Raw genomic sequence first — 72089 nt, 5'->3', positions numbered from 1 at the left:
ACTAAATATTCTTCTAAAACATTTTTTAATGATGCAGATTTTAATAATATATGGCTGTTGCTAAACTTATTTAATTAATTTTCTCTATTTTGGGTATTTAGGTTGTTTACACTTTTTATCATAAATAATACCATAATACGCATCTTTGATTTTTCATGTCTTTGAGTGTGTTTTTAGATAAATTTCTGGACACTGAATCCTGAACTATTTTAGGATTTTTATGTATGCTTAAATTCAGAAAAGTTATACTGCTTCACACACCTACCCAGTATGCATGAGCATATACATTTCCATGTATCTTCTTCAACACTGAGTAGTAACATTTAAAAATTACTGACTTGATGGGGGTGGGGAGAGAGGATCTCATTTTCTTCCAATTTATGTACCTGATTACTGGTCAGTTTGCCAATTTTCTTTGCCTTTATTGGCCATTTGTGTTTCTTCTGTGGAATGTCTGCTCCTAGGCTTTGCCCATGTTTCTTTCTCTGTGTTTGTCTTTTCTATTTTGAACAAGCTTTGGTGTTCGGTGACAGATCCTTTGGTGGAACACCACGTACTGGCCAAGAGACAGAACTACTGGGTCTGCAGCTTCCTTATCTGTGAGATAGGGTAATATTAGATGGATTCACAGTCTGTTTTAATAGGTCACAATAGTCAAGCAGCAGCCATGTCAGACAATTCAACCCATAGACTTTGCCTTGCCTCTCTCATAGGGAGTTTAAGAAACTCAAATGAGTTGAGTATGTAAACATTTTATGAGCAACAAAAATGAACCAAAGTAAGGAATTCAATAGTAGTACATCCATAGTAATCTAGACACAATTCATTTTACGTAGGATATCTCATTTATTTCTCACCACGACCCTGCTTAGTATATATTCTTTTCCCCATTCAGCAGATGAGGAAACTAAGTCCTATACCTCACAAGATCACCACCCCCTGGCTGGTGATCTCTCCACTATGAGATCCTGCTTCATTCCAAATCCTTTATAAAGGCCAGTGAACGAATTTCTAGGCATAATCTACTTCTGTGGCATGCTAAGCAATGGACATTAGCCAAAGCTATGAGGACACAGTCTGGATCAGCACCGTGACTGACCAAATCTCATTAACAACATAAAGAGCATTATTGAGTGTAATTATTTTCTTTGGAAGTGATTGTGTTTCAGAGACTTGCAATTTTGGGCACCTATGAATGTGTTTGGTTCATAGGGCTAACTGCTCTAATGATTTGGAATCATGGCCATCTTGGGTAATTCCTTGGGTCATTCTCATTTATAGTTGCCTAGGTTGACAAGGCAGATTCACATCCCTTATAATGCAATTAGGAGAATAATGCCTTTAGAATTCTGAAATTTCCAAAGAGGTATCATGTGCTTCATAGTCCCTTACCTCTCCATCTGGGCATGTGAGAATAAACAAAATCCCTGGAAGAATAATATTTCTAGAAATATGAGGAAAAACTTAATGTTTTTCATTTTATATCCAGATGTTTTCCAGCAGGAAGGAAAATCTCCATAGAATGTAAGGTTCCCAAACAAATAAAACTTCCAAAAGAATTTTCCTTTTAGCAGATCTCATTGTATTACTTGCAAACTAGCTGGTGAATAAAAGATGCTTTGAAGTTTGCATAGTCAATTAAAAATGTTTCTTAGGGACAAGGAGACACATTCATAATCTATCAACGGATATTTTTTTCTTGATCATCTCCGGTACTTAGTTAATCTATCTAGGTAGCACTTGAGCAACCAAAGCAGCAGATAGAATTTATGAACAAGACCCTGGATGAGGTGGTGTGGAGATGCCAAAATGAATAAGTCTTGGTCATTGACCAAAGTGGCCTTGCAAATTAGGAAGGGGTTTAAGTCCAAGGCAGAAACCTATAAATTTCATGAAGGAGCAACATAAGAAATCCTGTAGGAGTTAAAAGTGGGAAGAGATCACCTCTACCATGGAGAGGGCCGACTCTGAGGAAGAGGTGACCTGTGGGATGGAAAGTCTTCTGGCAGACTGAGAGTGGAGGTAGGGGATTCCATGCAAAGAGACAGCAGAAGCCAAACTGAGGGGGTTACAGTGGCATGGGGCTAAGGTGAGGGGGGTCAGGCTAGGCTGGTAGGTGGGAGGGAAAGTGGGTGCTGAGGCAGGGAATGCAGCTCTGGCAAGATGAGCCACCTGAGGGGGCTGCCATCCACCTTGCTTCTAGCCACATCCTAGTCCCTGGTACAGTGCCTGCCTTTCCCAGGAGGCGATTCAGAACATCAGTAAACTCAGTAAGTGAACAAGCGAAAAAACAAAGACCAGAGGACCCCTAAAGGAGGACAAAGCCTTTAGGTCTGTGGCAGCACATTCTTGATTCACTGTCTGGGCACTTTGGAGATTGGTATATTTATCTCCTAATACAGTAGAATCTCCCTTTTCACACTGGTAGTGGGTCACCTGAAATAAATCAGTTAAAAGGACTATTATAGAAAACTATGCATTTATTTCTTAAATATTTTTATTTTCTCTTAACATATATAAATGAACTTTCATTTACCAGCTCTTTTCTTCCTTTCTTTTTTCTTCCTCCCGTCCTTCCTTCTTTCCTTTCTTCTCCCTCTCCCTTTCCTCTCCTCTCCTTTCCTTTTTCCATAAAGCCAAGGCTTTTTCTTTGAGTAAAACTCCACTGATTGGATCTCCCCCAGTAGTTTTTCATACGCCACACCCATAACTCAATACCTATGATTTCCAGCTTGGTTTCTTTTAATGTAGGAAGCAAACTGAAAAACACCTGAATGCTGGGCCACTTTGAATTTTTAATATTTTGCCCAATTATTTACAGTTGTTTTGCCCACATCTCATTAGATGGCAATTTTTTTTTTTTTTTTTTTAGCAAATGATTTTTACCAATTCTTTCCAGATTATTCTAGTATTCACAGAAACACCCTTTTTTGGTCTCCAGAACTCATATTTCATTAGGTTATATAATATTGACCAAAATTATGTAATTGCAATCACAAGGAAATTTGGAAGAAAGAGTCTAAGCAACAACACAACCAATTCTTGAGAAGCACACACTTGAGATGGTAGGAATAGAAGCCTGCGGGTTCCTGAAGTGGCCTGTGCCATTGGGTCTCCACACACTGAGGGCCTCAGTCAGTGTGTCTTCCAGGGGGACATGAGAGCACCTGTGACCTGAACAGCTGGCTAGTCTTGAGTGGGAGAGCTTCGAGGGTTCCAGCAGCATCTCTTCCCACAGTGCACTGAAACTTCAGCCAAACCCCACATGTGTCCCGCACATTCGATGTGAAACAAAATTGCCTTAGAGTGCCGCTGAGGTGCCTAACCTTAGAAATGCCAAGGAGACTCTGCTCTAACACTTCTACTTATCAGAGGGTCCCATGGGGTGGCCTTCACAGCAAGTGTTTGAGTGAAGCTCCAGGGTGTGTAATTGTTTTAGCATAAATCAGTCCAAAAGTGGGGAGGAAAGCTCTTGGGGATCATGGAACAGTGCTTGGCATGTTGCTAATATGTATTAAATAGCTCCAAATAAAAATGGACATGGCTTTCTGCTACACTAGGCAGATTGCTTGGCTCTCTGGGAGTTGAGTACTTGGAGGAGAAAAATGAAGGCTTCCAAGACTCTGGCTGGTGTCCTAGCAAAATTCATTTTCCCTTGTCAAGGTGACTGGTTCCCTGCAGGAAGGAAGGGAAGGCAGGCCCACCTGAGCATGTCAGGCCAATGCCTTAAACTCTGATGATTCTCGTCCTGCACAAAGCAGGCATAGTGACCTTCTGTGGAAAGAACCTGGGCGGGGGTCAGGAGCCAGCCATCCTATTCTTCCTTGTGCTGAACCGGCCACATAACCTAAAGGAAATCCTTTGATCCCCAAGTGCCTCCATTTTCTTTTTCTGAAAAATGAGAAGAAACTGAAAGCATCTGTGAACGTCGTGCACTGTTCACAATAGCTCATGCACTACTCAGAGGCAAGGACCATGCACCCCTCTGCCTCCTCATCCTCTCTTCACCTGAAGGAACTGAGTAGGATTTGACTGTTGCTGGTCTCTCCAGGGGTCCACCCACACGAATTAATTAATGCCTCTGCCCTTGAAAGTGATTCTGCCCCTCAGGATTATCCTTGGAGCATGAAGATCATTGCCTACAAGAGTATGGGGGAGTCAGGGAGTTGAAATACTGTGGTTATTTTGATTTTTTTTTTATCTTCTGACTGCTCTGAGGATTTTTAAGATCCTTTGCACCTATACCACCCCCCTTCTCTGAATACCCAGCCTCTCCACCACTGAGCACATGTTTAGAACCTCCTATCATGGAGCAGCATGGCCTTTTCCCACATCCCAGTCCCCTCTGGAACTGCAAAGTCAGGCAGCAGAGCAGGCAAAGCAGCTCAGCTAGTGAGTCCAGGAGCCCTGGGCTTTGGGATCCAATCTCTGGAAACTCTGCCCTCCCCCATTACGGAGAGAGGAGTCAAACAAGCTAATGGGTGAGTCAGCTGGTCAGAGGTTCCTTTACCAGGTATGAAAGACCACCACCATGAAAACAAGTGACACCAAAGTAAAACAACAATGAATAAAATGGATGGTGGTTACATCTGACAAGGAAAAAGTGAACTGGTAGTTCTTCCTGTTCAGTACTGGCCCAGGCCCAGAAAAAGGTTTTAGAATGTGTTTCTGGAAGTTGTATAAAAAAGACTTTCTTTAGAGCCGCTTTGAGACCTGGGGTTAGGATGAGGAGGACAAGGAAATGAAGACCCAGAGAGGGAGCTCTGAGGACTGGCAGGGCTGGGAGGGACCCAGGCAGCCGGGACCAGGTGACACTGCCATCTGGCTCCAGTTTCGTGGGCTTTGGAAAGAAAGTCTGTGTTCTGAAGGCAAGGCGAGAAGGTTCTTAGTGCCAGGGAACAGAGTAAATGAGAATTTGTCTCTAGGCCACGGATTCTGGAATTTCCCATAATTAACATTCCAGCTGAACATTCAAAAGGCCCAGGCTTTTGGTAGGCCTGTAAATCAAAGCAGGATAAACTATTTAGAGTCCAGTTATGAGGGTAATGGTCTAGGGAACCATTGCATTTGTTATCTGTGAATTGTGACTCAGTTTTTGTATCTTCAAAGTGGCAATAGGTTCAGAAATTTTAAAAATGTTAATGCTGGCAAGGATCTTAGAATTAATCTAGTCTCATTCCTTTATTTTAGAAAAAAGGATCCTGAAGCCAGACAGGTAAAGCTTGTTACTCTAATAATATTACTATTAATAGAATTAGTGCTGTGTCAAATGACCTAAGTATAGAAATTCACTTAATCCTCCAAAATTCTTTCTATTATGCCTACTTCACAGATAAGCAAACTGAGACTTAAGATGGTCGAGCACCTTGCCTAAGGTCACGCAGTAAGTAATAGGCACAACTGGAACTTGAGATCAAGTCTAGTATTTTGTATTCTGGATTCTAAGATCTTAGGGAATAGATCACAGCAGCTGATGCAGAAAGTTTTTCTTTTTCATAGCTCAAGTGTCTGTAGAGAACCATAAAGGTGAGATGTAAGGAAGAAAAGGATGCATTTTTATAATTAAATTAATTTACTTATTTTCAGAAAAACAGTATTCATTATTTTTTCACCACACCCAGTGCTCCATGCAATCCGTGCCCTCTATAATACCCACCACCTGTACCCCAACCTCCCACCCCCCCCACTTCAAACCCCTCAGATTGTTTTTCAGAGTCCATAGTCTCTCATGATTCACCTCCCCTTCCAATTTACCCCAACTCCCTTCTCCTCTCTAATACCCCTTGTCCTCCATGCTATTTGTTATGCTCCACAAGTAAGTGAAACCATATGATAGTTGACTCTCTCTGCTTGACTTATTTCACTCAGCATAATCTCTTCCAGTCCCATCCATGTTGCTACAAAAGTTGGATATTCGTTCTTTCTGATGGAGGCATAATACTCCATAGTGTATATGGACCATATAGAAAAGGATGCATTTAAAACAACTGCATGCTGCATCGTCTGACAATAGTAATAATGAGAAAAAAAGCCCTGTATTCATTTATATGCCTGGACTACCTCAAACATATACTCTTTACTTCAACATTGTGAGAGAAGTGGTCTTGTTATTCCCATTTTATAGATTGGTAACCTGCGGTGCTGAGATGAGTCGAGGTCACACAGGTAATAAACGGTCGAGTTAGGATAAGAACCCATGGTCCTAACCTTTCTGCTGTACAAACATCTGGGTGGCTATATTGAGTATGTTTCCACACAACTGCCATATAATGACAATTTACATTTTTTATGATGGCTTTGATCACTAAAGACTGATTAAAATGTACTCACTAAGATGCATCTTATTGTATGCCAGTATTTTTTAAGATAAGTATCTAGTCTCCAGATAACACTTTTAAATTAATATCTCAATTCCTGACCATTCGCCTATAAGGATCTATTTGCTTAGGGCAAAGGGATTGACCTGGCTGCAGCTCACCCTTGTTCTGTCCTTTCCTCTTCAGAATTGGGAACCCTGCCCTGCCTTTCATCTCAGGTTTGCTCCCTTTGATTGGTGGTATTGAAGTCATGTTGCAGATGGGACAAACATTAGGTTTTGTGAAATTGTGGCGTGCCTTGGTGTTGAAAGGTATAGAGTGAAATTACTTAAAGTAGAAACTCTTTTCCAAATGATTTGTCTAAGATTAAAATTATTCACGTGAGAAATAAATCAGTTTGGATTTTAGAAGTTACTGTAGGGTGGTTTTTTTTTTTTCTTTTCTTTTGCCTCTAATGGATAATTTGAGGGACTTGGCTTTATATTAAGAAGATAAAACATGAATTTGCAAAGTTAACATCTGATCTTATTGCCTGGTGGGATGCCTAGGAAAAGGATTCTCTGATGAGTCTTGGATCTGAGGTGCCTGAGGGCAGGAGCTACATATATGCTATTCTCTTTGTCTATTATTTAATGCAGAACCTTGCATAACTGGATACCATACATTTGCTTGTTAAATGACAGACAGGAGCTGATTTGAAAAGTGAAGTTCCCAACTACAGAGCTGACCCCTTTCTGGACTAACCATCCCTCCTTACTTGACCTTCTTCATCTCAGCTGCCTGCCTGCATCTATCTGCTCTGAGCTGGATGGTCATCCCTATAAGACATAAGATACGGGTTCATAAAGCTGATAAAGTGTGCATTTTATAGAACCTGTTACTTTTGGAATAAGGCCCACTGAGTCATGCCAGTCCTCTTAGCTTTAACTCTTACATGGTAATATCTGTATCTGAGCATGAAACTGGCCCCAAGTGTGTCTATCCATGGCCCCTAAGTCCATGAAGTCTTTTGCCTACCTACTTGTTTAATTTTTCTACTCTTTAAAAAAAGATTATTCTTCCACTCTGTATTAGCAATCTATGCCCCCTTCCTTTTCCTTCACTTTAGTTTTATGTTTTCTAAGGAGAGATCCAGTCTTAAAATGGTTATAACTATGGTTTATTGAGTGCCACTGTGTATCTGGATCTATGCTTGGAAATTCATTAATGATTTGTAATAATTGTCATCACTGTTCACTTCCTACATTCCAGGCACTGTGCTAAGTGCTTTACAGACATTGGTTCATTTAGTCCTTATCACGAGCTAATGAGGTGAGTATTCTTATTAAACCCATTTCACAGATGAAGAGACTGAGGATCAGCGAAGGTAATTAACTCTTCTGTGGTTGCCCAGCTAGGAAGAGGCAGAGCCTAGAATCAGGCAGTCCAACTCCTTACCTTATACTCATAATCTCTATAATATATAGTCTCCCCTTTGAATCTGTAGTCTTGCACATTCTTCTTCATAACCATCCTGTAAAGTCATGTTATTACTGTACATAACTAATAAGATCCATATTTTGATCTCATAGCTATCTGCTTCCCAAACCCATGCCCTTTCCATTCTTCAAACTGCCTTTGAGAAAGATAGATTCTCAGTTGCCCACCGTCACCTGTCCAATTATTTCTTTCTCTGGCACGGAGAAATCGGCCAAGTTATTTATGCCACGCACGATGCCTAAGCAAATCTAGTGGTTTAGTCCTTTGGTCTACCAAAGACTTTAACCTCAGTATCCTTTCGTCAGATTTTATATGGTAAACCAGTATGTTCAAGAGAACAAGACAAAGCTTCTGGGCTTGAATTAAGAGTAGGGGATCAGTGCCTTTTCTGTGTCTATCTCCCATTAGTCATGGTTTCTTCAGCAATTCCATCAAATTTTGAAGGACACCAGAAAGTACAGCTGGAATATCACTGACTTAATCCTAAATCAAGGACACATGGCAGTCATCCCTAAGTGGAAAGTTATCTTTCCCATTTCTCTACTTATTAAGCGTAATATTATTTCAAGACATCAATAATTTCAAAAAGAAATGTATTATCCTAATCTCAGTCAAAGGTACATATGTTCATATGGTGACCATTGAAAGAAATTTATTGGTAAGATCAAGTCAATAATCACTCCTCTAATGCCTACTAGTCTTGGGATTACAAAGTTCAATATCACATGGTAGCTTCTACTCTAAGCTGTCATATAATTATTATTTTCTCAGACTGAATGTAAGCCCAGGCATTAGGGCCACTGTAGGACTACAGTAACACAAAATGAGCTGTCTTGGATTTTTCCTCCCATAGGAACATCAATATCCAAGTCATGGATACATCACAGACTTTGGTCACTCTATGATTTCACTAAACAACCAGAATCAACCATAGCTCTCTTTCTTCCCACAGACAACCCAGAGAACATGGACCTTAACCACTGGTTTTCTTTAAATGAAACCAAAACCGATCATAGATAACTCATAATGAAATGTAAAGTATCATGAAGCCAAACTTAAGTTTTATGGCTGCATATATTATCTTTACCATTTTATTAGCAGATTAATCTTCTAAATTTTGACGTTCAGATGTAATAATAGGTAAACCTGACTCTTCAGGAGTGAGAGAAGTGGGAAAGATACCACATTCATTTTTCAGGTTATGGGTATATGGGTGTGTGGCAAAGAATGGTATGTGTCCACCAAGTATCACTCCTTTGTCTCTTAGGCACACACCTAGACTACATACATCTTTGCAATTAGGTGGCATCATGCCACTGAGTTCTGGCCTATAGATGTTGGCAGAAGTGATATGTACCACTACTAGGCTGGCCCATAACATTACCCTACACAATCCTCCATGCTCTCTTGTATTTTCTGGTTGAGTGGAGAAGACTCTGAGGATTTAGAGGAGAGTGGAGTCAGAGTGGAAAGAGTGTGGGTTTCTATGTAAAGCATACCCCCCTCCATCAGCCTGTACTGGACTGTGTGAGAATCAAAATTTCATTGTGCAAAGCCACTGAGATTTGAGGAATGCTTGTTACAGGAGTTAGCCTACTCTGACTAATACGGAGGTACAGTGAAGAGAGCATAAGAATTAGAATCGGATAATTCCTGGTTCTACACAAACTTTTCCACTTACCAGCTGTGTGACCTTGCACCAATTACTTAACCTCTCAGAGTTTCAATTTCATTTTTGAAATGGGAATATAACACTTACCTTATATGATTGTGGGAGAACTCTATGAAAACATATGTGTGTAGTGTCTGTTACATAGCAGGTGTAGCAAGATTACAGATTTACTAACAAAATTCAATTCTTCTAAGAAAATGTAATTTCTTTATTTCTGTATAACTGACTGAATTTTCTTCAAGATCATTCAGCCCTGAGGTAGCAAGAAAACAAATGTGAACTTTAAATGAGCCAATTAACAATATGTCAGTCTCCTTTTGGTTATAACCATCTCTTTCAGGTAAACGCTCAGGCTTTTGGAATCCTTCCCCTCAAGGTGGTAGATGGGAGAGTTTACTCTGTTGCCATGGCAAAGAGGAGTGGTCCCAGACATCTTCCTGCAGGCTCTTAGGGGCTCTCTGAGCCCACGGTGGCCTGGCTGGATCTTGTTCCTTCCCTGTATTGTCAGTACTTGCCCAGCTGGAATCTGCTGCTGGAAACTTGAGACCTCTTTTCTCTCAGTTTGTTGATGGCCTGGTGGGCCTCTCTTTTGACCCAGCTGGTGCTATGTAGCCTTCTGAGGTCTGGCTGTGACCCCCACATGCTTACTGGCTTGGACTGCCCTTGGCTGCAGGGTCATTTTGCTCCACCTTGATGACCCTTCTGGTAAGCTGACTATCCAGCAAGTCAGTTACTTTCCAGTTCCTTCTCTAGTGCATCCAGAAAATTCTGAATACTTTCCATATAAGAAGGAGATTTCAGGAGACCAGCTCAAACCTTTTCTCAGCCTAACTATGATTTTGCTGTGATGTGACTATTGCATGCTGGGCATGGGGGTAGGGGCAATACTCTGCAAGACAGTCTTTCCTTAGAGACTCAGACAAGGACAGGGGCCTCTTTGCTTTTGATATTTGGGACTGACAGATTCAAGATGACCCCCTGGGCTCCCCACTTCCTCCTCCCCTTGGTTGGGACCTGTGATTGCTTCTACCAAACAGAATATGGCAAAGGGATGCAGTATCAGTCCTGTGATTACATTATATTATAGAGGACTTGCTACATCTTGCTAGTAGGCTCACTCAGTGGACTTTCTCTGCTGACTTGATGAAGTCGCCATGTTGGCAAAGTCCAGGTGGCAAGAATTGTGGATGTACTCTAGAACCTGTGGGTGACCTCTAGGGTCTGTGGGGGCCAGCAGACATTAGTCAATAAGAAGCAAGAGCCACGAGTTTTACAACCACAAGACAATAAAAACTGCCGACAACCTGAGTGTGGAATTGAGTTCTTTCTTGCAGGCTGGCACATGAGAACACAGGCTGGTTGACATCTTGATTGTTGCATTGCAAGACGCTAAGCAGAGTTCTTGTGTGATGATACATGCATGTTATTCTAAGCTACTAAGTTTATAGAAACTCATTTTGTACCAATGATTAACTCTCAAGAACCGGCTGAGAGGAATTGTTCACAGTATTCACATGATTTCTCTCTTACCTCTGTTCCCTTATGCTTCACATAGTCCACTGAGGGCTAGAGGGACAGATTCTAACTTTCTTCTTCAGTTGAGGGGGAGGACCCCTCCCTCTGTCCACACCAACATGTACCCGTCATTACTTCCTTCTACCTGAAGTTCACTCTCTCTACTTCCTTTGTGCTCAACATATGGAGTGGCTGCTATGAAACAGAAGTTAGAAAAAGAGGTGAGGGGTATAAAGACCATATTATATTAAAAATATTATCCTCATGACATAAGTCATAATATATAGTTCCCTTCCCATTAGTTGGTATGACCCTTATTATTTTCCCAGATGAGGGCGTCATACAAATTTTCTTTAATTAATTTTCTCTTGAGTTTTGCCCTATCTTAAACTTCCGGCTTGAGGATGTTCATCAAAGCCAGGTGGCCGGCATACTCAGATGTAAATATGACTTACTACAAATGTTCACAGTCCGGTTTCCCCTGGGGATGCTTCTGTTGGAAAGATGATCAGGATAAGTAACTAAGAAAAGCGTTCATAGAATAGAATCACAGATTATTGGAGCTGGAGGGGGAAGCATAAAGTTCAAATACTCTCATTTTGTTAAAAAGGAAACTGAGGCTCAGGGAAGTAAAATAACTTGCAAAAATTGACCCTCTTAGTTATTCCACAGTTGGAACCAGAATCTGAGCATTCCAACAAGCAGTCCATACACTAGCTATCTTAAGATATCATGTACAGACTGCAGATAAGTGTGTAGCAGAAAATTCTCTGTAAAGCAAGTTTTGCCAGAGTGGATTATTTTTTAAATCCACCTTCTTGAGTCCTCTTCTTTTTGCAAGAATTAAATTTTATCCTTTTCTGCTGGTAAAAGAAAATCTTCCCAGGAAAAGTCAAAGAATAGCTGCTTTTCTCTGACCCACCAAATGGTAATAACAACTGTGGAAATACGTCCCGTCACATCCCAGGGAGTGAGATATGGGGCATTTACAAACTTGGGGTTCCAGTTGGGGTTGTCTGGATCTGGGTAGTCTGCTGACCTTGGCCGGAGATAGAATTTTTAAACTGTGCTTTTATGTATAGTCTCTTCGATCTCTTTTTTTCCTCTAAAGAAGGGGAGCTAGTCTTTATATCATTTTTTCTTTTTAGTCTTGAGTTTCTGACAAAGCCGTGGAAATATGAATACAGCCTTTGTGGAAATGAGTGAGAATCTTTTTAAAAAAACAATTCTTTTATCACTTTTATTCATTTTGCAGAGATTCTTTTCACTCCTAGAATTAGAAAATGGTCTGGGTCATGGAGAATGACCTTTTTAAAGCATGTTGTTATCTTATTCCTAATTCTCATAAGAGAGCTCCCTGCAGATGAGTAGCTCGAGACACTGTTAACGTCTCTTCATTTTATTCTTTCCCAGTCCTGACAACAGCCAGTTTATGATGTCAAGCATGGTGCCGTCTTTCCATTTTGTGGGAGACGGTGTAGTGTGGTAGATAAGAACTCTGATGATGGAGTAGGACAGACCTGAGTTCAGAGCTCTGTGGTTTTGGGTGAGTTTGTCTTTATTTCCTTATGTGTAAACTGGGGAAAGTGATAGTGCTGAGCTCATCAGGTGTTACGAATGCTTAGCCCAGTGCTTTGTGCATAGTGTCACAGCATACAAGACATTATTGGAATTACTGTGCATGGGATGCCTGGGTGGCTCAGCTGGTTAAGCATCTGCCCTTGGCTCAGGTCATGATCCCATGCTCCTGGGATATAGTCTCACATCAGGCTCCTTGCTCAGTGGGGAGCCTGCTTCTTCCTCTGCCTGCTCTGCCTGCAGCTCCCCCTGCTTGTGCTCTCTCTCCCTGAAAAATAAATAAATAAATCTTTAAAAAAAAAAAAAAGAATTACTGTGCATATTGGATTGTCCATATTCCTAGTTGTGCTGAAAATTCCACTGAAGCAGGCATTAATGTCAGTCTTATTCACTGTTAAAATCCCAATATCCAGCTTAGTGTCTACTACATAGTAGGTGCTCAGAATATATCTATGTGGATAAATAAATAGATAAATGATGGTCAAAAGCTGGTAATTATTATTAGTATTACCTTGGACTTGGGCTGCACACCAGCAGACCACACAGGCCCCCTGAGTCATCTCTACAACATCTTGTCCCACATACACATCCAAGCTTGCCCATGAAGAGATGTGGTATTGACTACTTCTAGGCCTCCTACCTTGGATATATTTAATTCAAGTTTAGTGATCTGGATAGGAATTCCTTCATAATCTGGCATTGAGGGAAGCCTATAGCCGCCAGGTGTTTAAAAAACAGTATCTAAAGAAAAGCTAGAAAGGGCAAGTGTTAAAATAATCCAGTTAGAAAAGCAAAGTTTCTTAAAACTTAGTTCCCAAAATTCAAAACCCAAAGAGAACCCCTCATGAGTTCAATAATTTCTAAGGAAACTGAGGCTTTTAATGTTCTTGTTCCATTACAGATAATTTCCTTCTCATAGGAGGCCTCTAACAGCAGTTGAGATGGAAATAAAAATAGTCTGAGGAGAGAGACTGGGAGAAATAAAAAAGGAACATAATATGGAAGTGAGAGAGATCCCTAGGAGATGGAGAGTTTTGTAAACAAGCTCTCTCTAGACAGTGATTGGATTCGTTTTACGTCTCTAGACAATGATTGGATTCGTTTTTACGTCTCTAGAGCCTAAGCATGGCATGTTTGCTGATCAGCACATATTCTTGGGGGGAAAGAGGACCTACAGGGTGAGGTGGTGGCAGCAGGGATGGGGCTGGAATGCAAAAAGTTAGAGCAGGGGGCACCAAAACAGAGCAGAAAGAGGAAGACAAGTGCTTGTAAGGAAAAGGGGGGGAGAAGGACAAGAAGCTGGAGTGAGAGGCTCTTCTATTTTCACTGGTACTCTTTTGATTTCTTTACTTCAGAAAAGCAACAAAGGAGAAATATCAAGAGCGGAGAGTTCTAGAAGGAATTGAAGGCAGAGGTGGGAGATGAGACTAACTTCCTTGTTCCTGTTTTCGCTCTGAAAATGTTAGACCTCTAGTCGGATTCTGGAGTCTTCGCTGCCTCTTCCTATTTGCATGCGTCGTTCTTTGTCTCTCCCACTAGACCATAAGTGACTTGAGGGCAGACAGTGTCTTAGGACTCTTTGTGTTCATCCCTGGACCTAGGTGGGTCCCTGGTTCATTTGATGTTTAATGAATTGAATTGGCAAGAACAGTGGATGGTTATCTGTGAGTGGATGTATTCATACATAGAAACTGCACTTCTCCATTGAAATGGAGCATCGTCTGCCCTCTGTCCTTTTGGAGCAGAAAACTGTAAATAAAAGGGGAAAATCTGTGCACTTCCACACATGATGTTATTGAAAAATCACTAGAATAATTTAATCGGAATAGTATACAACATAAGTCAACTCTATTCTTGGGGATTGTTAAAAGGAAAGCCAATCTCGGAGTGGGACAAAACGCGCTCAGAAGCATGCACGGGCTTTTCATTGTCATCTACAAGTTCTTATTTCAAATTAACTTACTCCATGGGTATTAGGTAACACAGTTTCTTCCAGCTATAATTTCCTGTCTATTACTGGCCATTCAGTGTCAGAAATAGGTAAAGTCATGACCAGGGATATGGCTGGAATATATTACATTTATCTATCTTCTTTGGTTTTGAAACTTTAATGAGAAAAAGAAATATATTGAGCTCAAGAACAGCGTCTTTTGTGTCACAGGGTCAAGAGTGGGGATATGTGACAAATCTAGCAAACAGGATGTACATAAACAAAAACATTAATGGTTACAGACTGAAAAGCTAGTGCCTGCAATGATTAAGTCTCAGTTTCCTCATCACTCAGCAGCATGTTGGGAATTCTGCGACTGATGGGGAACAGACATCCAGACTCTGGGCACTGCAAGGTCCCCTCCGACACACCCACCTCCAGCAGCAGGTGGTGCATCTGCTTCAAGAATTTCTCATCATACTCGTACCCTCCAATGGGCTCTTTGGGTGCCTTGATCAGACGCAAGCTCCTTCAGAAGCGCTGCCCATGTGTATGGGCACCACGTGTATGGGTATCATACAAGCCAAGAAGTTGGGATTGAACTCCATGGGGTTGGTGTGGACCTCAGTGGCCTTGAGACACAGAGGGGACCCACGGGGCCCCACCCCCTGCACATGTGCAAACTCCACAAGATGCTCTCAGCAGGCCAGAACCGAAAAATGCAGAAACTCTGCTTGGCTGGAATATTTTAAAAATATTCAGGAGATGAACTGGAATGGAAGGATATATAGAAAGAAAGAAAGTAAGGAGAAGAGGAAAACTGAAAGGAGGAGCATTACGATCATGCAAGGGAGAATGATAAAGCTGCATTATTCATATCTTTGATATGTATAGTTGATCAGGTCTATATTTCTGCATATTGAGATGGGAAGTTGTTTAAGAGTGATGCAAGAGTTGCAAGTTGGCCCTTGAGTGATGGAAAAATTGTGTCATATATTTCTACAAGAGATCAGGTTCTCAGCCTTTTCTGGGTCACAGAGTCCCTTTTAATAATCTGATGAAAGCTAATGGGTCTTTCCCCCAGAAAAACACAAAACCATCCAAAATTTTGCATGTGATTTTGAGAGTACATAGACTCCTACACAGAGCCCATCTATGGACTCTGTGGCAAGACATCTTCTAATAGATAAATTCTCAGTGTTCCTTACCTCTTATCCCAGATTTAAGCTTTCAGTTGCCATTTAACCCCAGAGCAGATGAGACACAAGTGCTCTCTGTTTGTGGGTAGGGGTTATCTGGTATCTCCTTTGTATTTTTGGTGCAAACAGTTGGCCTTCCTGAAATGGGAACTGCTATTAATAACTAATGTTTGGCTGAGGTAATTTGAAACAGTTTTCTCCAAAAATCTCTATGGGCAACATGAGTGGAGGAGACAAACCAAACACTAATGGTTTGCATGAGTCTGTCAAGGGATATGTGGGGATTAGTAGTAAAGGGATGGGAAGTAGAGGCCATGGATTGTGTGAGATGCCTCAGAGCCAGCATGTAGCAATGTCTTTATGTGATGTCACACATCTGTTTTCAAGCTGTGATATGCTTCAGACTAGAACAAATAGATCTAGCAAAAGGTCAGGAATGGCAAACAGAATTCATCTTCCTTGGCAGTTCCAGTAGATTTTGTGGTAGTCAGTTATACGGGTACTACACCCGCCCCCCTCCATCAATTGCTCCTCCTGGTATTCTCATCATTGTGTAACCACTTTTACTCAAATTGGGGCCACTTCACTGACTTGTTTTAACCAGTAAAATGTGGAAGAAATGTGGTTGTACCCGTTTTGGCTGAAGCCTTAAGAAGACATGGCAGAGTCTGCTTTTTGCTCTTGGGAGCCCTAAGCTGTCATGTAAGAAGTCTGTTTGCCCTGCTAGAGACCATGTGGAGAGGCCATGCGGAGAGGGGAGGGACTCTGAGACTCCATGAAGGAGAACAAAGGAACCCAGACAGCAACTGAGGCTCTAGCCATGTGAACCCAAGCAGGTCATTCCAGCTACCCACAGCCCTTTGAACCATCCTAGCTGAAGCATCAGACACATGCTTCACTTCAGACACAAGTGAGGAAGCCTCTTTGGATGTTCTTGCCCAAGCAGAAGATATGAGAAGCAGAGATAAGCCATTTCTGTTGTGCCCTGTCCAATGTTCCTGACCCACAGAATTCTGAGAAACAATAACAATGGTTGTTTGAAGCTACTAAGTTTCGGAGTAAGTTGTTTTGTTTTGTTTTTTTCCCAACAATTAATAGACAACAGGGCACTTAGGTGGCTCAGTGGGTTAAGCCTCTGCCTTTGGCTCAGGTCATGATCCCAGGGTCCTGGGATCGAGCCCCACATCAGGCTCTCTGCTCAGCAGGGAGCCTCCTTCCACCTCTCTCTCTGCCTGCCTATCTGCCTACTTGTGATCTCTGTCTGTCAAATACATAAATAAAATCTTTAAAAAAAAAAACAAAAAACAATTAATAGACTAAAAAACAATCATTTTTACCTAGAAGTGGGGCATTGTTATTATAAAAACATAAACCTGTGGCATTGGTTTTGGGATTAGGCAGTGAATAAACTCTAGGAGAATCTTGAAAGGAATGTTAACAAAATGCTAATAACAATAAGAAAATTTTATTGGAGGCTAGAGAAAAGGTGACTGAATTATGTAATGGAAGTAAGTGGTACTGTAATAACATGGAAGATAGAAAATATATATCTACGGAACTTGTAGATTTTCCTGAGAAGATTTCCTGAGAAGAAGGGCCAAGTGATTGCTTTTCTAGTGCATGATAAGGTACAGATGGAGAGAGATAAATTGGAGAAGGAACCATTTCGTTTTCCAGCAGAATCACAAGGGAACATTCCCAGCCCAGGATCTACTGAGCTGGATAATAAAACAGTTTCTCATTCCCAACCTCTCCAGCCTATAAAAAGATTCTTAAAGTAAATTAAAATCTGGAAGCAGATATTAATTCCATGACACTGCCAGTAAATCATGACCTTGGAGGTCAAAATTGGATCAAGGATCTGATTTTTAAGACCCTTTGTGAAATACTCAGGAAGATTTAAATTTGTATCTTGTAGATCTTCTAAGCTGAACAATAGGATTTTAATTATTGTAAGGCCCTATTTCCTGTCTCAGCTTAACAAAGAGTTTGCAAGAGTCTTCATGGCATTTTCCCATAGCACCTTGACTCTCACTCAGCTCAAGGCAGAGGGGAAATTATTATGGAGAGATTTATGAATGTGAGTTGTTTTTAATGGATTAAATTATAATTTGGTATAGCTACCCACAAAAATGTAAAATAATTATATCAACATGGACTAAAAGGGACAAGCATACTTAAAAATCAAAAGTAGTCTTTGAGGCCCTAACCTCTAATGGTCAGGAAGCAGATTAAGAAAACTATTCTGCAACAAACATAATGCATTTCTGATGGAGAAGAAGAAATGACTCAGCGGGCAGAACTAAGAGCATGAAGCAGGGGGCAGAATTGAGCCCTATGCCAGTAAAATTGGAGGATTTCAGAATTGCTATGAACCAGTGACTTCCATGTGCCTCCTCCCACCCCCTAATTGTGATTGGAAATGTCTGTTGTTATCCTCTCCCTTTCTCATTGCTATATGCTGGGTAAACAGGCAATAGAAAACTTACCTTTATTTTACTTGTACTTGGTGAACCATACCTGAGTATTTGTGCAGAGGGGACCATGCATTGCCACTGAATGTGATTTAGATAATGAAATTTCAGACTTTAAGCTGAGGCTGTAGCCATGATAGGATGAGAATTTCAGAGGTCTAGAGAGAGAGAATATATCCTGCATATGAGAGGAACATGGATTTCTATGATATTTCTATGGTAGCTCTCAAAAGTTGGCTCCCAGCAGTTCCTCTCTTGTCAGTATGTACAAGCTTCTCTTCACATTAAGAGGTGGAGATTATGTCTCCTCATTCTCTTGAATGTGGGCTAATGCTGCGACTGACTTTGACCAGTAGAATGTCATGGAATTTAAAGTTTTAGAATGGGTGACTTCCACTCCTGGAGCCTGCAATACTGTGATAAGCCCAAGTGATACAGAGAAGTCTGAGAAGAGCTAAGCTTCTTCAGTTGATGGCTTTGTCTGAGCTCCCAGCTGAAAGTGAGCATCAAGTGTTGGCCATTTGCAGAAGCCCACTTGGACATTTTATCCTTTCCAATAACTGCAGCCCAGGCATCATTACACAGAGTAGAAGAACCATCTAGCCAGGCCCAGACAAACCACAAACCTGTGGGAGATAATAAAATGATTATTTCAAACCATGAGTTTTAGGGTAATTTGTTATACCGAAATAGACAAGTGAACATGCTGATAGTGGTTTCTTGGAGTACCTTCTTGAGAGGATTTTTAGGTCATATCCAGGCTTGGTAGGAAATATATTCTAACCGATTGCCAGTCTCTCATAAGGGCAGGAAGGGAGACTGGAATCCTGTGTAAAACAGGACTGGAATTACCAAATCACAACTTAGGCTCTCTCAGTAGTGCTCAGAGAGAGCCACTGGCAGCTTTTTGTGAGAAAGTTGTGACTTAAAATAAAAGTAATTAAAAACCTTTGCTTTTGATTGGCTCTGAGTTTTTCTTCACTTTGAGATTTAACGTTTCTGAAGAACTTTCACACAGGAGATCTGACAGTAACTCAGTGAATGGGTCAGGCCAAATGAAACCCTAAGGGATTACTGCTAGGATTCAGCCATCTCTGTTTTTTCCTTTCTTTTCCTCCAAACTCTGGGTTGTGAATAGCTGTGAAGGGTCCATGGAACTGTTAGCAGCCCTGCATGCTGGTCTGTGTTTTCCTGAAAATGTCTAAGCTCAAGCCCAGTATAATATAGAGGTGTTGAACATGTCTGTGAAAACCTCACTTGCTTGTTCATTCATTTTAATTTATCTATAGTTATCTTATGTGATGTGATGTGATATTATATACAGTTTTGTCTATGCCAAACATCTCTCCAGGGACTGGGGAGAGAGAAATAAAAAAGACCTATGTTCTAAGCAAGCCATGGCCCCTAACTTCAAGGAGCTCATGTTCTAGTGTCCAGAAATGAATCTGGACATATAGCAGGCTAAAAACAATGCAGCAATTATAACCTATTTTAATATATTATAATAGTTAAAATAGTATATTATAATAGTAACTAGCATTTATTGCACATTTACTATGTGCCGAGTATCTTATATAATCTTTAAAAATTTTTAATTTTAATTATTTATTCTAATAGATTTATTAAGATATATTTCATGTATCACAAAATCCACCTCTTTAAAATATATAATGCAGTGTTTCTGGTACACTTACAGAGTAGTGCAAACCACCAGCACTATCTAATTCCAGAACATTTGATCACCCTACACAGAAATACTTACCCATCAACAGGCACTTTCTATTCCCTTCATTTCCTTAGCCCCTGGTGATTACCAATCTACTTTCTGTCTCCATGGATTTGCTTATTTTAAATTTTTCATATAACTGGAATAATTTAATATATGACCTTTTATGTCTGACTTGTTTCATTTAGCACAGTTTTCAAGGTTCATCCAAGTTGTAGCATGTATCATCTATTTCTTTTTATCACAAATAATATTCCATTGTATGAATGTCATATTTTGTCTCTTCATCAATTGATAGATATATGAGTTGCTCCTATTTTTTTGACTGTTACGAATAATGCTACTATGAATATTGGTGTACAAGTTTGTGTGGATGTGTATTTTTGATATTCCTAGGTATGTACATAAGAGTGCAATTGCTGGGTCATGTGGTAACTCTCTGTTTAGCTTTTTGAGAAACTGACAAATTATTATTGTCCATATTTTTATTTTAGCCACTCTAGTGGATGTAAACTGCCATCTCATTGTGGTTTTGATTTGCTTTTCCCTAATGACTAAGGATATTGAGCATCTTTTCATGTACTTGTTGCCCATCTGTATATTTTCTCTGGAGAAATGTCTATTCAAATCTTTTACCAATTTTTTAATTGGGTTGTTATGGTCTTTTCATTTTTGAATTTTAAGTTTTTTATATATTCAGGATACACATTCCTTATCAGATCTATGAATTACAAATATTTCCCCCTATTCTGTGGTGGCATTTTCACTTTAATAGTGCCTTTTGAAGCCTCTAATTCTTTAATTTTGATGGAGTCTACTTTATTTATTATTTCATCTCTCTTTTTTTTTTTTAAAGATTTTATTTATTTATTTGACAGAGAGAGATCACAAGTAGGCAGAGAGGCAGGCAGAGAGAGAGAGGAGGAAGCAGGCTCCCTGCTGAGCAGAGAGCCCGACGCGGGACTCGATTCCCAGACCCTGAGATCATGACCTGAGCTGAAGGCAGCGGCTTAATCCACTGAGCCACCCAGGCACCCATCTCTTGTGTTTTTGATGTCATATCTAAAAACTGTTTTCTAATACAAGCTCATAAAGAATTACTCCTATGTTTTCTTCTAAGAGTTTTATAGTTTAGCTCTTATATTTAGGTTTAGGATCCATTTTGAGTTAATTTTTATATATGATGTGAGGTAGGGGTTCAACTTTATTTCTTTGTACATGGATAGTCAGTTGTCTGAGCTTCATTTGTTGAAAGATTATTCTTTTCTGTCAAATTGTCTTGGCATCCTTGTAGAAAATTAATTGACTACAAAAAAATGCAAGGGTTTATTTCTGGACTCTCAATTCCATTGACCTATATGTTTATTTTATGCTAGTTATTTAATCTTTACTGCAGTTACACGAAGAAGGTACTACTAAGGCTCAGGGACCTTGGGCATTTTGTTGAAGATCAGACAATTAACATGCAGTGAAGCTAAGACTGGAAACTTGGATTCTCTGATACCAAAGTCCAGGCTAGAAAGTTAATACTCTGCTCTCCCAGGGGGGATGGCTGTTGTATGGATTTATATAATACCAGGATGCAAGACATTTGGATTCAGGGTATATAAACCTGTAGGGATGTGAAACTATATAAAGCAATGTCAAGACCCAGGGGACAGTTGGAATGGAAAGAGGACAAGACACCACAATTAATTAGGGCCTTTGAAAGCTCAGAGGGAGCAACCTAACTAGCCTATGTGGTTCAGGGATGATTTTCACAGGAAACTCACATTTAATCAGTGTCAGGAAATGTCTGTGTGAGTTTGCCAGGTTGTATGTGTGTTGGATGAGGTAGGAGAGAGTCTAGAGGGAATAACATGCATGAAGACCTAATGGTACTAAAGAAAATGGCATAGTCAAGGAATGTCAAGAACCCAGATAAAACCTAGGGGGAACTTTAGGAATTAGCTGGAGAAAAGACAGGAGAAGTAAGTTGGGAGTATAGGGGTTGTGAATGTACTGCCGAGGAGTTTGGAAGCTAACTGTGAACAAATGTGGATTTTATGTAGAGGAGTTAGGTGATCATGTAATTGACAGCACAGAGCAGGATACATTAGAGAAGAAAGAAACAGCAGCAGAAGATGTGGATTGGAGCTATTGCAGGTGAGATGTTGAGGAGAGTAGGGATGGAGAGAAGAGGGCAGTTACCTAGGATGCCAATCCATAGGGCTGGATGATTGATTTATTATGGGGGATGGAGAAGCAGATAGAGACAGAGGGAGATGGGATGGGACAGAGAGAAAAAGGAAGAAAGTGAAGGAAATAAACATTTTTTCAAGATCTAATATATGATAACCTTGTTAATATGTTTCTATTTTCAGGTGAGAAAATATATCCAGACAAGTTTATCCAAAGCCACAAAACTGTTAGTCAATGGTTAAGGCAGTTTTCAAATTCAGTCCTATTAGACCTCAAAGCCCTACTCTTTCTTCCATACCATATTGTCAAAGATAAAGCTCAGATTTTGGATGCAGGTGAGAGAATGAATTCTGATACCATTTATAAGGAAAGAAAACAAGAAAGAGAATAAAGAGCTGGTTTTAACAAGAAAAGCGTACAGAGATTCATTTGGGAGCATATGATGTTGGAGATCGCTGTATAACACCAATGAAGATGACCTACACATGGTTAGAAATATGGGATCAAATCTCTGGAGGGGCACATGGGCCTATGATAGCATCCCAGAACTCTCTTTTTCCCTACTCCTGAGCTGAGATGTTGGGTGATGCCATGGGAAACAGCTAATATTGTCCATGGAAACATATGGAGTGTGAAGGGAGGGAGAACAAAAAATGAACTGCTCAAATGGATCAAAGATGAGGGATGGAAGAGTCTAGGGCATCTTCTCTCATGACATTAGTTCATGAGCACGCCTGGCTTGTACCCACAGAAATTTGGCTCCCAGGCCTCAGACAGGCTTAAGTGGCAGCAGTGAGGGACTTCTTCTTCCTGTAGTGAACACTCAGTAAATGATCATTATTATTATTACTGTGGTTATGATTCTTCATAGAGTAAAAATCAGCAACTATTTTTCAAGCGTACATTTAGTATAGATGTCTTAGGAGTCAGGAATATGGGATAAAATGATTTCCTGTGGTCTTTCCCAGTCCTATGACCGTAATCCTCCACTTTAATATGTGACTAGTGAGTAAGAACTATCTTGAAATTTTGATTTCTGGTACAAAGTCTATCATTATACTTCCCAATTTGGGGGGTTAATTTTTGAAACCAAAAGAGACTTTCATTTTGCTCACTTTAAAGAAAGATTCATTCATATTCCTCTAACAAACACTCATTTAACTTATATTAATAGTCCTGTGCTAGGTGCTATGGTGAAGCCAGGTTACGTACAAAATCTCTGTGTTCAGGTCATTTGTAATCTAGTTAAGAGGAGATGATGAGTATAACTGTAAGTGGAGTGGGTAACATCCACAGTCAGAGAAGAGACTTGAAGCTAGCCTTGAGACTGGGCAAGGTTTGAACAGTCAGGGATGAGGCAAGTTCAGGAGAGAGAAAAGGGAGATCTGAGTAGAAAAGAGGAAGGACAGATAGCCCATGTGTGTTGTAAAAGCAAGAATCAGTTAGCCTGAGGGAAGCAGAGCACTGGTGAGGTATAACTTAGAGTCTAAGTTAGAAAGGGGAAGGCAAGGTTCTAGGTGATGAGGCCCATGTGTGTATCCTCATGCATCTACTCAGACTGGGCACATCCGAGACTTCTCATAGATACACCATCTTCTGTTCCATATAAAGTGTTATCTATAGATAATTTGCTCCCATTCCAACCTTCTGAGATGCTTGGAAGAAATGAAGTTATCATTATCTCCCAGCTATGGGAGGAAACCCATTCACTACCACATATGTTGGTCACTATTGCAGTTCTGTACATTATCTAGAACTTTTTACCATTCCCAAAATGTCTCCCCTATACCCTCTTTCCCATAGCCATGAAACCAGCCCCGGATGCTGCCATGTTAGGAAGCAGAGGCACTTGGTTCTGAGGACAATTGAAGACTGAAATGCTGTCTGATTTCTCCTCCCCAAATCTCCTAATCCCTCTCCTCAGTAATTTGTATGTGTTCTATTTATTTGGGATAAAACCCCCCATAGAGGGGCCTGGAGCACACTCTGTTTTGTGTAGCTCCTGAATGGCCAAGGAAGGGGCCTTGGGAGAGGTTTCTTAGATACCAAATAGCACATAGATGATTTATACATAAATGAGTCTGAAATATGGAGATTAAGTTTTCGCTGAGATGCACATGAATTAAGGAGAAAAAGTGTTTGAGGCAATTTAAAAAGAAATGCCATGAAACTTAAAGCATATGGAAAATAATACAAGATGTTGAAGAAATCTCAAAACGGATGGGGTTTGGCCTAAGGAGTCCTTGGAGCCCCTCCCCATTTCACAAAAATCTCCTCATTTGAAGAAATTAACATGACTTTAGAGACTGGCTGAAAAGGGTCCATCTCTCCAGGTTTGACTGGCTCATCCCTAGTCTAATTGTTTGGATTTTATTTTATTATTATTTTTTTTTACCTTGTTCTGCGGTTCATGTCTAAATACTCGAAGATGTTTATATTGCATACATTCAGCTTTAATTGGCCCTTAAAAGAAGGTGTTGATTAGAATCTGCTCAACATCAACAGCTAGCTCACACAACATTCTGTAATTACTGTTTATTAATTTAGTTCAAGTGGCATAGTTGAAAGCCCTGTTCAGATGGGAGAAGTAAATTGTCACTGGTATTGAATATGTAAATTATGTGCATTGTAAATTTCCATGAAGAAATGTTTAAAGTTAAATGCTGTGCACATAAACCCTTCCGGTTTTATCTAACCCAACCCTTGGAGTCGGATCAAGTCTTTACTTAGAGAGCACATGGTGGAAGAACCCTACAGGGGTGCTGGGCCATTGCTCCAGGGAAGTGCATCTCACCTTGAGTTTATAAAATGAGATTTTGTAATCAAGTTTTGTTGTGTGTGTTCCTTTTTTCATGAAACAAGGCAACGCTAATGTGCTCTCTTTATCTTTGTTCACAAAGCCCTTCGATGGAGTGTCCCAGCAGATTTTCTAAGGCTGTTTGGCAATCCAGAAAATTCCCCTGCTTCCCCGAGGAAGCTTCTAGATGCTGATGGGTGGCATACAGTGAACAACAGGAATTAAAGATAGCTTTTCTTCATCAAATAACTGAAATAAGTTACTGTGAGAATGTGTGTGTGTGTGTGTGTGTTTTCTTCCCCTAGAATATCAAAGAAGATGGCGGAAATAGGCAAATTCTCAAGTTGGAATTGTTTCTGGAGCCCATACCATCTGATCTCTGAGAGCTGTATTACAGGCTCTGTGCAGCTCTTCCTGGGAGAGAGTGTGGTTTCATCTGGCTGGGGAAAATTTATTATATCAAAGTTTGTCTTAGATTCTTGCTGTACTTAGGTAGAAGTAAGCAAAATTTTCTTTCAAACCTCAAGAAGTAACCAAACACTTTGCTTTTTTTTTGTACTAATAGTACTTTGGGCAAGTTACTTAATCTACTTGTTCCTTGGATTTTTACCTGTGAAATGGGGAAGATGATAGTACCTACTTTATGGAGTGGATGCAGAGATTAAATGAGATAATACCTGCTCAGTGCTTATAACAGGGCCTGGCCATACTGTAGGGAAAATACATGTTAACTGTTATTTGTCCCTATAAAAGTTTACATGTTAAAACTGGATCCCCAAATGCTTTTCTACATTCATTAAAAGACTCCTTTTCTGGAGATTTCTGATTATTTGTGGAGAGTCTGAAATTCATGACTAATCAGAGAAGATACTTTGAAAAATAGGGAAGAAAACCAAGGGTTTTATAAGTGTGACAATTTTGTTAACATTTTTTTTTCCTAAAGGTTGAAAAGAGTAGTTGAGGCAAAAAGTACATCTGGCTCCTATGTCACTGAAGCCCACACATGCCCATTTGGGGGGCTTTCTGGCTTTATACAAGTTTTTCAGCCCAGATGTTGGATGTTTTCAATTTTGTAGAATCTGACTATAAATGAACTGAAAAAAAAAAAATGGCCCAACTGTTACTGGGACTAATTATGATAGTTCCAAGGAGAATGTGCATGCTTTCACTTTTCCTTTATGAAATGTTCCTCAAGAAAGCCTTTTGATTGAAATAAGCCTTTCAGATGATAGCTGACATTTTCAGTAATAATAATCCTACTTCAGATTCATAGAGAGGAAGTAAAGGAAATGCAAAGTGCTTTACAGATGCTGCCTTGTTTATTTGCATCACCCTCCTGGGTGGCAGGTGGCAAGAATTATTCTCCCTGTTTTACAGATGCAGAAACTGAGGTACTGAGAAATCAAAGCATGAAGAGTCAAAGTTCTAGAGCAGGTCTGTGATAGAACTAGGAATTCTTATGATCTGATAGAACTAAATTCAGTCTAGTTAGGAGCCATCTACTAAGGACACTCATGCTAATGAGAGCTCCTGTCAACCAGGCGAACCTGCCTTCATGGATCAGATGTGTTCCAGTTAAGTTGTCTGTTCATTGCTGTAGCGCAAATCCCATTTTCCTATGAGTGTCCTTTGAAAAGACATGGGCCCCAGATTATTCCCATAGTTAGAGCTCAACATTTTTGACATGGGAGAGAGCTGAAAGCAGTTGCTCAGGCTCTGGCTATTTTTAATCACTCCACCTCCCACCCTCCTCCCACCTCATTAGCGTTTTGAGAAGTCAAGAAGAAAGGTGGTATGGAGCTAAGAGGAGAGTGTAGTATTCCCAGCCCCCCCGCCCCCACCCCGCCCTCCGATTTGGTGTTCACTCTGAGCAATCTTTCTCTAAGTCAGCAGGAGCTCTGTCCAGCCAGAGGTCCCCCAGAGCAGATACTTAATACCCCTGGAATCTGGCTTTGCATCTTCCTTGGATGATACTAAGCTATATTTTCATGGATCACAAGTAAGCAGCACTATCTTACACTTGGTTTAGTTTCTTGAAATATTTTGTTTGTTTATTGACCTTTGCCCACCAATGTCCTCCCTGAATGTCTAGTATAGACTGATGGTGGGAAGAGGTGAGTAAAGAGATAAGCAGGGAGTCTCTGCCCCTGAGGACGTTGGAGCTCACAACAGGTGGGGGGAGGGGCAGAAGCAAATCAACACCTAGCCCTGTCCTGGGGGGCTTCCAGGGAAACTGTGGAGAATGAATAAGAATTAGCCAGGTGAAAAGGCAGTGGGGGTATCATTTCAGGCAGAGAGATATGCATATGAGAGAGCTTGACCTCCAGGGTACAGTGAGGAATGAGCAGTGTTATATGGCTCTCATGTATGGTGCACACCCAAGTTGGCTGGACATAGAAGTAAAGATAGATGGAAGCCAGGCCCAGAAAGTTCTTTCATGTTGGGGAATATTTCCCTGAAGACCACACGGCATTCTTGGAAGCTCTGATACAACAATGATTTGAGCATAACCAGCTGAAGTCTTCCAGTTCTACCAAACCAACTGGTTTCCTACCTTGCCAGTGGAGTAAATCTTCTCTATATTTATGTGTTTATTAGTCAGAGAAACAGAACTAATAGGGTGAGAGAGTGTGTGTGTGTGTGTGTGTGTGTGTGTGTGTGTGTGGAACTGGCGATTCATGATTATGGAGGCTGGCAAGTCCAAAATCTGTAGGATGGGCCATCAGGCTGGAGACCAGGGAAGAACTGATTAGCAGTTCATGTCTAAAGGCCATCAGCAGGCAGAATTCCTTCTTGCTCAAGAGAGGTTATATTTTTGTTCTCTTCAGTTCTTCAACTGATTGGATAAGGCCTGCCCTATTATGGAGGACAATTTGCTTCACTCAGAGTCCACTAATTTAAATGTTAATTTCGTCCCAAAACACTATCACAGAATCATCCAGAATAACGTTGATTATATTTCTGGGCACCATGGCCCAGCCAAGTTGATATGTAAAATTAACCATCAGAAAGAGGATATATATATATATCTATATATATATAGATATATATATATATCTATATCTATATACACACACACACACACACACATACACATACATACACATATATGTGTGTATGTGTATATATATATACATATATGTGTATGTATGTGTATATGTATATATATATTACCTAGAATCCTGTTTTCTATAGCACTCCATCCATTCATGCACTCTTTAAAAACTACTTATTGAGGGGAAGCTTGGGTGGCTCAGTGGGTTAAAGCCTCTGCCTTTGGCTCAGGTCATGATCCAGGGGTCCTGGGATTGAGCCCTACATCAGGCTCTCTGCTCATGAGGGAGCCTGTCTCTCGTTTTCTCTCTCTCTCATTGCCTGCCTCTCTGCCTACTTGTAATCTCTGTCAAGTAAATAAATAAAATCTTAGAAAAATATAAAATAAAAATTACTTATTGACTACCTACGACATGCCAAGCTCTGAAAATCCATGAGTGAGCCGGATAAACAGCGTTGCTGACCTCATGGAGCTTTCTAGTAAAGCAGGGATTGGCAAATTATGACCCATGTGCAAATCTGGCCAATAGCCTATTTTTGGAAGTTAAGATTTATTGGGGCAAAACTATGTTCATTTATTTATGAGTTGTTTATGACTGCTTGCGTGCTACAATGGCAGCACTGAATCGTTACCACAGAGACAATTTGCTCCCCAAATTCTAAAATATTTACTGTCTAACACTTTATAGAAATTTTGACAATCCCTATATTGAGGTATATAGATAGTAAGGGCATAGACAAATAGACATATAATATGATGTCAGGCAGTCAGTAGTGCTTTGAGGAAAAAATAAAGCAGAACAAAGGGGTGGAGTGATGTTTTGACATGGCCGAAAAGCACTCTCTGTAAAGACGATTTTTGAGTTTATGACCTTAATGACAGAAGGGAAAGCCACGAGAATGCCCAGGGCTGAGTGAGTCCCAGGCAGGGGATATAGCAAGTGCCTGGCATGCTTGAGGATCTGGAGAAGACAAAGAGTGCCAGGGCCGATCACCTGCAATCTAATTCTCTCATCTCATGCAGCCGGGATGGCCTGTGTTTCACTAAAATTGGCTGAGAGATGAGATTCTCGCAAAGCGTGTTTCGAGTTTTTGATTCTGCAGCATTAAAGACCAAGCCTTCATAGCTTCCTCATTGGTCTACTGAAGCCCTCACGGGGCCGGATGCCTCCATGTCACCCTCTTCTCAATTTTCCACCATTGCAGAGTGCGAACTCCAAATTGCTCGGCCCGGTGACCCAAACCCTCAGGGGTCAGTCCTGTTCCAGCCCCCGTTTCTGACACGGCGTCCTCGTGTCTTTCCCATGCAGTTCACACTGCCCCCAGGCTCCCTCCCCTCAAGAGTTCCTGTATTTCTCCTTCCTTTGTTGTTCATCTTCCCCCCGGTCCGTGCCGGCCTCTACTCCTTCTGCCGTCCCTCGCTCCATCTTTCTCGCTCGCTCTCTCTGCTTTGCTCTCCCTCTCTTCCCTCATACCTCCCAGACCTCTCCCACCCGCTTGCTCTTGACTCTCCATCAGCACCACCTGAGTTATTCTAATCCTGTTTACGCGGCTACATCTCTTCCCCCCCCCCCCCCAAGCCTAGGAGGCCTGGACAGCAGAAACGCACTGAGAGTAACATTGCTTTTTCTCCGCGGAAGGGATGCAGTCAAATAAACGACCATCACTCAGCATTTTACAAGAGACTTGTTTATACCTGGTACTCTGCAAGAGTCCTAAAGAGACAGCCATGAATCAGACATGATTTTGACCTTTACAGAGCTCACAGGTGTAATAGCGGGAGAGCATGCCCACGAAGTCATATGGTAAAATAGATGGCTGGTAGAACGTGCTTCAGAAGCAGAGATGGTGTGTGGCTAGCTCTGCCTGCGTGAACGAGGGGAATTTCTTTGAGGAGGTGACACCTTAGTAAGGTGTGGATGGAATAAAGGAGAGAGGATTCTGATCAGAAGAAGCTGTATGTGCAAAGGTAGAAAGCTGAGAAAGGAGCTACACTTATCTGAGCCCAAGGGAGAAGCTGTAAGTGGTGAAGGCGAAGCGAGTGGGAGAATGGTAGGACACAGGGCTAGCAAATTACATAAAATCCTAATGTAGCTTAGCAAGCATGATTGCCAACTTTATCTTCCTATCTCCCTCACTTAGCCGAGCACCTTTGACAAAGTTGTGAACACTTCGTGGTGTTTTGATTTGAACTAAGCAAGTTCAATTTCTCTGTATATCCTTAAGACTCATTAGAACATCGTATGCCACTAATTTTTGTATGTGATATACATTGCATATAATGATTGTGTCAGATATATGAATGAAACTGCAACATAGATCACAGAACTTTATTGAGCCCGTGACCTCAGTAGGTATCTCTCAGTGATCTTCTTTGCAGTTTCCTTGGTGGGACCAATTTATTTAATATGCCTAAAAAACCTTACTTTCCATTAAATAAGAATTATACTCTGTGTTTCAGTAATGAAATCAGGGGACCCACCTGGATTTTTGCTTTTATAGGACCCTCACTGGATAGTAATAAAATCAGGACAAGTGGATGTGACAAGGTTTCCTTCAGGAAGAACTATAGAAACAAGGGCCCATGATGACTTGGTGTCAATATTAAATTACTCAGTGAGGTGAATGTGATCTAACAGCAATATGATTTCCTGCCCAAATAGCCCAAACCAGATCTTTTTTACAAGGCGATCCATGTGTTCTTGGCAGGAAGCTAACACCATCTTAAAGACGAGTTTGTTCTCTATTAGGTCAATGAGGAGTGAACTAAGTATTTTCTACTTGGGTCTTCACATGATAAAAGCTTAACAGCTTTGAAGGAGCTATTACAGGCAAATGCCTAAAAGAAATACCCATTTGAAAAGTCTATAATTATGTACTTTTATAACAGTGTGTAAAGGGATCACAGTTCCCATCAAGGGTTATTGAGTAAATAGTTCTTAAGTCAGTAACTACTTATTTACATGGTGGTTGGTAATGGCAACTAAAGGAATCATTGCAAGCTGATGAGCAGATCTTACTCATCCATGTAGTTGGGGTTCATAAGGTGTTGAAGTCTGTTCTCCACGTAGGTAAAAACAAAACAAAACAAAAACCACAACAGTAACTTGGAGCAAGGTGAGGTGCTCTTTTCCCATTGGTCCAGGAGATACTAATGAGTTCCAAAGGCTCAGGCAAGTGATTTAGGTTCAAAGTGGCTGGAAGAGCTCCGCTTGAAGGACATCTGCCTTTGACAGCCCAGTCTCCACTCTCCTTTCTTCTGACAAAGGCCCTTTTCCCTTGAGATCTACCTCTCCCACATTCCTTGTGACTCTGGTAAGGCTGTCAATCAATGGTCAGGCTTCTCCATCAGCAAGTAATCCAAATAACACTCTTAAGGGTCCTTTGGGGATTTGATATAGTTTCCGAGAAAGAGAAAGACATACTTTTTTCTAGGATGCCCTGGTAAAGGTCAGTGTAAGCTTGGAGGTGCTGGTGGTTTTCTTTACCACCAGGTAGAAAAACCTTGCCTGAAACTAAAACTAACCCAGAATAAGGTAGAGGTAAGAGATGATGAAAAAGAAAAAAATAGATTTCTGACCATACTGTTTGAACATCTAAGTGAGCCACATGTAAGGCTAGAAATCACCTTGGACTTTCCAGTTACATGGGCAAGAAATTTCCATTTCATGGTGATGTGGTTTGAATTGAATTTTATGTTGTCATCACTGTTGGATGCCCCAGTGTGGGGTACCCTATTTGTGATTTTTCTTTTTCTCTACCATCCACCCCATTTTGTGAGAATTCCTTAGTGTATTTATCACATGGCATGCATTTGTGTATTGGGACGTATGATCTCTCACTGGTTGACTTCTGCTGTCAATCGTCCCAGAAGTGATTGTGGAAGAAGTGGAAACTAAAGGTTTGGCTTCCTCCCGGTAACCCCTCCATGAGCAGGAATCAGCAAGATTTGCCTACCTGCCTGTGCCTGAATGACAGGAGGGAGTGTCCCTTCCCATAGTTTTCATTTCATTTCATTTCTTCTTTTAATCTTTGTCACACATATGAGGTTTGTACCTTTTTAACTTTAAATCAGATGATTAGCACAAGGAGATGCTCTGTTGTGGAACATTTTACTTTAATAGTTTCACACTTGTAAAAAAAAATTTGGTGCTGGGAATGACATGCTCCAGAGGCTGTGATTATGGCTGAGAGATCACTCACCACGGCAGAGGGAGTCACACAGTCCGTTGTCAATGTGAAGCCTCCAAGAAGATGAAAAAATGTAATTTTAATTGACATAATTCTTTATAGCCAAAAAGAAGCCTTTACAATGGAGTGAATAAAAATGCAGGATTTTGCCAAAACCCTGAAGAAGTGTTCAAAAGAGTGACTGCAAAGTCACTAGGAAATGAAATTGCCCCAAATTAGGCTTCAGTCTAATTTTTTAGTAGCCAGAGAGATAGAGTTAAGAATTAAGAACCAGAGTGAGGCTTTTACAGAAACATGGATGCACTGGGTGCTCCTGGGGTCTCAGGGCTGAGGTTTAAGAATCAGGGATTGGATAACACTCTTCCCAAGTATTGGTTCTAGTCTTTGCTGGGAATGTCATACTGTCATTTTGGTTGGAATTCGTTTCAGAGTTTCTCAGCAACCACGGCCATTTCTGCACCAGCAATGGGCCAGCAATGGATACACATTTCTTAATCTTGCTCCGGAGGTGGAAAGTCTTAATTGGTGGAGTGAGTAAGGCTGAGAAAAGCTGAGAGCAGCGGAGAGTGTCTGTCTCTATAATGGGAATCAACACTGTTAGTTGGAGGACTTCTTTAGCATTGTGCGTGTGGTCTAGAGGAATGCAATGCTTATCATGGGATAATAAAAATAAAGAAGTTGTGACAGAAATGTACAATAGAAAAAAAAAGCTGAATAACAGATGGTAAAAATCTAGAGGAAAGAATAGCAGATGAGATATATTAAAAAGAAAAGAAGAGGGAAAAAGATGCCCAGGAGAAGAGCAGTGGTGGGGAGAGCCAGCGAAGGATGGACAAGGGCAAGTTTGAGAAGTCTGCTGATGTTGTTCCTGTCTACAATCCCGGATTCCCCTGGGATGCACACACCAAATCACTTCAAGAGCTTTCGAGGACTAGCTCATGAGCATGAGTGTTATACACTTTTATTCTCCATGTCTACTTTATAGTGTTCTTTCAATAGGAGACTTAAGCTGAAATTGTACAAGGAAGTTTCAAACTTAATTTTTTTCACTTGCATTTAGGTATCTTAAATCATTTGGGCAAGAATGCTGGAGAACAGAGGATAAAGGAGTAGTGCTTTCACAGGGAGCTGGTTCTGTTCTATTATTGATTTACAAGTTTAATTTCCATCAAAATAGCAGAATGAGAACGTGAGACATTTCCAGTGGCTTCTGAGAGGCCCAGAATTTGACTTGCCTGACAGAACAACTAAAATTACCTAGGACTCTTCATGTGTGACTAAAATTTGGGAAATGAATGCTTTCTCAGTGGCTGCCTTTTTTCCCTTTATCATGCTGGCTAATGGTTTCATAAAACCTCTTTACCAACTAATGCCCCTCTCCTTCCCTACCCTTTCTGCTGTTCCAGCCTCAGTGCTTCCCAGAGCGCTACTCCCATTCTTTTTCTCTTTTCCTGCCCTTGGCTCATCTCTGTTTCGGTCACAGTAGCACTAGTAATGGGAGAAATTTCTACCAGGGGATATTGTGTAGTGGTCCCAACCATCATGATGGTAATGACCATGGTGCTCAGAATACCTTCTGTTCCTTAGCATGGATTTATGATGCTACGGTCTGGACTATTCAGAACTTTAAAGGCCCCATCATAAATCTGAGGACTTGATGTATACATCTTCTAGAAGAGCAAGTGGGACAGTGGTAATCTAAACTGATCCCTTAATTGTTTCATCCTGTACATCCTAAGTCTCTTTTACATTTTAGTAAAAGGGACCTTCATAAATGGCACTGTAGCTTGTCCAATGATCATCACAATTCAGTGACTGGGGAAATGAAAGCATCCAACCAGTATGCTTATTATGAATATGAGTTTTATTGAGGGGAAAGTATAGAAATGTTATCTGTTCAAGTCCTAATGGAGCTGCTCCCATTCTTCAAGGGGTTATCACATAGTATCGGAAAGATCTCAATCTTTAAGACTATGGAATATAGAGTAATTAGGCTTCAGTGTCTTCAGGAGTGGTTTTTTTTTTTTTCTTTGTTAAAAAATGCCTCTTTCCAGATGTAGAACTGAAGTATCTGTTGCTTCTGATGTTGCTGTCAGAGGCCAATTGGGAAGCAAAGTATCAAACACAATGGCTCCTTTGAATTCCCTTGCAAGAAAGCGAACATTCCCAGCCTCAAGATTCCGGTCCTTCTTGCCTTAGTGTGTGGAAAAAAGCAAATCCCCTCCAACTTGAAGAAAGAGTCTTCCTCCTCCCCACCCTTGACCTGACCTCTGAACCCAACCAGGTTCTGCTATTTCTTAGGAAATGGTTTGGTTTAGAAGCGTGGCATTTGAAGGTTAAAGAGAGGGAGATAAGAAGAATTTGAGCCTGTTTTCACAATTCCAGTTGGGATGTTGGAGAAAATTTCTGTGGCATTTAAATTGCCAGTTACTTTATTAGATTTTCGTTTCTAAAGCAGAACTAAATAAGTGCAGTCAGTCAATGACTCTGGCCAAAATAATGTGCGTGATTAGGCTCATTAAGAGTCTTTCTTCCCTTGAAAAGTTTTAAATTCTGGCCTTGAGTGGAAGCACCGTGGAGAATCAAGTGTAGCAAAGTTTCTCATTTCAGGATCAAATGCTCTCAAGCATTTTTTGTGAGTAAGGAATCAAAAATTTGGGACTAAAAAGATAATAAAGTGCTGAGTCACCGTTGTTCCTCTTTTGAATGCTGGGTTTCCTTAAAAAAAAAAAAAAGTGAGTCAGAGAGAGAGAAAAGAAAAAAAAAGGGAGGGAAGAGAGAGAGAGAGAGAGAGAGAAGTGGATCGATTTCCATTGTTTTAGGCCATATAGTTTTTGAAAGCAATCCTGTTGCTATCATTGCTATCAGTACCTGACAACAGAGCTAGACAGAACACAAATAAGAAGTGTCTTCCGTGCTTCCTTCTCTCCTCCCAGCCCTGACCCTCTTTAGAATATAATTTAACTTAGAACATGTGTAGATTAAATCAGGGAAAATGTGGATGGGGACAGTAGGTTCAAATTTTTCTTGTGGGTTTTTTGTTTACTTATTTGTTTTCCTACTGGCTGTTTTGGGGTTAGGGCGATGGGGTTTTGCATTTTCAAGATGGAATTGCTCTCTGGGCCTTCTTTTATTATCTTTGAAATTAGATTCTTCTCAATTATTCAGGAGCAGATTATCTAGTTTGCAGACTATCTGGGTATTTTGTTTCTTCTCTTTCCTTCTCCTTGTTGCCAGTGTTTTGTCAATTTCCTCATGCTGCTGACATCCACAAAATTGACCATAAAAGGAGAAAGGAAACATCCAATCAGCTTTGTTTGCTAATTGCTATGTTACAATTTGTTCAGAAAGAAACTGAAATACAGACCAAACTGGAGTTTGAAGATTATCTGTGAATCGAATCTTTCCATACTTTCTCTAAGCCTCATTTGTACAGATAATCGAGGGTTGGCAGAACTTCAGAGAAGTATCTCTTAGGCGAGATCAAACACTTCTCAAAACCCAGCTCTCTCTGAAATGGCAAATTTTTTCATTCCCATGGGAAAGTCATTGCTCAGAGAAGCAAATAGAGAGAGGTGCTGAGAGAGAGGGAGAGACTTCTCTGGTCTGATCTACCTATGATGGAACAGGCTCAGCAGAGACTGGCTAGGTTGGTGATTTGCTCTGGGCCAAGACTTATGTGTAAATATGTGTGTGTGTGAGCGCTTGCGCATGCTTGTGTAATACCTAAATCCGCCTCGAGGCAAGATGCCAGGAGAGAGATATGGAGGTCAATGCCTGTGAGCCACATGTTTCTTCTTGATAATGAGGGCTCTCTCCAACCCCTGGCCCCTCACTCTCCACTCTTTTGGGTTCAGGGGGCTGCTCTTCTAACTCTGACCACCCAGTGGTGTGAAACTAATGATTAACCCTTTGCCACCGGTGCTGGAGAATTCGCTCCACTAATTGGTAATGCAAAACCCATTAGTGATTGGTGTGGGGATACTCCGAGTACAGATGTCAGAAGGTTAATGAAAAATTGAGTATTGTATTTTGCTGGGGGATTAAAATTTTTCGGGTGGGTGATGTCTTTTTCTCCTTTCTGCCAGCAGCAGAAGTTGAGCATAAGACTACTGGCCTCCATGGGCTGGCCTGCTTGGTACAAGTCTGGTTGGATTTTATCTGGAAGATCAGAAAATCTTTGTCATCGTATCCAAACAAACACCATCTAGCACTATCCTTCACAGTTCAGAAATGGAGATGACTCCCAAGAGCCACATTAAGAAGTAAATTTAATTGCCCAATAATTGTAAGAGTTTTGCCTACAAATATATTTGTTAGTTGAAAAAAATACACTTTTTTTTTTTTTTTTTTGCCATATTTGGGCTTCTGGAAATGGATACGAGGGAAATCTATTGTAGAACTTTATTTGGACTGGAGGACCCATTTGTGCAAGTACATTCCTCATTAATAGGTCTTTGTTCTTGCTGTAACCCTCAGCCAGGTATTTTGAGAGGCGGAACTCATTTTCTTCTAAGTCATATCAGCATAGTAATCACTTTTGGCTGTAAACCAGCTGCCATTTGCATGTTTAATAAAAATATAACACCAATACCATATTCAAAACTATTTTTCCTTTTAGTCTACGTCTTCAAAATAATCTGCTTCCCTATATCTACCATAAATGCTGTTTACCCTGGATTGAAGTCTTTAAAATAGGGAGAAATGCTAAAACAGTTTGATTACTCTTTCTTTCCACTATCAGTCACCAAGCATCTCTCTTAATTATGGTGTAAGGACATTTACATAACCAAGGGGAGTGTCCTATAACTACATTTCTTTTATGCTTGGCACTTGTGTGAAAGGATATTATATTCATGTGCATTAGAGATTGCTTATAAAAGATCAAGACAATAATAGCCGATCAGACAATAAAGGTCTCTTTTCTCCTCCCAGACAGGCTGTCTCTGACAGAAGAATACAGTTCATCAAAAGTGTCTGCAGGTTGTCAAACTCAGGGAGGTTTGGGGACCCTCTGAGGCTGTCATGGTCAACAAGAAGATTTTCTGTCGGGCTTCGCCATCACTCACCCTGAGGAAATAATCACTCACTACATTCTGCATGTTCTCATGATAGAGCTCTCCATTTGAGAGAAAAGAGCCATTTTATCAAAGGACAATATAGCCCTTCTCTGGGTCCACGTAGCTTCCATTATCAGACCATAATAAATCATATTTATGTTCTCCGTTAATAAGACTGATTACAATGCAGGTTTCAGACGTGGGAAAAGCAAAGCAGGTGAAAAGACGTTTTAATGAAAATATGATAAGAAAACAGCTTCTTGTGAACATTTCGTGCTATTATTTGTAATGATTACAGACAATTTTTGATGCATCTTCTTTAGCAGTGGTTTAAGCTGCATAAATTGGCTCACTGGTAGATAAGTAAAAATGATAAGAAAAAAATCATGAAATTGTCTTATGTTGTCTAGAATCATTATGTACATAACAAGTGCAAAATGGGTCTAATGTATGTGCCGGGGATGGAAGGAAAACAGATTTCTCAGGAAAACATGGTTTGGTATTATTCAAAATGATTTAGAAATTTTCTCATTTCTCTTTCTTATTAAAAGTCCATGTTCCCTGAAATTTGGGGATGCCAGGCATTGATTTTATCTTCGTAAATGAATCAGCAACTCTACCTCTCTTATTCAATCTCAAAGTTGTTTTTCCTTTTCTTCCCCCCTGCCTCCCTTGGAGCTCAGTACAAAGAGACAAAGAGATATATATTTCCTACTCAATGTTTGTGTACAACTGCCATTAGTGCTAATGGGAGTTAAGTGCCTACTTGGGAGGCGAACAGGCCCCAAAGTTTAATATTGAAGGGTACCTTATTAAAAAGGTCTGGACATTTTTAGCTTCAGTGAGTTCAATTACATTAAAGTACCAACTTTCTAAATTAGCACAAAAAAAAGAAAAAAAAATCAGAGAAAGTAGTGAAATAGCTTTAGCCTTTAACTGTGTAATGCAGAAGAGCAGCTCACGGCCAAGGACTTGGGGATGCGGTCTGTCTTGCTCATTCAGACGAACTCCTGGATTCGATCGTGTAACGAATAACAATTCCACGTGAGCACCCACAATGCTTAGAGCACTTCTTTCAACTGTCCATTTGCAGCTCTGATGAGGCTTTTCTTAGCCTTGGCTTTTAGGTTTCTGAAAGACAATGAGACTTCTCGCATCCCATGTTATTCTGGAGAGTGGTATTCTGCAACGTGGACTTAACACAATTTAGCATAGATTTAGCAAGTGGTTGGGACATTTTCTTTATTTGGGGGGAGGGGGGATGGGCAGGCCTCACTTTGTGCACTTATGAGAGGATCTTTTAAAATTTGCTCATAGAATCGCCATTGCCATGCACTGAAAAAGCAAATATTCCCCATAATGAAGTTATCGTGGCTAGACGGCTGGGGAAGGCACAGTACTGATGACACTGCAAACACTTTTCACCAAAAGCAAATTCAACATCAGCCAGAGTCTCTGTTTTACTCAGATTCCTGGATTGTATTTTTTTCTGAGCCAGTTGGCACTAGTGGTTAGATATTGGAAGAGTTGGTAATGTCGGTGAAGTCTGACAAATTAGCTTCACAAGTCAAAAGAAAAATTCATATGGAAAATACATGATTTTAATTGATAAGGGTAGACATGTACTTATGGATATATGTGGGTGCCTATGCAGGGGTCCCATGGTTTTCTGCAATACTGCTCTATTTCCTGAAATTAAAAACCTCTTGAGATTCAGTCCCCTCCCCCTAGATCATTGCTTTCTTTGTTGGCAATTTCTCTTTGTTCTATTCTAACTTGAATGGAGGAGGGGAGAGTGATTGGCCCCATGTCAGTCACATTGTCTGACTTCCACAGAAATAACTGCCAAGACTTTTGCTGCATCTTCCTTTGATGTTAGCCCTCCCTCCATTTTTCTTTTTACAGGTTGACCAAAAAATATTGCCTGCAAGAGAATTCTGTAATGCCACCATATATCTAATATCTATGAGGCGTTTTGTTTTAGCGTTACTGGACTTAACCACAAAAGACACTTGACATTGATAAAGAATCTGTCAAGTCCACCCTGATCAGTGCACTGAAATCGCTCATGACAGGGAAGACACCGAGCCCCTAAAGCAGTGGTAGATTAGGAGAAAAATGATTAGAAGCCTCATCGTTGTGAAGCCATTTCATGTTGGACCATAGACAGAGCCAAATGTGTTTTTACTTGTCACACTCCATTAGCATGTGTGAAATAGTTGGGGAAATGACCCTTTGATTAGACAGAAGGAAACCTGGATTCTCCATTATTGGAACTTGTTACTACTGAATAATATCTATGCAAGAGGGATTGGTTTAGATTTTGTTAATTTATCATATGATGGAAAATAAGTGACATTCGTGGATAGAACCAACATAGCTCAGTCACAGGCAGTGCCTCTAAATCTCCCCCAATTTTCAACATTTTTAAAAAAGTCTTGGTGAAATCCATAGTTTTATTGGCAAGAGCTCTCATGGATGTTTGACTCCTAAAATCTCCTCCCTAATCTTTCTATTGAAACCAGTAGATTACATTTTCCCAGGGCCCAAGCGATCTTTCTGTGGCTAAGAAAAAACAAAACAAAACAAAACAAAAACAGAGGACCAGCTCGAGATGAAGACTCATGTCTGGTATAGTTCTTATAGTTTATATTCAATTTTTTAAAAGAGAGAATGTCATTGGAAAGATGACTTTTAAGGAGGAGAAGGTAAGAAAGGCTCAGATACAAAGGAAATTCCCAGCAGTGCTTAAAACACCATGACCACATCACTGTAAGGAAAAGAGAGAGTAGCCACGATTTTCCTCTTGGGGGTAATCTGTTGAAAACCCACAAAGAATGAAAGAAAATCTACTGTGGGAAAGAATGATAGCTTTCTTGAATCTTGCCTGTACAACCATCTATGAGTGTTAAAGTCCTTTAGAATAAAATCTTGTCCCACATGTAACTGGGGAATTATTAAATATTGACTATTAAATCTTTTAGTTAATTTCATGCTGTGTTTATTTCTCCAGAATGATGAATATGCAGATTTAAAATCAAATGCCTTTGTTCCCAAGAAAATGATAAAACCAAGTACTTGCCAAAGTCTAGCATTTACAGGTGGGTTCTCTGAAGGGGTGACTCACCCCAGCTGGTGGCTGCCAGTGTCGAGTAAAACTTTGTCACCTCCCACCTCCATGGAGAGGGACCATTTGGATTGGGAAATGGCAGGGACTTTGATGATGGTCCCTGGGCACTTGCGCAAAACTTTGGCCTGATATAGTCATTGTAGATAACTTTGCCCAGCCCCAAATTCAAGCAGAGGCAGCAAATAGACATTATTTCCAATAGTTGGAAAGGACAAGGGCAAACTGAAGAGCAAGGCAAAGAGGTATATGCCCCTGGACAGACCAGCAAGGTAGGCAGTACTTAGAGCAAAACACCCACCTTTGTCATTTTTCTTGCACTCGCTCAGCTTGTCAGGCCACCACAGCTTCATAGTTGGTCCAAGAATTCAGTTCAGTCCTCCCTTGTGGCCACACAGAATGTTTGCAGTATTGAAGGCGGGCCCAGGACTAATTTTGAAAAGCAAATCTGGGAAACAGCTTAATTTCATTTCCCTTGAGATTTTTCTGGGACAAAGTTAGAAGTTGTGACAAATTGAACAAAATAGCAGTTAGAGGCAGAGGCTACTTTGAACAAAAGTCGCCTACATTATCCCTTTCCTTGGTCCCAACATTCTATACTGTGAAGGAAACTTAGTGGATTTTCAGTAAGTGGTGGTAGTTTTTCATGCTACACTACCATGTTTTGCAACCCCTGTGATGTTGGTATGAACTGTGTAATCTTTCTTTAGAGTGCCCTCTTGAAAACCCAGAGGAAAGACATACATAGAAAAAAATGAAAGATGTACATAGTGACCTGTGGTTCTCAATTTCACAAGTGTTTACTGAACACCTACTATGTGTCAGGTACCGAGATTCTCAGACCGGTGCTCTTCCTACCACCCGATGTACTCTTCCTTGATACAACTGAATGAGTGAGGGGCCCAAAGTCCTTGCTTCTGATCTCGGAGTTCTCAAGTCAAAAATAGCCATTTTCGCAGAAACTCTAAAATACGAATGCAAGTGAAACATGTGCTTACCTTCTCTAGAGGAGTCAGTAGACCATGATGTATGTAAGAACACAGGCTTTGAAGTTCTGGTCTAACCATGGCTCCTTTGCTTTCCAGTTAGTTTGTCCTTAGGCAAGCTACTTATCTCTTGAAGTCTCTGTTTCTTCCTCTATAAAATGGGTATAAAAATATGACTTATTTTTCTTCTCATTGTTGCGAGGATTAAATACATGTGAACAGTTGGAGCCGCCAAAGCCAGATGAAGAGCTGGGCCATCAAGGCAGCTGCCTGTGGGGAGGGGCATTGTGGGTCAGTGCTTAAGGGACACCAGATACTTCTGGAATAAATGGTAAATGTGGTACCAGTAACTCTGCTTTCTGGACATTATCCTGATGTATTCGACTAGATGAAATTTACCCCATCCTGCCAGGAGAGACAGTATCCTTCAGAGGAAAAAACAAACAAACAAATAAACAAACCTCTTTCCACTGTTGCTGGGTTTCAGGCTACTGTCACCCACCCTGAGACCGAAAATTAGCCAAATACCGACTGGCCTATGGCTGTCTTCTGGAGAATTATGCTATTATCTAAATCAGAATCCTGACACCAGCCTTTCCAAGCAGTTGTTTGATTTAGGGAATCTTAAGAGAATATGAAAACAAAAACATGGGAAACATTCTGTCAACATGAAAGTCAGACAAATTAGATTTTTAAGCAAAATTTGAACAAGATTTCATAACTCTATCAATATAAGTTATCTCTGTGCTTTGAAAGAAACAGTATTTGGTTATAAGGCTAAAAGAAGTAAAATGGGAAGCAATTCTAATCAAGTTAAAATGTTTCAGTGTATGAGATAATTCTCTCGTTTTTAACATCAAGAAAAACATACATGAATTATATTAGTAGCAAATCAGGTTTTCCCATTCTCAGTAAATGACGGTCGGTCAATGGGATATTGGCTTGTAGGGACACCAAGCGAGTCTCCTTGGGCTCCCCACGTCCTGCCTGGTCCTGAGCTCGGTGCGTAGCACAGTCACTCTCGCAGTGGCTTTGCAGTTAGGTGACCCTACGTTGAAGCATCTGATTGTGCATTCCAGGGCCAGGGTTGAATCAGTGACTTCAGGCCTTCAGTTTGTGGCAGGAAGGCAAGGGAAGACACTGAGCTATTAGAAGGGCAGTTCTTGGCACTCGTGGGCTGCTCTGGCCTCTGTAACTCCCCCTTTCCTATACTCCCTTCTCCTTTGTGATCCTTCCTTCTCTTCTCCTGGCCCTCTTCTTGTCCAGGCTCCTTGGCCCATCGTGTTCCATCCTCCGTGCGCCCTCCCATCCGTGCTTGCTCACTTCTCCCTCCCCCTGCCCCTCTCATCTGTCCCTCCTTCAGTCCCCAGGAGGTGCTCCTCAATACACTGCTATAGAACAATTCGCGGGAATGCTCTCTCTTCTCTGAATTTCCCACATGTGGACTCTTGGCTATGGTTTTAGCTGGCTGTTCCATGCAGAACAGTGGCCAGGGAGGCGGGTCAGGAGAAGGGGTTCCACATTCGTTTTTGCCTCCATCAGCCAGATCTTGGCATGGTTGTGATGATTAAATGCATGTAATAAGTAGATGTCCTGGACATCAGAATCTCCAGGAGAAAAACAAGGGACCCGGGATACACCCATACGTGTTCACACGCTTTTAAAGATGTAAAAACCTTCTTCACAAACATGATTCTACGTGAGATCCAATAGGTAGAACTCAGGAAGCAGGTGATGCTCTAGAAACAGGGGAGCAGGAACTCAGCCTCTTAAGGCTCATTGTGCCCCACTGCTCCAGCCCCTCCCCTGCTCTCAGAGGCTTGGCAGATCCACTTCTTCTAAGGTAACTCCAATAGCGGCAGGGTCCTTGAGGGCAGGTGCTGAACCTTTTCTCTTCCAGTCCCTAGTCCTGCCCCATCCCCTCAGTGCTTCCTTAGCAAAATGCTAGTTAGGGGTAAACAATTCATATCTATTTACTCCAGCCAACTTCCTGGAGACCAGCAAACAATTAGAACAGTATTACTGTGTGCTCGTAATTACAGAGATTCCATCTATCTGAGGTGACCCTTCAAGAGACCCTCTCTCCCCACTCTGCCCTGGGTCTAGTTTATGGGTCTGGGTGTGAACACTGACCCAAGCCAGGCCAAGCAGAATCTTCCTATGGGGTTTTCCAAATTGGAGTCAAGAGACGATTGTTGGGCCCCTTTCTGGGGAAAGCAGCCCCTGGATGCTGAAGCCAGGAGCTCTTGGAGATGTGGTCTCCAGCACGTGAAGGCAGCCAGTCTGTGGGAGAAAGTGAAGCCTCTCCCAGAGAGAAGTAGAACCATGTGGTGGTCAAGCTCCAATTTCAGGTTTTTCCTGGGCCCTTGACCTTATTCCTGATTACAGTCCCGTGTATTTCTAATTCTCTGTTAAGCCCAACTGAGTTGGACTCAACTTCTGCTCCTTTCAACAAAGAGAGTCCAAATTAATACATAGACCCTCTCCTTTATCTTGTTTTCATCTGATATCATATTAAGTTTATTTTTCATAATATTAATACTGAGGAGATCCCACACTTTATCCTTCTGTCCTCTCTTGAAACCCAGAGCTCAGTCTGATCATTACCCAGGCCCAGAGGGCCATGTCCATAGGGACACCCTCTACCTAGAGTAGTTGTGGGTGACTGCTTTTGTAAGACTGGTAAGGATCCCTCCTTTGTGTTATCATGACATCCTCTAGTAAATAGCCACTTAAGATACTTATGAACTACATGGTAATCATGTTTCTTCTCCTAGGCTCTAAATTTCTTGAGGAAGGAACACTGATCATTTCTTGATTCCCAATGTCCCAATGCTTGGGACATTATAGGTACTCAATTTTATTTTTACTTTTTGTTTATTGTAAAATGTCTTGTCAGATAATGTAATTTGGGGGATCTCTCTCTTCTTCATTGAGGGGTTCATACTTTCAGTCATGGATGCTAGAAAGTCTCCTTGCCATCAGTGAGAACAGCACCACATCCAATGTGTAGAGGGGAAATTATTTGAAAGTCTCCCTTACTCTTGAAATGTCTTTGATTCCTGATGATGGTTTTCCTCCAAAAGGCAGGTATAAGGTACCCTTGAGGTACCCAACTCAGCTTATTATAGGAGAGAGTGAATAAGTATCTCTAGCAATCTAGGAAACATTTTGAGTGTGGAGGGTTCAAGATAAAAACCAAAGCAACTGGACTCCAAAGGTGGAGCCCTGAAAGGGAAGAAGAATGGGGTTATGAACCCCTGAGATAGTAGACACTGAAATCAAGACCAGCTCAGCGCCTCTGAGGCTAATGAGTGGCGAAGAATGTGGCTGGAAAGAGCTGGGCATGGGTCGCTGCATGGTAGGAGCACAGATGTGGGGGATTCTTGATGCGGTCAGAACTGAGGAAATGGCACTGTCCTCCTTTGGAGAAACCCTGCAGACCTGTGCAGAGATCTGGATCTGTGAGGCAGTGTTCCCTAGGGAATCAGTACCATCTGCCAGACCCCGCAGAACTGTCACTGGGTTGCTAGGAGAAGCGGGGTGGGGGTAGGGGGAGGTGGTGGCCTGAGCAGCCTCCCGTATTCTTCTGGTGGGGCTGTGTGGGAATCCAGGCATCCTGGATGGCTGGTCAGGGAGCAAGGAGGTGTGAGAGACACCAGAACAGCCTGTTAACAGCAAGCCTCCAGAAATTAATCAGAAAAAAGAAAAGTACTGACCATGACCAGATTTTATATACCGATTTTGAAAGACAGGCAATACTGCCTACATGTTGAATAAATAAATGTGATGTTTGGGTCAGTTCTGTTGGGCTGTGTCACAAGTTTCGGTATGTCAAAAGGTCCCTACTGGATGATTACAACAGAGAATGCCAGACGTTTCTATGGGTTTCCCTTCTCACAACAGTCCTGTTAAGATAACAGGGCAGTTAGCACTATCTCCATTTTCAAGGTGAGGAAACCATTGCTCAGAGAGATGGAGTGACTTGCCATTGTTATAAGGATCGTTAATGGCAGAGCTCTTCCCACTATGCCAAGGTATCTCCTTCATCGGGGTAGAAAAGTGGAGCGAGCACTTGGCTTTTTGCCAGGCCCTTGGTCTGGTTTCTGGTTCTAGCACTTCCACCAGCTGGCTGGATAATAGTAGGCCAGCCTTCTTCGGTAGTTTCTTTCAGTTTCTTTCCCTCGATTTGGGGGATAACCCATGGCCTCAAAAGCCCTTTCTAGTGTGAACATCTTTTGGATTTGGGGGTATAAGAAGAGATGGCCCATGTATGGGGTTGGGGAAAAAACTACTAGTTAACCTCCAATGTCTAGTTCATTTTTTTAAAAAAATAAGCTTCCATTTTTAAAATTTTCTCTTTTTTTGAGAGAGAGAGAATGAATCTCAAGCAGGCTCCATGCTCAATGTAGAACCCAATGCAGGGCTTGATTTCAGGACCCTGAGATCATGACCAGAGCCAAAATCAAGTCAGATGCTTAACTGACCGAGCCCTCCTGTCATCCCAAATAAACTTCCATTTTAGAACAGTTTTTGACTTATAGAACTTGGCAAAGATAGTAGAGTTTCCATATATCCCATGTCTAGTTTCCTCTATTACTACATATTATTTTAATCCTGTGTATTTTCACAGTTCACAAACCAATATTGATGCATTATTATTGACTTAAGTTCATATTTTTTCAGATTTCCTCAGTTTCTTTACAAATGTCTTTTTCTTTTTAATTTTTTTTGATTCCAGGATCCAATCCAGGGTCTTACGTTATACTTCTTAGTCATGTATCTTTTGATTCTTCTTGGTATGACAGTTTTTGAGATTTTCCTTGTTTTTGATGACCTTGACAGTTTTAGCAGTACCAGTCAGGTATTCTGTAGACTGTCCCTCAATTGTGATTTGTCTGATATTTTTCTCATGATTGGATTGAAGGATGTATGCTTTTGGGAAGACCACAGAGGTAAAGTGCCATTCTTAGCACGTCACATCAAGGGAGAAACTATCAACATGACTGATCACTATTGATGTTAACCTTGATTACCTGACTTGAGGTAATATTTGTTAGGTTTATTCACTGTAGAGTCACTCGCCGCCCCCCTTCTTTTTCCATATTGTAATCTTTGGAAGAAATTCACTTTTTTAAAAAAAGTTTTAATTTATTTATTTGTCAGAGAGAGAGCGTGAGAAAGAGTGCAAGGGCGCACAAGCAGGGGGAACAGCAGGCAGAGGGAGAAGCAGACTCCCCGCTGAGCAAGGAGTCTGATGCAGTATGCAATCCCAGGACCCTGGGATCATGACCTGAGTGGAAGGCAGACGCTTAACCGACTGAACCATCCAGGAGCCCCAGAAATTCACTTTTAAGTGCAGCCCACTTTGCTCCACTGGAAAGCAGAATTATGCTTGACCTCCTTAAGAGTGGAGTACCAGATTTGCTTATTCTCTCCTATTTATTTAGTCACGCATTTATTTATATTCGTATGGACAGATGGATTTTTTTAACTTTGTGTTATAATTTAATGCCACTTTATTTTGTTGTTCCCCTTCTTTTATGGTAGTAAACTAAGTAAGTGTTTAGCTTCATAAATGGCTATCATGAGAAGACTACATTTCCCAAAGAGCCTTGCAGTGAGATGTGACCATATGATTAAATTCTAGCCAATGGTATGTGAGCAGAAGTGACAGGTACCACTTGTTTGTTTGTTTGTTTCTTTTTTTTTTTTTTAGGAGTTTATTTATTTATGACAGAGAGAGAGAATGAGAGAGGGAACACAAGCACAGGGGAGCTGGAGAGGGAGAAACAGGCTCCCCGCTGAGCAGGGAGCTCTATGTGGGACTCCATCCCAGAATGCCGGGATCATGACCTGAACCGAAGGCAGAGGCTTAATGACTGAGCCACCCAGGCGCCTTACTTGTTTCTTTTTTTTTTTTTTTTTTTTTTTTTTAACGCATTTGCTGAAATGTGGCATTAAAGCTATAGCTGGAGTAGCCATCTTGGACAAGAAGATGACCTTGGGAATGGAGACCACAGATGATAGTGCAATAAGATAAGAGCCTTGTTCCTGACACTGTGGAGTCCATAAAAACCCTGGACTTGGGGCGCCTGGGTGGCTCAATGGGTTAAAGCCTCTGCCTTCGGCTCAGGTCATGATCCCAGGATCCTGCGATCAAGCCCCACATCGGCCTCTCTGCTCAGCGGGGAGCCTGCTTCCTCCTCTCTCTCTGCCTGCCTCTCTGCCTACTTGTAATCTCTTTCTGTCAAATAAATAAATAAAATCTTTAAAACAAAACAAAACAAAACAAACCCTGGACTGACATGCCTGCCTATATGTTACCTGAAATATAGAAAAAATTTCCTTCTTGTTTAAGGCTTATAATTTTGAGTTTTCTGTTACTCCCAGAACTTCATCCTAACTGATACAGTGTTGCATGGGGGTGTGTGTGTGTGTGTGTGTGTTGTTGTCGTTTTAAGTTTTTTTTTTCTTTTTTTTTTTAAGAGGGGAGATGAAGGTAGAGGGAGAGAGAGAATCTCAAACAGGCTTCATACCCCAGAGAAGAGCCCAACTCAGGTCTCAATCTCACAACCCTGAGATCATGACATGAGCCAAATCAAGACTTGAATGGTTAGCCGACTGAGCCACCCAAGCACCTCAGATGTGTGTATTCTTATAAGTGTGTGTATATCAGGAAGGGATGGCTCTAGGAAATAAAACTGACTTTTAAAAAATATACCAGGGATGCTTTTGGCTCAGGTCAGGATCCCAGGATCCTGGCATTGAGCTCCACATCAGGTTCCCTGCTCAGCTGGGAGCCTCCTTCTCCTTCTCCCTTGGCTGCTCCCCCTGCTTGTGCTCTCTCTCGCTCTCTGTCAAATAAATAAATAAATAAATAAATAAATAAATAAATAAATAAAATCTTTAGGAAAAAAAAATACACCAGAATCTTCTAATTAGTTTTCCAGAGAAGAGAAATTTTGTTGTATTATTATTTTTAGTAAAGATACAGCTATCGGTAGTAGGGTGTTATTTGCTTGTTGTCTGGTTCTCTGACTTCCTTTATTTTGGGAAACTCACCAAGATTTGTTTTTGAGTCACAAATATAAGGCAAGTTCCACCCTAATGGAACTTGGAGTAAACTGTGAGGGCACCCCAAATCTCCACATATGATGCAGAGTGTGCTATTTAGTAACTTAGACTGGGTGAGTCTTTTGCTGCTATGTTCTTGAGGGGGGAAAAAAGGGAAAGATTTTCTGTAAAAGATTTAGTTAGGGAATTATGCTGGTGTTCCCTGAAGTGGGTTTAAAATGGAAAGACTTACACTTTGAGAAATGGACTATGGATTATTGCTTCTGTCCTGTCTGGCTAAGGAATTTTCTTCTAGCTACAGGTTGGGGGAGTGAGGGGAACAGACTATTTGGATGGAATTGGAGAAGGGTGGATGGGCTACAGGGGCCTAAGTGGAGTTCAGAACTTGGGACATGGGGAAGAATTTGGGCAGGATTAACTTTGAGAATGAGGACCAAGGATTTAGGGAGGGGAGAGTGACACAGCCATGAAGTAACATGAATTTTGGAAGGTGACTTTGAGGTTGCACAAGGCAAAGCCAAGGAATGATGACTGTACATCTCAACTACAAATAAGACATTACCCTTAGGAAGTGGAGGCCATGTGGCTCCATATTAGAGCAGAGTCACAACCCATGTAACCAAATGAATTTCTGACTAGCCCAATTTCTTCACTCAGCTTTCTCAAAAATCAAGACTAAGACTCAAAGAAGAACACAATTCCTTATCCTCTCTTATTTGTTTCCATTCCCATGGCCATTCCAGAAGATGTTCTCCACAGTTCCTGGAAAAATCTCTTCTTCTCAGACCCTCATTGATTTTTCTCTTCCTCTCCTCCCTCCCCTCATCTATGTCTTCTTTTCGTTAAGTTGACCTAGCCCATCTCGAGCAAGACTTTTGAGGAGGATGCAGGTGAAAAATTAGGATGGAAGTTACAGGGTTCTGTTTTTGTAGGCTGGAGGATGTTACAGCTCTGTTTCCACTCAATTTTATTAAGAAAGTGACAATGTGAGCACCAGGATGCAAGTTTCCTGGAATATAAGCTCCACAAGGCGGGGATTTTTGTTTAGTCACTGATATATCCCAAGTACTAGAACAGTGTCTGACATAAAGTAGGCAAACAATAAATATTTGTTGAATTAATGAATAAATGCATCTGGTCAAATACTTGCCTTCCCAGAGTCCTTAGGACTGGCAAATGGCAATTCTTGCCAATGACATAAGTAAAAATTGACTGAAAGTTTCTCAGGGTATTTTTATTTCCTTGGTAAATGTTTTCATATACGACATGGTCCCTCCATCTTTTTTCTTACCTTGAATGAGAGCGTGATGTTTGGATCTACAGCAGCCATCTGTGGCCATGAAGTCACAAGCATGAGAGAAGGTTCATAAAAAGCACAGAGGCATTGATGTCAGCACGCACAAGTTGCAGAGCTCACACACCAGCATCCTGTCTCCACACTTCTCGTTACATGAGAAAGGGAGCTTTTTTTTTTTTTTTTAAAGATTTTATTTATTTATTTGACAGATAGAGACCACAAGCAGGCAGAGAGGCAGGCAGAGAGAGAGGAGGAAGCAGGCTCCCTGCCGAGCAGAGAGCCCGATGCGGGGCTTGATCCCAAGACCCTGGGATCATGACCTAAGCTGAAAGCAGAGGCTTTAACCCACTGAGCCACCCAGGTGCCCCAGAAAGTGAGCCTTTTTAATATAAGCTACCGTTAGTCAGCTCTTCTATAACTTGTGACCTGACATAGAACCAATGCAAGAGGGAGAAATACTGCAGATATTCTCATGACAATAATTTCTATTTCAATTTATGCATTTGCTATTCATGGGCCACTTTCTTCTGCCTCGTGTGGGACTCTCACAGCACATGTTGAAAAGATAGGTGTCATATTTTTTCCCAACTAGGGGACAGGTTTACACACATAGGATTTCTATTGACTTTGGGCCAGGAAGACTTAAATTTGTCCTTAAAGTAGGTGTGTAATGGGCTGGATTGTGTTTCCCCAGCCCCTTCCCCCAAATTTATATGTTGAAGTCTTATAACCATCACTACTTCAGAAAGTATGTTAGTAGATAAGATTTTTAAAGAGGTAATTAAGTTAAAATGAAGTCATTAGAGTGGGTCCTAACCCAATATGAGTGGTGTCCTTATAGGAAGATGAAATTAGGACACAGACATGTATGGAAGGAAGACCATGTGAAGACACAGGGAGAAGACTGCCTTCTACAATCCCAGGATGGAGGCACCTGAAGAAACCAACCCAGTCGACATGTTCTCTTGGATTTCTAGCCTCCAGAGCTGCGAGAAAATAAGTGAATGCCTGTTGTTTAAGTCACTCAGTCCGTGCTGCTATGCTATGGCGATCCTAGCAGACTAATGCAGATGGGTATCAGACTCACCACTGAGAAGCTGTTGGATCCAGAGTTCCCTCTCCATGGGATGCTGGAGCCAGGTACTCATGGTAGTCTCTTTTCAGCACTTCATACTTTGTCCTCTGGCCCAGGTTTCTATTTCCTTATCCGGTAGGCTGTAGATTCTCATGCTAGGGACGTAACTCATCCACCTGTGGAGCTTTCTCAAATACAAATGTCGAGCCCCCACCCCCCAAAGATGCTGATTCATCAGGCCTGGCAGATGAGGAATCCTTATTTTTCAAAAAATTCCCCCAGCTGATTCTGATGCCCCCGGAGTTGAAAGCTACTCCTCTTATCTCCTGTCTTAAATGATCAGATACCCTCCTCCACCAGGACTGACTGTGCTTTAAGATGGATGGTCAACATTCCTGCGCAATTTATCCTTAAACAGACTGTTTCCCCTCTTTTAGGACTTTTAGACTTTGGGGGATTTGTATGAACCACTCTTAATACAGGGGTGTCCTAAAAATGTCTAGGGCAGGCGCAGAACAGCCCTGTTTCTGGGGGCCTCTTCTCCCTTACACAGTCCCCCTCTGTTTGTAGTGGCTGATCTTTCTATCCTTCTGGAATTGCCTATACTCCGGATGTGGGAGTCAGAGGTGAGTGTTTTTTGCCGATGGTCAGAAGTTGAAGAAAGGCAAGTTGGCTGGGAAGGGGGTGAAGCTAGGCAGTGAGGGATTGTCAGGGCTGAGGTCCGTGGGGAGGGCAAATAACCTGGCTAAGGGGAAGAACAGGAGTCGTCAGTGTTGCTGGAAGAGGGATGGACTGTGGGCTTTATAGAAAGAACTACATTTGTCTTGGCATCTCCAGTGCCAGCAAAGAGTTGTGCAAATGAATGAATGAATGCCTGAAGGAACACCGGAATGAGAGGAGTTACCATGATTATCTCATATCCTCAGGATAATTCCCCAGCCCCTGGTAATTACTGTACTCTTTTCTTTCTTTATAAATTTAACTATTCTAGGTACCTCGTGTGAGTAGTTTCATACGATAGTTCCTTTTAGGTCTGACATATCATTTAGCATAATGTTTTTAAAGTTCATCCATGTTGAGCCTGCATCAAAATTTTATTCCTTTTTAGGGCTGAATAATATTCCATGGTATGTATATATCGCATTTATTTATCTATCCATCCATCCATGGATACTTGGGTTGTTTCCACCTTTTGACTCCTGTGAACGGTGCAGCAAGGAACATGGTGTATGGATATCTGCCTGAGACTCTGCTTTCAACTCTTTGGGGTATATATCCAGAAGTGGGATTTCTGGGTCATGTGGTAATTCTATGTTTAATTTTTTGAGGAACTATCATTCTGCCTTCCACAGCAGCCACACCATTTTATATTCGCACCAAAAATGTACAAGGGTTCCAAGTTCTCCCCATCCTCACCAACACTTGTTACTTTCTGTTTTTGAATAATGGTCTTTCTAACACTGAAAGAATTTAAAGCAAAGGTTTGTGAATGCCCATAAACCGTATCCATTTCCCCTTTTCTGGTAAGAGCCTTTGGTTTCCTGTAAGGAATCCCGCTCCCATCCTCTTAGTTCACGTGGATCACGTGATGTACAGGGTGGTAGGCCTGCAAGGTGCACCTGAGTAAGCAGTATTTCCTCCTCCAGGCCACAGTAACTGTCTCAGAGATCAGCCTGTGGCCAGAAACAGACTGTATCAGAGTCAATTCAGAATTACATCAGAACTGTTGGGAACAAGGTTCTCTCTGATGGGAGCAAAGCTGCTAGAATCTACATGTGGAGCTGTTGGGCCGTCTTGTCAGCACAAAGGGAACCTTCCTAAGAATGAGTTGACACCAAGCCAGAGGAAGCAGAACTGAGCAATAAAGACAGATGGGCCCCTGTCTTCATCTTCTGGAGACCTTGGTCGACTTTACAAGTTATAAGAACCAGTCAAGTCTTTCTTTTGCTTGAGCCAGTTTGGAATTGGTTTCTGACACTGGAAATCTGGAGCTTCTTGAAATATATAGACTGATACAGAGAGGTTTACAATTTAGAAGGATTTCTTTGATGACTCTGTGAAGGGGAGACCTGAGAAGGTGAATCTGAAGGCAGAGGTCTAGTCAGGAAGCTATGGCAATCGACAAAGAGAAGGCTATGGTAGAAGATGGGACAGGAGGAGCAGGGGCAGCAAGAAGGACAAGGGATCCAAGACATATGGAGGTAGTGGGACGATCAGAAGTGTGTGACTGATTAGGCTGAGCTCAGGAAGCAGCAGGATTTCAACATTTTGACCCAGGAGACCGGAAATGGGCATGCCACTGACTGAGGTGAGCAGCGTGTAGTGAGGTGTGATCTGGTGGAAAGACGAACTATTCTGAACATGTTGAGTTGGAAGTGCCTGTAGAGTGACCAAATAGAGCAGGAGTCTGGGTAAATGAATGAGGTCAGGTGAATGGTCCATGTCGGAGCTGCAGGGCTGGGGATTGCTTGCCTGGCTTTTAGGGCCAAGGGGGTGGGTGAGGTGGCACAGGGGGAATGCGTAGGGTAGAGGAGCAGAGACTGAGATTGGAACTCTGGGACATTGGTGTTCCAGGACCATTTGAAAGAGCTAGAGCTAGAGCAGGCAGAGAGCTAGGAGAAGGCAAGAGAGCGTTATTAGGAAGAAGTGTTCAGCCATGCCAAAGGGGTCTCCTGGGCCACTGAGCAGGTTCTGTGTTGGTTTGTGAGCAGTTCTTGCTGCTGTGCCTGGCTTTGAGGAGGCAATGCGGTGCCATGAAAACTGTGAGGGCTTTGAAATTGGATCCCACCTCTGCCCCATAAGGCAGGTATGATGTTGGACAAGTGTGTCAACCTCTCTGAACCTCGGTCTCCAAACCTATAGAACACAGATAATATCCCATGCACATAGGGCTGTTGTAAAGCCCTATGAAGTGCTGAATATGGATACTGATAAAGCCCTAAATCCAGAGCCAAGCGCATCCCAGTTATTTAATGCCTTTCAGCCTCTTACCTTCTTTCTCGTTTCTGCCGAATCAGTGCTGTCCCCTGATCCCACACCTGTCTACTCCTTCCACTCCAACACTAGGCAGGGCCAGTCTCAGTGCATGAGGAGCTTGACATGCATGAGCAGATTAAGAGTGGTATGAGGTACGAGGGGTCAGCGACCAAAAGAGGACCCAAGGAAGAGATAAAAGCAGTGGGGATCTTGTTTGAGAATGGGAGGCTCTTCAGAGCCTGTAGGGCTGTGAATGCTGTGATTCCAAAGGGCGAACTAAGAAAAGCAGAGAGACCAGAGAACCAGAGCCAAACAGTGGGCCACAGACATTCCATCGGTATGGAACGTTCTCTAAGGCAGATGGCCGTTCAGGAAGGCAGAACTCTGGTAGGGAAATTGTAGAATCAAAATGAACTACTTACCAGGGTAGGAAGAGGGTGGGTAAAATGGGCAGAGGGAGTCAAAAGTTATGAACTTTCAATTATAAAATAAATAAGTCCTGGGATTGAATGTACAACATGGCAAGGACAGTTAATAAAACTGTGTTGCATATTTGAACATTGCTAAGAGAATAAAGCTTAAAAGTTCTCATCACAAGAAAAAAAATCCTAACTATGTATGGTGACAGACATGACCTATCTTATTATGGTGATCATTTCACAGTACATACTAATACCAAATTATATTGTACCTGAAACTAATATCATGTATGTCAATTATACCTCAGTTTAAAAAAAGAAAAATGAAAAGGACGATTTGTCTATATTATAAGGGATATTTCAGGGGTAGGTAATTCTCCCTACTAGGAAGCTTTCCTAGGCTGTCTTCTATTTGCACAGAAGATTTAAGTCCCAAAGAAGATGGATATGTGGAAATTCACACTCCCCCTCCTGTTCCACACTATGAGGATGACCCATGCTATTATCTGGCAACCCAGAGTTAGGCTCTTCTCACTCACAGAAGTCCCATGGGAAGAGTCTTTCTGAGTTCTACCTCACAGAAAGGGCAGAAGCAATACAAGTTTACTCAAATTTTGTTAATAACGTTTTTGTTTGCAATAACCTCTAAATGATATCCTATAAAAATGTAAATTATTTCCTCTGGAATCTGTTACTTAGAAGCAATATTATAACAACATTAAAGGAATCTAAAAATGATCTAATTTCATATTTTACTGCAAAATGTGGCCAGGGATAAAGGTCCCAGTGACAGTGGTGTCTGGAAATGTAGATTTTCAGTTTGCAAGTATTGATGGTCTCTGAAGGACTGATTTAGTCGGTCAGACTTAAAAAGAGGGAAACTCTTTGCAAATGTTGGGATCATGGATAGTTTTTCTCTTTTTGAGGATTTGAATTTTAAAAGACATATTCAAAGGTTTTCCACGTGTATTTTTTGTTCCACGATTTATATAAATTGGTTTAGTTAATCAATATAGCTCATTTATATTAAAATGATGTTATATCGTTGGTTTCAGACCAGCCCTTGGGAGGTCTGAAGAGTGAAGAATTTCATATTCATGGGAGACACAAACAGGGAAGAGCAGGGGGTGGGAATGGAAATAAAGAAACAGACATCCCAGAGAATGACTTGCGAATGATGGAGATGGTGTCACAGAATGGGCAAGAGAATTCTTGTGGAATTCTGTGGGTCTCCCTTGTCTAGTGACTGAGAAACTCAAGGTTCAAAGGCATCAGGTGGCATCAGCCTTTCAACTGAGTGTGTGCTTCGCAGTTTTTTTTTTTTTTTTTTTTGTCGTACCCTTTTGCCTTTTGAGGATCTGGCTGTGATCCGTCTGCGTACATCTCAAGAAGAGCTCAACCCATATTGACTCTTAGGAGACCAGAAAGGATCGCAATCTCTCCCCAAACATCATCTTGCTCTGAAGCCTCTGGATAAGACTTTTAGAGTTAAGCTCAAACTTTGTCTTTCTTAGAGGGTTATATCTTGTCTAACCATAGGAAAGTATCAGTAGGCACGGCATTCGATCATACCTCCCTCCCGCGCCCCCCCCCCCCCCCCCCCCCGCGCCCCCGACCCAACCTAGGAACTGATGGCTCTGAGGACAGGCCTCTGAATTAAGTGTTTAACTCGCAGACCAGCAGATGGCGCCATTTGTCATTCCTTGACACCCGCGCATAAAAGCGTGAGGCACGGCTTCTTGCCTCTTTAATTTGGGTAGTATTATAAGTGAAGTGTTTTCGACTGTTTATTATGCATGAGCCAAAATTCCATGAATGTGTAACATTTTCTCCTGTATTTCCCTTTTTTATAACATCATTTAAATTCCTTATTAATAATTTAAAAATGTTCTGGATTTTAATCACTTTTCTCATCACTAAAATATCTGATGAAGGGATGTTTTTTTCCCCCGGCTGAAGGTGAGATAGAGGAAACCATGAGCAAGGAAGGAAGATGAGAATCTCACTCTTCACTCAAGTCCACGACCCCCTCACGCATCACCTCATCTTTTCAGTTTAATTGAATAGTATTTATTTAATTAATAAAAATATCTGTCTAGTGCAGATTTCAGAAATCCAAGTCTCGAATAGGCTGCCATTAATAAAACAAGTTTTTTTTTTATATCCAAGTTTAATTATGGTGGTGTTTGTTTGATAGCTTGTTACTGTAAATAAAAGAGATAAAGGCAGCCCTTCACTGGAGTAGCTCGAGAGCTGTGAAATATGTACCTAATTAAAACTATTGGTGTAAGAGGCTAATAAAGTACATGTGCCTACTAGATGTCTTATTCTAATGAATCTCGGCTAATTTGCTTTGACTGATGAATTTCGGTGTTAGTGGTAGGGGCTGAATAATTATGAAATTTATCACAAGATACAAGGACTCATTAAGGATTACTCAGGTTGAGTTAGAGGAATGTTTTCTTTGTCAAAAACACAGGCCTTGACCAACATAATCACGGCGATGCCAAAAAGTAGCCAGATTCCAATCCCAACCTGAGGGAACACCGAAGGCCAGGAGGGGGGCCTGTTATGGGGTGGGAGCTGGGGGTGGACAGGAGAGGGTCAGCTCTGGAAGGAACACCTGTGTGGTATTCAGGCCTGAATTTTAAATAGAAGCATTCAGTACACACAGACCTCCTTGCGGATGGTTCCAGTGACAAGGACTCCGTTCTCACTCTTTTACTGAAAACATTTTCCTCCTCTTCATGAGGAAGAATAGATGAGGCTAGCATTTATTTAGCAAGGACACTGCTACAGGAAGCCCATTCAGCCCCAAATACTTTTTTCTTTTCTTTTTTTTTCTTTTCTATTTATAAGTTTTAGCTTTCTGAGCCTCCCAGCTTATTAATTAATCTGATTTCATTAACTCTTGGGTGGTAGATTCCCAAACTGAGGCCATGACGGGAGCCCATTTGGGCCCGTCTCAAGTAAACACTTGCAGAACACCCAAGAGGTTAAAAAAAATATGTCTGTTTCTCTTGGAATGGAAGTTCCAACTATTACAATGTGAACTACTGGCAAGGCAGAGAAGGGCTGTCTTCCCAACGATGAGCTGGACGGTCCACTCCTCACCACCCAGAAACCAGAGCAGAAGGTGAGGGCGAGAAATGGAAGACCACTGTGAGCTGGTCTTCTTCAGGGGACCAGGAGGACGGGTAGGGGTGGGGGAGAGACAGCAACACTCCAGTGAGTGACAGGGGGTGGCACCCAGCTAGAAGCCTTGTCAAACAAATGGAGACCTATACGTCCCCCTACCACTAGAGGTGGTTGTTCCCAGGGCTGAAATCAAGGGGAACAACGCAAGGCCTCATGGGGGCCTCCATGCGCCGGCCCCAGGGCAGGCACAGTGTGCGAGAGTTTCTTTTCTTGTTCACATATGAACAAAGGACTTTAAACTCCCTGACGTCAGCCCAGATATACAAATATATCTTAAATGGATATGTACTAAATATTTGCTTCTAAATGTGATTTAAGATGGAAACAACTAGAAATTCCACTTGTAGGTGTTTTACTACCCAAGCTTTCCAATCAATTAGCTCCTTGCTTTGTTTTTCTTTTCAAAATAGCTTTGACACAAACTTTCCCAATTTACTTAACTTTGAAGACAAATGCCAGGCATGACATTAGGCGAAATTTCAACCTTCATGCCAAAGAGCAAAGCTTATTAAATAACTCACTGAATTTTTTAATTATTGTTTTCTAACTCAGGAAGACATCTCTTTCTCAGGAAAGGAAATATCTCTGTGATTCAGAACACGAGTGATACAGGTTTTAGGGTTCTCCCTTCTCCATTCCCCCCTTTCTCCTGATCCTTTTTCCTAAGTGAAGTAATAATATTATATATAATTTATATTATATAATTATATAAATAAAATTATATACAATATATATAAAATGATAATAATAATTATCATCAGGGTCCTGAGATCGAGCCCCACATCAGGCTCCACACTCAGCAGGGAGTTTGCTTGAGATTCTCTCTCTCCTCCTGCCCTTCCCCCCGATTTGTGCTCACGCTCTGTCTAACATAAATAAATCTTTAAAAAAAGAAATTAAGCACCATGCCTGTGTGCCAGGCATGGTGCTTTACAGTATCCCCAACAACCCTAAGAGATGGGAACTATTCTTATTTTCACTTTACAAAAGAAGCAACTTCTGCACACTACCCCTGAGAGCTGAGGAGATTTGCTCCAGCTCCCACCCAGCAGTGGCTCAGCCTCCATCCCACGTTTGTGTGTCTACCTAACAACTACATAATGTTGTCTTCAGACTGAAATCTGCTCTGTGTTACCCTGGGAATCTTCTAGAACCTTGCCACCGTTTTTCCTTTCTTACCACATAAACAAAAAGAACCCATAGCTCTACTACAGATTAGTGCCAGCTCCACAGGCTCAAATGAAGTCATGTGGGGTTAACATCCGTTTTCTGAAGGCCTTGCTCAAGTGACTGTGGATAGGAAAGCAGGGGGTTGGGCACCACACTGGACACTGAGCCAGAGAGCCAACACTGGTGGGGCCACTATCTTATGTTTGTTTTCCTTTTGCCTTGGATCCATCATCTATAAAATAGGGCTGGCTGAACAGTCCAGAAGTCAAAGGGTTGAGAACCTATACTGAAGGACCTGAAAGGAGTCCCCACTAGATCTGCCTGCCCCCTAAAACCATACCTCTTCCCAAGCCATGATTTATATACACTGCTTTGTCTTTTATGGTTTCCTGAGTTCGTTGTTTCAGCCTAAAATTTGTGTGTTATAAGCCTCAGCGTGCATGATTTCTTAGGTTTTTAATTACAAAATGTAGTTCTGACCTATTAAATCATGTGTGAGGTAAATTTACCATAATAAAGCCTTATTAATCCCCCACAATTAAGAATTTACAGTTCTTTTGCTGAACTTTTTATTGACTTTCCCATGAGGACGCTTGCACAACTATTGCGAAGAAACTTTGCAGCCTCTAACCAGCAAGCCAGCAGTGTAGGAGTAAGAATATGATTTAGGAAATAACTTCATACGTGGAGCCAGACTTCCTGTTTTTGCAAACGGCGTCTCCTCGAGGCCTTATAATAACCGCATGAGATAGGCACCATTGTCCCTATTTTATAGATGAGCAAATGAGTCACAGAAATGTGATAGGACTCCATTGCGGTTACACAGCCACTAAGTGGCAGAGCTGGGACTTTGAACAGTCCATCTGGCTCCAAGACGCATGCTCTAAGCCAGAATCTACACAATCTCTCTCTCTCTCCCTTTCTCTCTTTTTAAAAGATGTGCTTTTTATTTTATTTTATTTTATTTTTTAAAAGATGTGCTTATTTTAGAGAGAGGGAGAGATAGTGCACATGTGCGTGGGGGTCGGGGGGGTGCAGGGGGAGAGGGAGAGAGCCTCTCAACCAGATTCCCCACTGAGCAGAGAGACTGATGTGGGGTTCGATCCCAGGACCCCGAGATCATAACCTGAGCCCAAATCAAAAGTCAGGTACGTATACGGAGAGTGCTAGGAGCCTGGTAAGTGCTGTATGTGTCTGTGGCTAATGCTATTGTTGTCGCTGTTATTACTATTAAAAGAGGCAATGTAGGAGCGCCTGGATGGTTCAGTCAGTCGAGCACATATGTTGAGTTCAGTATGCTGAGCATGGTGGGAGGTATGTTAGCTCATTTATTCTCTTACCAACTCTGTCAAAGGGGTGCTCTTTATTACATCCCCCTTTTACAGATGAGAAAATGCAGGCATAGAAAGGGTAAGCAACTTATTCCAGGCTCCATGGCCGGAAGTGAGTCAGAAGCGCAAGCAATGGGCTGCAGAGTGGCTGCCATTCCCAGGCAGGCACTGGCTCACCCTGTCCTCATTCCCTCCTCCCCATCGCAGCCTGGGAACTTCAGCCATAGCAGACTCACTCCCCTGTCCCCCTCCCACGCACCCCAAATCCACCTCTCAGTTTCCTAGCTGCTGCTGGGCCTTTTCTCCCTGCCTGTGAAGGTCTCTGGGGCTCCGGAGGCAGGGAGGCTTGGTTTGGGTTCCTGCCTGTGCGGCTCCATGGCTTGGCTGCTCATACTCTGAGGCTGACCTTCCCCAGGTGTAAAGTTGAGGGTCCCTCCGTCTTCACAGCACGGTGATGATTTTTGGGGGTGATGCATATCAAAATTGGGGTACATGTATGAAGTGTTCAAAGAGTGACAAGGCTTTTGTATCTATTATGCTCAAAGCGCAGTCCAGGTCCCTTTGTCTGCAGATTCCTTCTGTGCATGGGATAATCAGCTGGTCTCGAACCTCCCCAGCTCTCTGTGTGTATCACTCTTTAGCACTAATCACTGCTTGCTTTGTATAGTGGTTACTTCTTATGTGCGTTTGACTCTCCCACTAGACTCTGAGGTTCTTGGGGTCAGAGACTCTGTGTTATTCATCTCTCTGTCTCCAGATGCAAGACTGGGACTCCATGCATACAAATTCTTAAACATTTTTTGGTGAATTGAATTCAAAAACAATGTGACACAACCGTGGGCTCCATTAGCTATAATATTGCACACCCAGGTGGTTGTCTCTGGAAGGCTGGGGGTCACTCCCACCATGACAATTGAGAAATGGCACCAGGCCACCTCTCGCTTCATCTGTTCCCACTCTCTACTCTCCGCTGCTCAAACCACCAACAGCTCTCCTGAACGGGGGCTTCCTTCCTCAGTGTTACAGTGTGCTGGGGCTCGGCAGCAAGAGTCCTGGGGGGCACTGGAGTAGTTAGTCCTCTGTCATGGTCTTGGATGCTGGCAGACCCACCAGACTTGTGCCTCTCCCAGCACTCCTTCAGATGACCTCCCCTGAGGGCCAGGACTTTTGACCTATAATTTTAGACTCAAAGCGTCATCTCCCAAAGTTCTAAATTGATGGAAGCATGGGATACATGGCCAAGGGGCTCTGCACATGAACCCAGGTCCCGATGGCATGCCTTGTTTGGAAGCCTCATGGCAGGGATCTAGGCCCAGGGGCTGGGGACCTGAAAGAGCAGCTTTTGACTGGAGGTGGGTGTGTGGGTGGGGTATGGGGAGGGGACTGTGTCAGCAGAGAGGGCCTGGACATGGATGACTGGAATGAAGCTGAGTCTTAAGCGTGAGAGAATGGAGAAGGCGTGGGGAGGTGTGTTGCCGGGGCCCCTCTGCTTCCCGATTGTGCCTGAAGTAAACTCAGAGAAGTCCCCTAGTGGATTTCTGGCTAGCAGTTGAAGACCACTGTGTAAAAGAAGAGACTTCATCTCCATGGTGTTACTTTTGTTAAAGGGCAAGGAGAGAGGCAGCATATTCTGGCTGCTAAAAGATCTGACTTTGGGGCCACACAGGACCAGATTTCAATGCGAGCTCAGCTAGGGACCAGCTCAGTGACCCTGCACAGCTATCTCCTCTGTACCTCACTTTCCTTGTCTATAAAATTGGGACATAAATAACCATGGCCCACGATATTCTTAAGAGGATGATAGAGGATACTGGATGGCAAAGGACAGCTGGTCTTATTAAAGAGGCAGCCCCAAGTGTTTCCAGCATCTGTGCCTGGGACCCACTGAGAAAAGCACCAGACCAGTCAGAGGGACAGCGATCAGGAGCAGGCAGGCCATCACCTTGGTCTGCGGAACTCACCAGTGTTATTAGTCCTGGGAAGATCGGATCCCAAGTGTTAACGGATGAGACTTAAAGACTGAGCCATATGGCTATGGCCACAGGGCTAAGAAGGTACCAGAGCTGGTCCTCCGCCTGGTGCCTTGTGGCTCATGACCAGCGCCCTATAAGCCAGAAGCACAGGGAGCAGCAGATTTTGTGAGGAAGGGTTGGGCCACTTCCCAGCCCATAGCCATCACCATCCTCAGACCAAAAGACGGACAACTCCAAGCTCCAGAGAAAGAAGAGACGGCCTGCAGATCCCAGATTTCTGGCAGGTCGGCCAGAAACGAGGACAGTTCCTAGATACTTAGTGAATTTAGCCCATTTTTTCCTTTCTGATTCTTCTTTTCTCATGTACATAATTTTTCTTGCTTTCTTCATAAGCTGGGCTTAGCTCCCTGCTCTTGGCTCGTGGATATTCCCTTCCCCGGTGCTCCTCTGCCCTCCCTGGTGCCTATCAGGGAGAGACAGTGATTGAAATTATTGATTCCATCTGCGTATCCTCCTGCCACGATGCATCTTGGCCGGATCTCTGATTCCAGGGCCAGCCCCGGCACAGTCCACTGCTTCCTCCCACCCCGCTTGACGCCAGGGGCAAGTGCGGCTGCAGAAGCTCCTGGGGAGTCGTCCATGAGGTCGGAGGACTGGCCTGGTAACGGGTCCGCTTCTCCAGCCGGCTGCAGCTACTGAATCCAGGGAACGAGTGACGCGTCCGGCTCCTCCGAAGGCAGGGCGCGTTCGCGTGGTCCATCCCCAAAGAGGCAGACTTGACCCTCAAGCGCCAGCGTTCAGTCCCCCAGACCCGCATCGTGAACTCTTTGGGGGAAATCTCCCGGGACGTGCTCCTTCCTAGAGTATGGACTAACTTGGGACCGCAGGAATGAAGACATTGCTGTTCCCTAAGTGATAATAAAAGCGTCGTTTTGGGGGCAGTTGTGACCGGACTTACTGTCCATGCCATGCCTTCCTCTCTTACTAGATCCCTTAAGTTCTCCCGCCCGCCCTCGTTTGCTTCCCGAGGACTCCGCGCAGCTGAACTAATGAGCGGGAATATTGCGTAACAGTCTGTGGACGGATAGAATATCGTAGAAATAATTTAATTGACGACCTGTAATGAAAAGAGCGCTGGTGAGTCGCTGGGGTTGCAATTTCTCGCTGTATTTTTACATCGCCGGGGATAGTGCTGTTGACGTGAATAGGCCGGTATTGATTTCATTTAAAATTTTCAACATCTGAATGATGCGAGCAGCGATCTGTGGGAAGATACCGCGGAGTCGTCGGCACATCCCCTGCTAACAAAATACCATTTTAAAAAGGATTTTTCTATTAGCATTCACGACGAGGAGAGAGACTGAAAGGGGTTATGAGAATGTTAAAATTTTCACTGACCAACGAAATATGAAGTCACCGTCTTCATTTTACTCTTAATTAATTGAGTTATTGGAGCTTATATAATCCTCTGTGAAATACCTAAAAGAAAGCGGGCAGGGACCTTGAGGTGTTGTATTGAAGACTTTGTTTTCTAAGGGTAGTGACTTCAATGACCCCACGAGAAAGTCCCTGATGGCACTGAGACTCCCCCCTACGAATGGATTTCGAATGCAGCAGCAACTCCTTAATGCCGCCCTTTTAATGAGTTCCAATTCAGTGGTTATAAGTTACCACCATTTAACAACAGGAGCACAAATTAGATTTTCTAACTTCTGAGATGCGGTCTCCCATGGTGTCTGAGTCCACCAGTTGGATAACAAAAGATGGAGGGGACATAGACCCTGGGCAGGTGTTTTTTTTTTTTTTTTTTTTTTTTTGTTGTTGTTGTTGTTGTTTTGTTTTGTTTTTGTTTTTTAATAGCTCACCTATGTTAAAGTAGGGACACTGATTGGGTTCCATTTTGAAGGAGCCAGGATTTGAGGTGCTCTGTTTGCTCATCTTGGAGAGAAGTTTCTAGTAAAAATGTGGACAATGCGTAAGGTGGCCGTCTTGCCTTCATGTCTTTGTTGACCTGGAAGTTAAGAGAAGCAGAGGGACAGCGTGGGGTGTGAGTGGCCAACCAAGTCCCTGCAGTGACCCAAGGCTGCCTCTCAAGCCGCATCAGCCTTCCTGCCTTTTTATTGACTGGGCCTAGCTTTGGCACAGGTGCAGCAAAGAGGTTTGAAGGGACAAGAGAGGTGGGGGGGAGCTTTCTAGAATCACTGCTGAAGGTCTGGTAGAGTAGTCCTCTGTAAGTAGAGTCCTCTGACTGGATTCGTCCAGAAAATGGGTTTCTTTGGGTAGTAGGACTCCCTTGTCTGCTGAGCCAAGTTGGGGTGAAGGGAATTGTCAATCTTGGGAAAGGAGACCCAAGAGGAAGAACCAACCCAGTTCACACCAGGAAATGGAGAAGTGCCCCTACCCCCAGATGCTGCTTTAAAGGCAATGAACTCATTCTGGCTTCAGTTCTCATGGTGGGGAGGGCAGGGGCAAGGGTGAAGGGAAGTCATGGCTGTGGCTTGGGTTTTTACCCTAACAACAATAGGATGGCATGAACCTTTGTGTGTGTGTGTCTGTGTTTTAATAGACTTTATTTACTTATTTGAGAAAGAGAGAGTTGGGTGTGGGGGAGGGTCAGAGGGAGAGAATCTTCAAGCAGACTCCCTGCTGAGCCCAGAGCCCAATGTGGGGCTCAGTCTCACAAACCATGAGATCATGACCTGAGCAGAAACCAAGAGTTGGACGCTTACCCAGCTGAGCCACCCAGGTGCCCTGGCATGAGCATATTTTAAATCAACAGAGACACTTCAGTTTCACATATGCCTGGATATGTAGGCTAAAAGCAGTGCCAATACTTTAACTGACATTCTTAATACATATTCTAGATTATAGAAATATGTATCGTTTGCATGGAACCCAATAAAGCTATTTCCATTTTGAAATAAAAAAAAATGTCCTGTAAACTGTTTTAAAACCCTGTGTTGGTTTCTTGTCACCGACAAAGTGCCTTCAAAGAAGTCAGATGCTGACAGGTACAAGCCAGGCATGTGACAGGCCCCGGGTTCTTCTCCCAGACTGTTCTCTGTCCTTGCTTTGGTCGTGCTCCCACAAGTCACAGAGTGGGTAGCAAAAGTAAAAGGCCCACCACACATGGGTCCTCGGGACACCTTTCACCCAAATCCCATGAAAATCTCACACTCTGGAATGACCGTGGTCTGCTGCAGGTGTTTCCTACAGGAGCCTGCCGGCAGCTGATGTTCCCATTGTCAGAGATAGATCTGGGGGCTATCCACCCACTCCTGAGACCCCAAAGTGCCAGTCTGTTATTGTTGGAAGCTGGGGTGACCGTGGGATGGTGCTGTATGATATTGTATCCAGGGATCCTTGGCATCTTCTTGGTTGGCCACTCATCCACACTCTGAGGAGAGAGAGAGAGAGAGCAGGTTCACGAGAGAGAGGGAAGAGGAAATGGAATGGGAAGGTTCATTTTAATCTGAGCTAGTGCTGTGGTTTCTATTAGCCCGAAAATCTGGAATGCTAGCCTGGACCACACAGAGGCTGAACCCTCTAATCTGCGTAGGTCCCAGAGCCTCAGACTGCAGCCAGCTCAGGGCTTTGCTGTTTCCTCCCTCCGAGGCCAGGCTGGGAGCTTACCACCCTAACAGAGGTCGACCCACTGCGAGGGGGGCAATAACAAGGAGGCCAGAGAGACAAAGTGAGTTTGTTCTCAATGCAGAGAAGGAGGGCAGCTCTCCTCGTCCTGGGCATTAGCCCTGTATCTGAAAGAGCTATGAGAAGCAGAGAGAGCATTCAAGGGCGGGGTGGGGGGGTAGGTGGGTTTGCCGCACCGGGGAACCACACCTTGCCACACTCTGCAGAGCACAAATCTTACCCACCTGCCTGCATTTTTTCACCCCTTGAAACCAGAAGAGTGAGTCCCAATAGCCCACATCTGACTAATCAACTTCGTACTCCTGTCCTTGAGACAACCCACACATTGTCTGGTTAGTTCATTCCCATATTGGCCAAGGGCAGGTGATCAGTGTGTGTTAAGGGAGGGGCAGTATATTTAAGGTGATTTGGGGTGGTTCATAGAGTATCAAGGTATGTTGCTTCATTTAGTGAGAAAATTATTCCATTTAAAATTCTCTCTCAATCCTTCTAATTAATTCAGCAGACTGTCTAAATTGATACTGTGTGTCTTTAACACCTTTTTAATAATTTAGTTTTTTTAAAAAAATATATTCTTGAAGTACAGTTGACATGCAATGTGATATTAGTTTCAAGTGTACAACATAGTGATTCAATAATTCTATACATTACTCAGTGCTCCGCGCGGTTAAGTGTAGTCACCGTCTGTCAGCATACAAGTTAGAATGTTATTGACCATATTTCCTGTGCTGCCCTTTTCATCTCATGACTTATTTATTTTATAACTGGAAGTTTGTACCTCTTTATCCGCTTCACCTATTTTACCCAGCCCCCTACCCACCTCTACTCTGGCAACCACCAGTTGGTTCTCTGTATTTATGCATCTGTTTTTTGTTTGTCTGTTCATTTGTTTTTAAGATTCCAAATGTAAGTGAAATCGTGTGTCATTTGTCTTTCTCTGTCTGGCCTGTTTCACTTAGCGTAATACCTTCTGGGTCCATCCCTGTTGTTGAAAATGGTGAGATCTCATTCTCTTTTATGGCTGTGTAATATTCCAGTGCAGTGTGTGTGTGTGTGTGTGTGTGTGTGTGGTGTATGTGTGTGTACACGCCATATCTTCTTTATCCACTCATCTGTTGATGGACGCTTGCGTTGCTTCCATAACTTGGCTATTGTAAATAATGCTGCAGTAAACATAGGGGTGCATCTATCTTTTCAAATAAGTGCTTTTATTTACTTTGGGTAAATACCCAATAATGGAGTTATTAGATTGTATTGCATATCTATTCTTAGTTTTTTGAGGAAACTCCATATTGTTTCCCATAGTGGTGGCACCAATTTACGTTCCCACCAGCAGTGCACAAGGGTTCCCTCCTCTCCACATCCTTGCCAGCACTTGTCATTTCTTGTCTTTTTGATTCTAGCCATTCTGACTGGTGTGAGGTGACATCTTGCTGTGGTTTTTAGTTAGCCTCTTTTTTTTTTTTTTTAAACAGTAGGCCTCATTGTCAGAGTCTTTACTTGATGACAGTATATAGTAATAATGTAAAGACGTGTTTTTAATTTTATTAATAATTTCCTTTTATGTAAGGTAAATGACACAAATTATCCTGTTATGTGAACAATAATAATCAAGACTTATTCAATATTTACCAGGAACTAGAAACTGTTCTTAGTATTTAATGTATTTTGACCCACTTAATCCTTAAAACAACTCTCTAAGATATAGCTCTTATCATCCCCATTTTACAGATGGGAAAACTGAGGCAGGATAAGTGTAAATAGCTTGCCTAAGTTTACCCAGTTAGCGAATGGTGAAACCAAGATTCCAGTTCAGGCGTTCTGACTCAAGAGGGTGGGTGGGGGGTGGTGGTGAGTGTTACTCACATACCATCCTGACCCTCCACTCAGTGCTTCTCATGAAATACCCTATTATGTCACCTGTGTTACCTCGCTGAGGCAGGAGGATGAACTCTAGGCCCAGAATAAGAACTCCAGTCCAATCCAGATTGGCCATATTCAGGCAGAAGGCCACGGTCAAATCATTCTCCTCTGAGCTTCTTCTATTTCCCCATCTCTGCCACGGAGGCTAATAGTAGTATCTCCCTTGCTGGGCTGTTGGAAGGATTAGTACAACTTTAACAAATGATAGAATGTCATGCGGATCTTCCTCTAATAGAAGAAAGGACATGATATCTGCAGGCAGAGGACCTGGGTTGCACATGGCCTCCTTCATTTACTATAGTGAGACACCCAGGAGGGCCCCATTGGGAGTCTCACTTGTCCTATCTTCTTATCTGTGAAACAGGAATTCAAACAGTAGTGATCTCAAAGAGATTTATTCTATACGCTGTTCAAGAACCTTTAGGATCAGTGAGCTGTATCCCTGACTGCCTTTTTTTCAGAGGTGAAACTGACCACATCATGTCACTAACTTTGAGAATATCCATATTTGAAAAACATTTAAAATTATTTTTCATACTATAAGCATAATTTGTTTTATTATAGAAATATACTAAATATAGTTAATGAAAAGAAGAATCCCCATTAACACCTTGGTCTATATCCTTACTGATACACACCACACACACACACACACACACACACACACACTCAGATATTATGTTTTAAAAATGAAAATGAGATCATACCAAACATATTGTTTTTTGACTTCCCTTTCCATTTAAAGGGTTCGTTTTTCTCTTACCATGGTCTGTGTCTCCTTCTGAGAGGCAAACTTTGCATGCTTCTGATTGGGAGACATTAAGGTTTAAAATGGCAGATTCTAGTGTCCCTAGTTCTGAAGATTATAAAAGAAGGGTCTATGATAGCTGTCAAGAGCCATTAGTGTAACAAGATATCACTCCAAAGTCAGGGAAAAAATCCTTTTGTCTATATGGAGTTTGATCCCTTTGTATATTTGGGGCCTCATCAAAGAGGAGGTTTGAGATAGTCTTGCTTGTTTTCCACATAAAACTCAGAAAATTGCTTGCTTTAAAATGCAACTCCTCTCTTCTTTTCCATTTGTCATTTCTGAAACATTTTTTAAAAAGTGTTAAAACTAATGGAGTAACAAACTGCAATGTAGTAATAATATTTTAGGTAGACAAAAATGCATCCTACTAGAAAAATAAAGACACAGGCAATGACAGTGGAAAAGAAAAATAAATGTTGCTTCTGGTCTCAATCAATCTGATTTTATCTACTTTAAAAAGTTGAGCTGTTTTGAGTTTGGTAATTGTTCTAATGGGGAGCCAGTGGAGACATTATGTTATTCTAGCAGGTTCTGTAATGACAACAACTTTAAAGATTTTTTTAATGTCTTTTATTTTGGAAGTTTTTCACAGATTTCGAGTCTTGAAGCCTGGTGGCCAGATACCAGTGTTCTGTGACTTTGTGGAAGCATGGGTTCACCTCCTCCTCCTGGTACCCCACTCCCTTCAGCTTTAATTAATACTGTACAATAAAATTCCTACTCTCTAGGCAAACCACCACTGGCTGTAATCTTGTCTGCTCTCATAAGCCAAACAGAAACACATACTTGGGGTGCCTGGGTGGCTCAGTGGGTTAAAGCCTCTGCCTTCAACTCAGGTCATGATCCCAGGGTCCTGGGATCGAGCCTTGCATCGGGCTCTCTGCCCAGCAGGGATCCTCCTTCCTCCTCTCTCTCTGCTTGACTATCTGCCTACTTGTGATCTCTCTCTGTCAAATAAATAAATAAAATCTTCAAAAAAAAAAAAAAAGAAAAAGAAAAAGAAAAAGAACAAGAAAAAGAAAAACACATACATTTTCTTGTTGTTCAAGCACCTGTATCTGCTGTTTGATTTCCAGAGGAATCTCATCTTACTCTGTGTGCCCCTTTCCTCCGTTCTGTTTATTTGCTTTTCATATTTTTTTCCCAAAGAAAACCACAGGTAATGAGCTATGCAAATCTAATATTGAAGATTCTAATGGCAGATGCCCCTGTTCATGACAATCCAAATATTCTTTCCAAATTGTGGCATATGTGGGATGAAGAATTCAAAAAGCTACTGTGGCATAGCAGAGGAGGACTTTACCTTTAACTAGAGCAATGGGTGAAAATGGGCAAATGTGGCATGTTGCATCGCTTCGACATGTCAAGGTTGAATTTTGATGCTGGTCTTCTGGAAGTGTGCAGAAGATGGCGTACCATGGACTGCTGTTTAAGGCACCTCTGTTTAAGGACTAAAGCACGCATACCTAATGTAAATGCCTCTACTCAGGGGCCGCATCTTTACTTAACTGCTTTCTTTTTTAAGTGGTATTAGAACATCTTCGTACTAGTAAAAGTGAGGCAAAAGTGTGCCTTCAAACCGTCACCATCACCGTAACTACCGCTGAAGTCTGCAAACCCAAGTTCCTCTGACAGTGGATCCTAACTTCATCCACACATCTGCAGCATCCCCCAGATGGGAAGCAACAAGGCTTAGGTGCTCTATGTGTTGCAGTGATGTTAGAATAGAATGTTGCATGTACTTCCCTGCTAGCATTTTTGATACTTTAGTACCATGGTTGGGGTTCATCCTTTCCTTCCTTCCCTCCTCTCCTCTCCTCTTTACTCTTCCCTTTTCTCTTTTCTTCCCCTTCCTTCTTTCCCTCCTTCCTTCCTTCTTCTTTTGTATTACTAAATACAAATGTTACGTACTGTGATAAAGGAGTGGAGAGAAACTGTAGTTTTCTCCAGCTGGTGGAAATAAGATTGCTTTTGAAAACCTTTAACTCCAAATTCTCTGGCTTTCATGGGAATGGAATTTCAAGTCTAAGGCAGCATAATGGGGTTTTGCACCGAATTGCCTTTTGGGGTTTGATTTGCCTTTTAGAGAAGTTGGTGTTTGACTGCATGTTCAAACACGGCATGTATTCTTATGAGCAATGTGAGATTCAAATAAACACAACGAGTGCGTTCATTTTGATGACCTCCCCATCACACATTCAAATAAACACAAATGTTCTCAAATGTATAAAAGCAGCTGTGTTTATGTCAACGTGCAAAGCGCCAGATATATACATTCAGATTCACTCATCTATCTGGAACCATGTACCTCCGCTCATCGTTAAAAATTTAGTGGAAAATCATGCATGGGGCATGTGTAATGTGCAATTTTCAAGCATACACACATTTCTAAACAAATTTTCTTCAAGCATGTTACTGACATTTGTTCTAATTGAGGATGAAGCCTGGAGAAACTTTGAAGTTTTTGAAAACAAAACAAAGCAAAATGCAAGTTGCTACCAGAGGGCACTAGCGCCTCTAAAGTGTTCTGGCAGCATGGGTAAGTCACCTTCCCTGATACTCAGAACCTTTTCGGCCTTTCTTTTCTTTCCCTTCTTGTTCTCGAGTCTTGAAGCCCCCGGGGGGCCTACTGGCCCCCCCCCCCCATTCCTTTCCTTCCATTCCTTCCCCCCTTCCATAGGTGCAAAGTTCTTTTTTTCTTCCTTCCTCCTTCCCTCCTTTATTTCCTCATTCTTTCCTTCCTTGCAAAGCCATGCAAAAATGCTAACTCCAAAGCTAGATTTTGCCCCTTGTTTGCTTAAAATATCGTAATGGGAGACATGACAAATCTTTTCTTCAGAACCTCAGCTGGAACGGCTCAGGCATTAATGCCGGGTTAAGCTGCACTTTCTGCGTTAAGAACCAACTTTGGCTTTGTATGTCCTCCTAAAACAACACTTTCATCTCGTAGTTCTTCAAATATAAGAACAGTTTGCAGGTTTCCAGAAAATCCCAGCCCCGTTTTGCTGGCAGTCAGCAGTCAGTAGAATATTAATAACACCCCTATGTGCCAAGGACTGAAGATTTTGCATGTGTTCTCTTATTTGGTTCTCAAGCACTCTCTGAGGGAGGGAGCGTCACTCTCGGCATCTTACCCAGGAGGGAGAGCAAGCAAGTAGCTTCTGCAAGGTTGCAGTAACAGTAGGTGGTAGGCCTTGTAGGTCCTAAGCCTCACTGTTCTCAAGAGAAGCTGTAAATCCAAATATTTACGAGTCATATCCCAATTTTTAAATATTAATAAAAAATTCAAAATTTTAAGCAACTCTGTGAGCTAAACAAAACACATCTGATAGCTGGGTGAAGCCCCCGGGGGGCCCACTGGCCTCTTCTGATGTACGGGGTGCTATCTCTGGTCCTTCAGTGTTAGAAAATCTACTGTGGAGCCGCCTGCGTGGCTCAGTGTTTAAGCGTCTGCCTTCGGCTCCGGTCATGATCCTGAGGTCCTGGGATCGAGCCCCGCATCGGTCTCCTTGCTCAGCGGGACACCTGCTTCCCCTTCTGCCTGCTTCTGCTTGTGCGCGCTCTCTCTGACAGATAAATAAATAAAGTCTTAAAAAAGAAAATCTGTCATTAACCAATCAGGCGAGCAGAGAGAAAGTAGGATTCGGAGGCAGAAAACTCACCTTCACATCTGAATGCTATCAATTCCCAGCCCAATGACCTTGAATAAGTAAATTCCTGAACTTAGGGTTCCCTAACCTCCAACAGAGACTTCCTGCTCTAGGAGGGGTATTATGAGAGTCATGCAAACCTCATAGCTCTTGTGTAATATTTACATTGAAGAATATGGTCAGGTGCAAGCATTACGCAATTAGAAACCACTGTTGTTGTTGTCATCTCCGCGTATCTGAATATGAACAGAA

General features: G+C 42.0%; 1 pseudogene; it reads right to left on the bottom strand.

Annotated features, from left to right (window-relative positions):
* Positions 1 to 14818: 14818 nt before the first annotated feature.
* On the bottom strand, positions 14819 to 62619 carry LOC116568187 (annotated as a pseudogene).
* Between the last annotated feature and the right edge of the window lie 9470 nt (positions 62620 to 72089).

The sequence above is a fragment of the Mustela erminea genome, chromosome 10, assembly GCF_009829155.1.
Source record: "Mustela erminea isolate mMusErm1 chromosome 10, mMusErm1.Pri, whole genome shotgun sequence".
Classification (NCBI taxonomy): domain Eukaryota; kingdom Metazoa; phylum Chordata; class Mammalia; order Carnivora; family Mustelidae; genus Mustela; species Mustela erminea.
This window is presented reverse-complemented; position numbering and strand designations above follow the sequence as displayed.